At 36.0% G+C, this 72,089-nt stretch overlaps 2 protein-coding genes and 1 pseudogene across 3 annotated transcripts; all 3 read left to right on the forward strand.

Annotated features, from left to right (window-relative positions):
• Nucleotides 1-27,997: 27,997 nt before the first annotated feature.
• LOC113288211 (pheophytinase, chloroplastic-like) lies at nt 27,998-30,707 on the forward strand. Of its 2 annotated transcripts, none has more exons than XM_026537178.1 (7): nt 27,998-28,206; nt 28,309-28,413; nt 28,526-28,664; nt 29,014-29,184; nt 29,402-29,645; nt 30,036-30,127; nt 30,341-30,707. In XM_026537178.1, the coding sequence occupies exons 1-7, from the start codon at nt 28,080-28,082 to the stop codon at nt 30,612-30,614; spliced, it is 1,152 nt and encodes a 383-aa protein (XP_026392963.1). In that variant the 5' UTR covers nt 27,998-28,079; the 3' UTR covers nt 30,615-30,707. The 2 variants fall into 2 exon arrangements, with proteins under 2 accessions (XP_026392963.1, XP_026392968.1); XM_026537183.1 differs by having other exon boundaries at nt 27,998-28,200.
• A 242-nt stretch (nt 30,708-30,949) lies between these two features.
• LOC113288225 (probable pinoresinol-lariciresinol reductase 3) lies at nt 30,950-33,320 on the forward strand. The gene is made up of 5 exons (XM_026537193.1): nt 30,950-31,429; nt 31,519-31,653; nt 32,166-32,403; nt 32,490-32,693; nt 32,990-33,320. The coding sequence occupies exons 1-5, from the start codon at nt 31,247-31,249 to the stop codon at nt 33,151-33,153; spliced, it is 924 nt and encodes a 307-aa protein (XP_026392978.1). The 5' UTR covers nt 30,950-31,246; the 3' UTR covers nt 33,154-33,320.
• A 9,951-nt stretch (nt 33,321-43,271) lies between these two features.
• LOC113288233 lies at nt 43,272-45,583 on the forward strand (annotated as a pseudogene).
• Nucleotides 45,584-72,089: the final 26,506 nt, after the last annotated feature.

Raw genomic sequence — 72,089 nt, forward strand, 5'->3', positions numbered from 1 at the left:
ACTTGAAAGCGGTTTCTATTGGACAACCTTGTTCAAGGATGCGTATACATTTTGTACAACTTGTGATAGGTGCCAAAGAACAGGCAATCTAGGAGCCCGAAATCAAATGCCACAAACTTTTATTCAATTTGTTGAAGTTTTCGATGTATGGGGTATTGATTTTATGGGTCTTTTTGTCAACTCTCATGGGAATTTTTATATATTACTTGCTGTTGATTATGTTTCCAAACGGGTGGAAGATAAGGCCACCCCAACTAATGATTCTAAAGTGGTTTCAGATTTTGTGCAAGTTAATATCTTTGCAAGATTTGGAATTCCAAGAGCCATAATTAGCGATGGGGTTCTCACTTCAAAAACATAATCTTACAAACCTTGTTGAAGAAGTACAATGTGTCGCACAAGATTGCAACACCTTATCGTCCCCAAACAAATGGACAAGCCGAGGTTTTTAACCGGGAGGTGAAATCCATTCTAGAGAAGACGGTGAACCCAACAAGGAAAGATTGGAGCATGCGACTTAATGATGCTTTGTGGGCTTATAGAACCGCATACAAGACACCTATCTGGATGTCTCCCTTGGCTTGTGTACGGTAAACCTTGTCATTTACCCGTTGAAATTGAGCATAAGGCGTTTTGGGCTATTAAGAAATGCAATATGGAGATGGATGGGGCTGGAAAGCAAAGGAAGTTACAACTCCAAGATCTAGAGGAGCTTCGCAATGATGCATTTGAAAGCTCACGCATTTATAAGGAGAAAACGAAGGCTTTTCATGATGACATGATTTCTAGGAAACAATTTTGCATTGGGAAAAAAGTGCTTTTGTTTAATTCTCGCTTGCATTTATTTCCGGGTAAATTAAGGTCACGTTGGATCGGACCTTTTATTGTTACTAATGTGTTTTCTCATGGTGCAGTAGAAATTCGTAGCATAGCTACAGGCAAGGAACTTAAAGTTAATGGGCACCGGTTGAAACCATATTATGAGAATTTCACTTTCGAAGTGGTGGAAGGAGCTAATTTTGTGGATGCACTCCCTCTGGAGGAGGCATAAAAAGCAAGGAGATAGTCGAGCTGACGACTTTAAACCAAGCGCTAAATGGGAGGCAACCCACAGGATGAGTATTTCTTGTCTTATTTATTTCTTGTCTTGTTTTTAGTTTTTAGTTTTTCTTGTCTTGCATTTATTTTTTTCTGATTTCTTATCATTATCATGTTAGCATTTCCCACCTTGACTTTCTTTGGACGATTCAATTTACATTGAGGACAATGTAAAGTTTAAGTTGGGGGAGTGGTTGCATTTGCATTGTAAATTTTTCAAATTTTTCGACTTTTGTGTAAAATAGTGAATAAGAAAACTCCAACTTGTAGTTAGTTTAGAGTCACATAGTATACATGTCGCTAAGATTACATCGAGATTCTCATAAGAGTGGCTGAACTTAGAGATGACAGAGAACATGATCGGGTTTCTTACTTGTATGAGAGTTAAAGTTGGATTAACCATCCCAGTGGAAAATGAGGTGCAGACTGAATTCGGTATAGATTTGTGATCCCCTATAGTGGAGACTACCCATGTTACATCATGAGAGGCACCGACCTTCAATTTTTTATACCTATCTAAATATGTGCTTTTAGAGTGTGTGTCACCGTACGTAAACTCCGAGTAGAATGGTGAGCTACCCAACCTCCCACCAATAGAAGCACTATTTTGATCTCTTGAGTGTTATTTTATCAATCATGAATGGTGACATCGAATTGCTAACTTACATACCACTTGTAATGTTGTTCGCAGTTAGCACCATCCACTTTATCTCTCTCTACACCAACAGGTCCATAGAAACACCATCTTCATCAACAAGAGGAGCATCACAAATTCGAAGGAAAGTTGAAGAAGTTCAAGGTTTACAAGCAACAATACAGAAATGAGAAGATTTCAGATTCAAGTATAGCAACAAGACAAGGAGCAGAATTTTTACAAGTTGAAGACTATTGTACAAAAGCGAATATTATCAAGATGAGAAGTTAAGAAGTTTATAATATCGAGACATACAAGTTGTGAAGAATCAAGCGGTAAAGTACTTGCACCATGGCCTTTATATTTTCGTTTTAATTTTATCTTTATTTTTATTTGTTAATTTGTATTTTATTTTCTCTTGTCCAAAAAAAAAAAAGAGACAAGAGAAAAGAGAAAAGTTTATTAGGTCCATTATTAGTTTTAATTTTTTGTTTGTTTTTATTTTTAATTTATTTATCTTGCATCTCAAAAAAAAAAAAAAAGTTCATTGCATCATATTTTGGTTTGTGTAGTTCATGTTTGGTTTTGTATTCATTCAATAAAGCCAATGGAAGAAGAAATATCCGTAATGAAGTTTCAAGCAACAAGGAATTAGAGGAAAAAATCACATTGTCAAGATTCTACGAAGTTCAAGATTTCATCATCAAGAGTTGAATACCGAAGACGAAGATGAAGACACCGATTGAAGACCGAAGACGTTTCTATGGATGCTGTGAGAGTGGTGTTAACTGCACGCCGAATGGATAACGAGGTAAGTAAGCATATTCCCACATTCGTTAAGTGGTTGATTTCCTTTCTTAGAGATCGTCAGAAAAAAAGGGTTTTCAAAATGAATAAAAGATATGGGTTTTTAAAACAATTCGGAGGGTTTTTGCGTTCCTACCATTCAAGGTGTCGCAGGATTCTCTCTTCATTCCTACCTCGACACATGTGTGACTCATAAAAAGTTGTTTATTATTGAGAGAAAATTTATAAAACCCTTTCTTGTGAGGCAGAGTCGAGACTTTTGATTACTCCGAACCCGAATTTCTTTCAAGAAGGGATGGTTATTTCTCTCTCAACTTTTAAGGATGAGATTGTGTTCATTTATGTGTCTAACTTCTTATGACTAGTGTGCAGAATCTCTATGTCTTCTTAGCGCGTTGGATGTTATTTTTTCGGAGAACTAGTAAGTTGGAAAAGTAGGTTTTGTGGCTATATCTCTAGTAAACCCTCACGAGAGTTGTATGTATATTTTAGAATAAGTTTTGTTTGATTTTCTCGAGGACTAGCAAAGTCTAAGTGTGGGGGAATTTGATAGGTTTTGTAAAACACCTAATTTTATATTTAGTATTTATGCTTTCTTTGTTATTATCCTTGTGAATTGCATCTCTTATGTTTGTTTTTTGAGTTTTATAGGTGCTTTGGAGTCATTTAGAGCAAAATAAGAAGAAAGCCTTCAATCGGAGCAAGAAGTGAAAGAGCATCATTCTGCGGACGAGTGATACCCGGAACCCAGTCAAGGATAAGGGACAATCAGTGAAGTCTGATAAGAATCACTAAAAACGCCTACGGGTGTTAATAGCTGTCCCAGACTATTAGACCTAACTAGGTCGAAATGGTCTTGTTGTTTCAGACAACACATCCTTCTTCTCTTCAAAGTTCAGACACCTGCAGATGAATCGGTGAGGAATTTGGATGGGATTAGAATGAAGATGAGTAGTTGTTGTCGATTCTGTTAGTGGACTGAAGCTGAGAGGATGGTCGGAATTCAGATGGGTTCAAGTTGTTGCAGATGGTGGTGAAATTGAAGCTGAATCGAGAAGATCTGGAAGTGGCTGAGATGGATGATTTAAGAAGACTTTCTAGTGCTGTTAGGGTTAGAATGAAGATGGGTTCGAAACAGAACTCAAATTTATTAATGTCTATGGCGAATTTTGATGTCAAGAAGAACACAGGGAAGAACTGCAATTAGGTTTTTTTTTTTATGATGGTGATTCTGGTGTTCTAAAGAAGAAATTGATAGCAGAGTTGAACTGGGTATGCTGGGTTTCTGAAGCTTTGGGTGTTGATGGTAATATTGGTTTCAGATGACGAAGGAATTGTTGATTCAAGAGAGTTGAGAGATTCAGATGGTGATATGAAATGGAAGAAGAAGCTGTAGCTGTGATTGGCTGAGTTACAAGGGTTTTGTGGAAAAAATGCAAGTGCCAGTGGAGAAGTTTTGATGTTGGAAAGTCAGAGATGGAGTTAGTGCAATGGCTAGTGTTGTTGGTATATGAAATGGAAGATGCAACAATGGTAGTGATGCTGTCTGTTATGAGTCAAGCAAGGCATTGGTGGTGTTGCTGTTGGAATGCAGTGATAGATGCATGTTAGGTTGCAGGTTTTTGAGCTGAGCAAGGATTGAGGTCAAGAGCTAAATGTGTTGTGTGTTGTTTGAATGAGGCTGGTGCTATGAGCTGAGGTGTTGAGTATGTTGGCCTCTACAACAGACTGAGGTTGTTCCTCAGATTAAGCAGGAATGGTTCAGCTACAGGACTGTGTAGTTGTAATAGTGTTGACAAGCAGCTGATGGAGTGGTTAGAGTTGAATTTGTGGAGTGATGGGTTTGATGATTAAAATTTAAATTGGGTTCTGGTTGTTGGATGAGTTGGTTGTGCTGCTGGTGGTTGTGAGCTGCTGCGAATGGAATTACAGTGCATGTGGTGTTGTGTGATAATGAGCTCGACAGTGTAGGTGAGGTTGCGCAAGAAGAAGCTCAGGCTGGTAATGGAGATGAGATGAACTTGATGTTGAGTGGAACTGTAGGTGGGATTGCAGGTCATAATGGAGCAGTGAGTGATGTTCTTGGATTGTAAATGGAAGTGAGGAAACTGAAGGCAAGTGGAGCAGCAGAAGTTAGTCATGCTCATGTGCAATGAACAAATGCAGATTCAGTGATGTTGGTATGACAAAGAAATGGGAGAATGTATGATACTGAGCAGGGTGCATTAGTGGTATTTTAATTGATGAATGAACTGGTGGTGCTGGTCTAGAGTAATGGAAGATATAGAGAATGCAGCTGGTGATACTCTGGTGCTGAGATAGATATTGCAGCAGCGAGTTGCGGATGGTGGGATTGCAGTCGAAGTTACAAAATGGCAGTGATCTGGGGAAGTTGAGTTGGTGATGCTGCAATGTATAGATGAATGTTAGGACTTAGTGTTCATTTACAGATGCAGCTGTGGCTAGATCGTTTAAATGAAGTTGCAGCTCAGGTGGAAAGGGTGTAGTTGAAATGTTGTTAAATGTGAATGTATGGTTGAGCAGAAAATAAACTAATTGTGGTAATTTGAATTGCATGTGAATACAATCTGAAGTGAAGTGATGGTGGTGATGCAATGAATGCAAGGGAAGAAGTTGAAATGTAGCAGGAATTGCAGGATGCACAGCCATCATGGCTGGATATGAGTTGGTGATGCACAATGATTGTGCTGCATAAGTTCAGGCAGTGCAAATGGCTTTGGCCATGACCACTCAGCTGAGTCAGGCTGGTTAGACTCTGACTCAGGTCTGACTAGACCACCTGACTCATTTCAACTCGGTTTGACCGAGTTGACTCGTTGACTGGTGACCGGTTTGACTTTGCCGGTCACCTGAGCTCTTTTCGATGACTTCTCCGACAAATTTCCGGCATATGTACCCGTTTTCCGACGACCTTTTTTGGGGAATATTTTCACATGGGTTCTTCACACACATGGGCTTGGTGGACTTCTTGGTGATGGGCTTTTGAAGACTTGACCTAAGAAGAGCTATAAAAAGGAAAGTTTTCTACTTCCTTTGGAACACGTATTTTCTACTTAGAATTTTGGAGAGCGGCGATTCTACTAGGGTTTGCTTTCGTTTATTTTTCATCTTCTTGAATTTATTTTTGATTATGATTATGATGAACTCAAAAGCTATGAGTAGCTAAATACAATTATTGGTTATGGGATAAAAGTTGATTTCTCAAGCATGATATTTGAATCAATGGATTAGTTTTGTCTCAACTTTATTGTTTATGATTCTTGGTTTATATTGTTTTATGATTTGATTGCTAGTTTGGTTGAATCCGGAATCAATTAGATTAGTCTTCATCTCTATTACTAGGTTAGGGTTATTATACGAAAAAGTGATAGTTCCTGATTATAAGTAGCATAAATGTGAGTAGTGCTTGTAGTGATATATCCTACTAGTCACATATGAATCATAACCTTTGTTAAAACGAATTAGTGTTTTTACACGTTTGTTTGCATTGATTAATCTTATTTCATCGAACTTATTGCTCTTAGGGAGTTAAACTTAATTGTGCTTTTACACTTTAGGTTGCTTTCTAGGTAGATTTCACAATAACATCTTTTAATGTTGTTTGTGATAAAATCGGGAAATAAACGGGATACTCTTGCGATCAAGATATCCTAGGACTTCTAATAAATGAGAGATTAAAATATCAATTCTAGTCATTGATGAAAATACATGTTTGTGAATGATACTATCCCGTGACCAATATCTCCTCCTATTGATTATTCAAATTATTTTATTGCTTTCGATTACTTTTATTTCTTTGCTAAAACAAAATCCCCCCTTGGTTACTAAGAAACTGAAATTTTATAACAACAAAAGACTCTCTGTGGGAACGAACTCTTTCTTACCACATACTATATTTATATTTAGTATATTGAGAAAGTGAAATTATTTTTGACGCATACGACTGCGATCAGTTAACAAGGAAACCGCAAATGCAGAAAAATCCCGGGACCTAGTCCAGATTGAATACACACTGTATTAAGCCGTTACAGACACTAGCTTACTCCAAGCTAACTTCAGACTGGACTATAGTTGAACCCCAATCAGTCTCCCACTAATTCAAGGTACAATTGTACTCCTACGCCTCTGATCCCAGCAGGATACTGCACACTTGATTCCTTTAGCTGATCTCACCCACAACTAAGAGTTGCTGCAACCCAAAATCGCAGACTTGACAATAAACAAATCTGTCTCACACCGAAAATTCTATCAAAGGATAAATCTGTCTCCCACAGAAAAACCCTAGGTTTTTGTTCCGTCTTAAGATATAAAATCAAGGTGAACAGGAACCAATTGATAATCCGCTCTTATATTCCCGAAGAACAGCCTAGATTAATCAATCACCTCTCAACAATCCTTCTTGACTACACAAGCGGTTTGTCGAGGAATCACAAACAGTGAGACGAAGATGTTTGTGACTTCTTTATCTTGCCTATCGGAGAACTCTCACGATCTCAAGCCAATCAAAGATTGTACTCATACGATAGAAGATGCAAAACACAACTACGATAAAAGTAGTATCGGTCTGGCTTCACAATCCCAATGAAGTCTTTAAGTCGTTAACCTGGTTTTAGAGAAGAAAACCAAAGGTTAAAGGAGAATCGACTCTAGCGAGCGCACTAGTATCACACAGACGTGTGGGGTTTAGTTTTGCACAATGCTAGATGTCTCCTTTATATAGCCTTCAAATCAGGGTTTTGTCTTAGTTACAAAGCAATCCATATTCACCATTAGATGAAAACCTGATTTAGATTCAAGCTAATATTTCTCAGCCGTTAGATCGAAAACTTATCTTGTCACACATACTTGGGTAGACGTTTACTGGGTTTGTAAAAACCGTGCCCAAACGTGTACGTGTATGTTGGTTCAACATAATAACCCAAAAGGTTAACCATATGAGCAATTCATATTAACCTAGTTCTTCTTCACCATAACTAGTTCAATTGACTCAAATGAACTAGTTAGAGAGTTGTTCAATTGCTATGAGTTCTTATGTAACTACACAAGACACAATTGAAACAAAGATGATTCAATTCGATGAATCGGCTCATGAAATTTATAGTCACTGTTTGCATAAAGCATTCTTTAGTAATTTAAGTTTCATGTTCAGAGCACATCTTTAGATCATAACCTATTAAGCTCACAGACAAGTTTGCGGACTTAAGGCAACCGGCAGAGTTTTCCATACTCAGCAGAAAATATCGGCAAAGAGACTTCCGCCAGTTCGCGGACTAAACACGCAAACGAGTTTTTGGAAAATCCCAGCAGAAATTCTCGGCAAGAGAACTTCCGTCAGTTCGCGGACTGAGTTCGCAAACTGAGTTCGCGGACTTGGCAAAGCCAATTCCTCCGGTTTCTCTCAATCGACAAAGTTCGAAAACTTCGGATTAAGGAATACATGGTTATGTAATCTAAACTCTCATTCCAATCATTGAGACATTCTCAGAGGACGTTATATAGCCGTTATTCACAGACCGTTTCACAGAGCAATTCTCAAAGTAATTGAAACTTTTCATGACTTTCGTCACTAGGTGAAGATAAACTTGATCAAAGCGAAGCGCTTTACCAACACACGATTTCGAGAAAAAGATAAGTAGTGAATACTCAGCTCGAAATGTCAAATGTGTATGATCCAGTCTATATAGCTTACGACTTTTTGTCTCATAAGAATTAGGAGATAGAATAGATATACTTTTGAGTGATAGATAAGTTCAAGTCTCCACATACCTTTTTGTTGATGAAGTTCCACGGTTCCTTGAGTAGATCTTCGTCGTTGTATGATGAATCGACATGAAGTCCTTGAGCTCAACTACACTTTTCTATCCTAGTCCGATACTTAGCTATAATAGACTAGAAATCAAGACTCATAGTTTTGATCACTAACATTGACAAACATACTTGATATAGCAACGCATGCGAGGTCGACCGAGCTATACTCTAACACGATTTACATATAAGTGCAGTGTTAAAAGTTTCTAAATCTCTAAAACTTAGCCCTCCCAAGTCCTTAGATTTATTAATGTTATCCCAAAAAATGAATTTAATACCTTTACCAGCCTTGTGCCCCCACCAAAAATTCCTCTGTAAAGAGTCAAGCTGATTAATCAAAATAGATGGAATATTTAAATAACCCATTTGATAAGTAGGTAATAATTTAACACAAATTTAATTAAAGGTGATCTACCAGCTTGGTTAAGGGTAGTACTGACATAGTTGTTAAGCCTAGCTTCAAAGGATTTCACTATTGGGTCAAAAGATTTGAACTTGGAGTAGCCTAGTAACTGTGATGCACCTAGATATTTCTCAGAGTCAGGGACAATGGACATATTTAGGGTTCCAGCAAGAGTTTCACATGTACCAAGACTGAGATTCTTACTAAAGTACACACGAGACTTATCAAAATTTAGCATTATCCAGAAATTTTTCCAAAATCCTGCAAAAGTATGTGATCAATATGTTGCATATTGGCTTGACCAAAATTAAAATATCATCTGCAAACAATAAATAAGTGATATGAGGAGCTTTGACACCATCAATAGTTTTATTGGTTCATCAAGTAACAAAGGCTTAGAAAGATACTCCGTAGGAAGAATAAAAAGATAAGTGGATAAAGAATTCCCTTGTCTAACACTTCTAATTGGTTCAAATTGATCACTGGGAGAGCCATTAAGCAGAACGCTAATACTAGTAGTAGAAACATATTTCATAACAAGATTATATAATTCCTTGATAAAACCAAATTTCTCTAGGATATTATTGAGAAAATTACATTCCAATCTGTCAAATGCTTTTGATAGATCAAGTTTAAGAGCCATTGTACCATAGAAATCTTCCGTCTGTTTCATTGAATGAATCATTTCATGAGCAATAATAATATTGTCATGAATTGCTCTCCCTGGTACAAATACAGCATGTATGGAGTAATTAACTTCATTAGAAAATGTTTAATTCTATTAGCTAAAATTTTAGACACAATCTTATAAGAAGCATTAAAGAGTCCTATTGGCCTAAACTCAGATGACTTTTTGGGACTTTTACACTTGGGAATAAGTGAAATATAAATCTAATTAAGACATCTAAGCATATGTCTAATTCGTAAAAAAACTTTTAACAACATCAATAACATATTTACCAACTAGATGTTATTGAGTTTGATAAAAACCTGCTTGAAATCCATCAGGACCGGGTGAACTCCAAACAGGAATATCTTTAACCACATTTTCAATTTCAAGATCAGTAGGAACAGCATGTAGCAAAATATTATCAGCCTCAGAAAGAATGCATGGTATAACATCAAAATCATCATCAGATAAAACTGATTGGAAGTACTAGCAACATTACTAAAATGACTAGTAAGAAGATTACTAATACCATTCTTATCCATATACTAATTGCCATTAGCATCACAGAGAACACTAATATTATTGGTATGCTTTCTTTTATTAACCATAGTATGAAAATTTCTAGTATTATTATCCATATCAAGAACATATTTATCTCTAGATATTTCTTTATAGAATTCAGACTGAATTTTATACCAATTCTCTAACTCACTGACAATAGTTTTGACTCTAGCATGCTGATCATCAGAATTAGACTCATTTTGGGCGGTCTCTAACATATTTTTGCAAGTTATTGATATTCTTTTGAATGTCACCAAACTCCATCATATTCCACTGAGATAAGGTAATTCTAGCACTATGTTTCTTTTGTTTGTAGGACTGCCTGGAAAATATAAGTTCTAAGATAGCTCACATTTCTCCTTAAAATTATTGTGTCATATCCAAGTCCTGAAAAACTTAAAAGTACTTAAGAATGTGATCAGTTATAAGCAAAACAAGACAATGATCAGAAGCAATAAAATTAAGATGCAAAAGTTTAGCACTAGAAAAATTTAAAGTCCAATCATTATTGCTAAGGGCCATGTCCAATCTAGATCTTTTAGTTCCAGTCCTATAATAAATACTAGTCCATGTATAATCTTTTCCCTCATAGCCAATATCCATTAATCCTGCATCATTAACTCTATTTTGAACCCATCTATTTGAAGTATTATTATTACTATCTATACCATCTTTCCACATCATGATAATACCACATGCATATACAACTCTATCAATACAAACATAATTAAGATAATGAACTGACTGAGCCACTGAAATCCTTCTACTTTCATCAATTTTAGTTTCACATAGCAAAATAAAGTCAGGATTTTGAGATTTGACTAAGTTTTGAAATTGTTATTTTGTGAAATTATTAGCAATACCTTGCACATTCCAAGAAATAATCTTCATTTTAAAAGAGAAAAAACTAAATTCAGTCAAATAAATAGAAAGATAGTAATTTACCTTAGCTCCCTCAGTGCTTCTAGTTTGGATATCCCTTGTTGTGATTATGCTAGTTGTCTGTGGATTCACATGTTTGTCAGCACCATTTGCATGTTCTAAAACATGAGAATATGAAAATTCATTTCTCTACCTTTTTCCAAGTCTTTCCTCAATAATAACATCCTCTTGTTCACCCCTGTTAACAAAATTAGGACCCACAACATAACCACGTTTTGGTGGAACAAACACATTCCCTTTACTGGTAATCTTCTGAGAAAACTTAGGAACTTAATCATCTCCTTTATAAATCAGAATCTGCTTTCTTTCTCCCCTTTTAACTTCACCAAAAAAAGTGAGGCTTAGCATGAGCCTTAGCTAAAAATTCTTCAGCAGCCTTACATCCTTTTATGTGATTGAGAATATAACAATTTGGACATATCTTGTAAGGCTGGTTCTCATAATAAAAACTTAATCCATCTAGTTGAACCAGCATTAGTAATGGCCATCACACCCCTTCTTAGTTGATAGTTAATATCAACTTGAACACAAGCTTTAACTAGATCACCTCCAACTGGTACTCATTTTTCTGGTTTAATTGCTAAAACTTCATCCATTATCCTTCCTATCTTCGTAATAGCTTTAACGTTCATATGCTCTGGTAGAATCTTTTTTATTTGAATCCAAAAGCATTGCTTTCTCCAATATAATTATTGATAAATCGTATCAGAATTATAAAATCTCAGATTAATAAGGTAATCATTAATACTCCTAGGTCGAGTATCAAACACTTTCTTTTGGGTATCCTGATCCTTAAATCAAAATTCAACGATATTATCATCCAGCCCAAAACTTTAAGGTCACTTGCAGGAATGAAATCCCGTGTGAATCCAATGTGCTTTTCCACCGTCTTCAAACCCATATTTCCTTCAATAACTATTTTACCAATAGACTATTCTCTTCTTCTCTATCAAATTTCTCTTCAACATCATCAGATTGATGATAAACAACTTCCTCAACATCACCCAAGCCCAATGAAGCTTGCATGAACTTAGAAGTTAAATCAGTGATTGATTTCTCACTTTCCTCTGCCATTGAATGAATCAGAATAGTTTTATGAAAAAGATGATAGGTGTAATTGATATGGAAAACCATATTCTTAGCTAAACTTTTATAAGAAAACAACCCTAAGATATTAACGGATTTAGTCGAACTTTTAGAGATATTCATCCGAGTATCATGTGATAAAGGGGTTTTTTTCATGAATATGCTCTTGAAAAGTAAACTTAATAGCGGTGACTTCTCCCGAAAATTACGAGGAAAATTAACAGAAACAGTTTGTAACATAAATTTTGAAATTTGAATTCCATCAGAGCGCGGCATTCTCTAACCCATTGAGTCGTTGTAGTGAATCGGCAGACAAATTTTCCAGATGATCCAACCTGAAAAACAGTGAAATCATAAAAGCTTCAAAAAGCATCCTAATAACTTTTCCAAACGCTTGAACCACAACTGCAAACATGGTAAATACCATTTGGAATAATACTAGTTGCAAACACATTAGGAAGAAAAGAGAATTACCAAATCATGATTTAAAAATGCAAATAAAACAAAAACAAACTTCTGAAAAAGAAGAAAGAAGGTAGGATTAAAAAAAACATAAACAGAAATATCTAAGAAAACCAGATTTTGATTCTAAGACATGAATGAAGATTGAGAAATAATTAATATGATGAAAAATTAGACACTGAGTCGACTCACTATAGTCGTCCGATCCTCAGAGCTCAATTTAAACAGGAGAACTATTTAATATTGGAATACTATCATTGCCTCTTTTCTTTGCTTCTTTTTCCTTAATTGATTGTGGTATAGTTTTAGTTTTTATGTTCCTTGTTGAGAAAATAAATTTCTAAATATTACTAATATAAATGAATTAAAGAAAAAAACACTACAAAGTTATTTTTAGAAATTCATAACATAACTAAAACAAACGAAAAAACAAATCCTAGTTTTAGAACGCGCGATTGGGGATATAAAAACTAATTGGGGATAGAGGAAAAGGACAAAAAAATGGGATATAAATAATAAACCAGGGTCACCCATTATCTATGTATTTTAAGTAATTCCTAGTCTACCCCTCACTAATCAGGATTAATGATTAATTATAATTAGGAAAAATCTTAAGTATTTGTTAAAAAATTAGTGTGTAATTTTATTTGTATTTGAGTGAGGTGATAGTAAAAGGAGGGACAAAATATTTGAAAGGGAACTTTTTTTGGTGAAAATGGAAGATGATTGTGAAGAGAGAATTGCTGCTAAGAGGTTGAAAATTTGGTTTTTTTCTTTAAATCCACCATTTTTGCAGCTAAAAAAGCTCGATGCCGGCATAGACGTGGTATGAATACAATGCCGGAAACAACCATACTTGCATGGTATTCATACTACGTCCATGTCGGCCACTCAATATCCGACATGGTATTCAACCAAAAAACTATGCTGGTACAAAACTATCCGGGGGGTTCGTGGGATCCGCGGGTGGGAGGGGTGGGGCGTAGCCCCTTCCGACTGTGTCCGTTTTGAGTTTTTTTGGTTTTCATCAGTCCACTGCCGACACAGTCAGTTAATTCTCGAGCATGCCGGTACTGCTAACGGCATAGTATGTTGCTTTAATTTCTTTGCCGGCACATGATGTAAAGTATCCAGAAAATTGATTATTTTTTTTCACTTGACTATCGGCATTGATGGATTTCTATCGAGCATGCCGACATTTAGTTACGGCATTGAAATGTTAGTTACCAAGCATGCCGGCACCATTTTCCGGCATGGTCTTCATCAATTCCGGCATGGTATTCATCACTACCAGCATGGTCTTCGTCACTTCTGGCATGGTCTTCATCACTTCTGAATGTAAAAGAAAAAAAAATGTTTTCAAAGTGAGGAGTCGGCAGAGAAGGAGAAGAGAATTTGAAAGGGAGTGGGTCATATTTAGGTTTCAAAGCCTAACCCTAAAAGAGATTAATAAGAACGGAAATGGGGATATAATTTTGTTTTTTGATTTTAAGTTTTTAGATTTTATTTTGAGGGAAGGGTATTTTAGTATTTTTTTTCCCCAAAAAAACACCCCTTAGTAGACACTATTGGTTAGGGGAAATAATTTATATCCCCAAATTAGTTTTTATATCCCCAATTACGCGTTCTATTTTTACCTTCAAGGAGAATATGGAGAAACTGTCAGTGGAAAGATTGTTTGTCAAGATTAATGGCCAGTCAGTCTGTTGACAATGATAATATCAATTTGATCTCTTTACTTTCCTGCTTAGGTTTTTGATTTGTTTTTTGTTTTTGTTTTTGTTTTTATTTATTTTTTTGTGGCGAATTTGACTTGAATTTTTATTTATTTAGTGGGACTTTTGATAAAATACACCAATTTGATGACCTGTCCTTTTGCACAAAACATAGACCATTGAAAACTATATTCATTCTTGAATCCATGTATATTCTTCAGTCCCCCGGAACAACTAAATTTGGTCTTAAGTTGAACTCATTAACATCATACTTGAATCAATCGGTTGAACCTCTTTATCTTCAAGGAATTATGGTTTTTCTTCTTGCTGTTCAAAGTGGAGTTTGTGTTCAGCTACAAAGTTTTTAAACCACTCAGGTTCTTCATCACGTTTTCCGCCAATACGTCCATGTTGTTTTTTAACCCTATTGTCATCATCTTCATCTTCATAAACATTACCAAGCTCACTATAATCCTTTTCATCATTATCAAACAACACTGGAGGTTCCATTTCCTCTACAGGGTGACATTCATCAATATTTACATTTTCTATTTGAACAACATAAACATCAAGCAACAGTGATCGGTCTTTCGTAACCATTCCCCAATAATCTACATTGAACATTTCTATTCCTTCTTCTTCGATTACTTGTGATGGTTGACTGTTACATCCAGTATTCCACAAGTGTGTCACTAACACTGGCCTGACTCAAACAGGAAAACCCATCGTTCAACCTCATTCAGCAAATCTAAAAGACAAATTTTTCTCGAAGAACTTACTTGTTCAACTGAGTTCCCTGGTTTAGATGCAAGTCAAGGTGATTTCTTAGGTGTGAGTATTGAATTCTCAGAAATCTCCTTCTCTGGTGTGAGTACTGAATATTTAATTTATATCCGCATCATACCCATCACTAGGATTAATGACAGACACTTGAAGTTAAATAAAACCCCTAACGTTATGTATTGCCTCCTCCAAAAACCTTTCAAATACTTCATCATTTACCAAATATACTGGTATGGATCATTCCACCGCATCAGATTAACCCTTTGTCTATCACTAATACAAAACTTATTATGCACCATTTTCTCAAAATTTTTTAGATAAATTAGGTATTTGTATATGTTGGTGAAATATAATCACAACTCAGTATTTATCACGTTAACACTTAATGAGATAATTAATACTAATAACCCGTGCGTTTTAATTAACACTTAATGCATTAGGTTTTACTCATACTGATAACCCATGTATTCCAAAATTAACATTTTCCCTCTTTTCATTACGAATACTAGTATAACACGCATGCGCGACGCGCCTGACGCTGAAACCTTACAATTCTGCACAGAAACTCCGGGAAACAAAAGTATTTATGCTTTGACATTTTTGATTACAAAAGCACGATAATGATATGATACATTTTTTTTTATCATTGCTTCCCGGCATAAACGTATTAATACTAGCTTATTTCCCTCCTTGCAACAACCAAACTACCCTAAGTTTTTCTGCCACCAATTTCTAATAGTCTTGCACAATTTGGCACCGTTGTTGCTTTGCCTATGTCACCATAGCTTGTCTTTTCGCTTACAACAGCTTTGTTTTTCTACATTTGCGGTTTCCTCGTTAACAAAATTCTGGTGTATGTGTTATTTCTTTTCCGCATTTTATTTTGTTATATAATTGAAATATCACAGGTTGTGCGTTAAAATCAATCAATTATAATATACAACCTTTGGTTTTTGATTTACATTGATTGACACTTGAACATTGGTCTTTGGTACCGTTCAAGTAACCCCTCTTATATTCAATCAGGCTCGCAGATTTCTATTTGTTGATTGCGGATTGAATTAAAAGTTAGAGATATTATACTCTTTGATATACTTTAACCTAGATTGAGTCTGACTGTCTAGTTGATTCTTTAGAATGTGTATTGGAGTAAGTCCTCTTAGATTGCCAAACGAATTGTTGGGTGTGGTTGTTAGACCCCCGCATTTTCAATTGGTATCAGAGCAAGCAAACATATTAAAGACCTTATAAGTCTGTGTTTGTAACAATCTGTGTTCTGAGGGCCTAAGAAGTATCTCGTTAGATAACGCATATTATATGTCTTCCAAAGGTTTAGATTACACCAAAAATCTTGGGTTTGCCTCAAAGGATAACTCCTTAGTAGATTCTTCCGAATCCCGAGGGAAAAACAAGATTTGCAGGATTATGTCGGAATCCTAAATGGAACTCACCAGATCGTTAAACAAATCAGCTGATATCATTGATGTTCAAGTTTCTGAAATTATGACTCTTGAAGAAAAAATGATCTGCTTATTAATGAACTTGAGAAATCCCTTGAAAGAGAACGTGAACTCTATTGCTATATTGAATCTCTCTCTGACAATATCGAAAAACTGGTTCAAGAAACTCCTCTGCAGCGTGAAAAGATTAGTTCTCTTGAAGATACAGTTAGAGAAGACTCAATTAGAGAAAAGTATTTAATCATGGCTCATTCATCAGAAATAAATAGCTATCGTGTTGAAAAGGAAAAACTTGTTGCACCTCGGCAATTTTCCCAAGAACAATGTGACACCCTGAAAAAGAGAAACTCTGTTTTGATGATTAAGTCATCTTCTACACCTTCTCCTGATACTCACAAGGTCTTACCCAATGTAAAGAAAAATTCCTACAAGGAAGTACCTACTGAGAGTCACTTGCAAAATGTGCACGTGAAGGATGAAGGTTTGTGTCAAGGGAATCACGTCTCTAAACCACGATGATGTTCTTTCTATGGGAAAATGAATCACTACGATCTTCATTGTTTTATCAGAAGGAAACAAATTTCTATTCTCCATAATTTGCTTCTTTCTACTGTCAATGGAGTAAATCGTCTAACGACATCTATCGTGAGTTTCTTACCTACAGAAAACCAGAAATCTTATAAAAATGATATCTTATATGGAAATCATCACAGGTTACATGTTCCTCATTATGGTGTAAATCCTTCTGCCACCAATGAACACTTACCCTGTGTGTATAAGAACAAGTCTGGTAAGTCAAGATCAAGAAAATGGAAATCCTCCAAATTCCCTATTCTGGAACTGATTTCTAGAGGTCCTAGACTCAGTCCTCAGAAAAATCCTTCAGATGGACTTTTGAAAGGTTTATGACAAATTCCTCTGGAATACGTTATAATCGATGGAAAGGAGGAAATATACAAGCAAAACAATCAAACAACTTGTACAAACCTTCTCCCATGTTTAATAGTGAGGTTACTTCTCACTCCGCTACCTAACTCTAGGTAATCTCATCCTTGAATCTATCTTGAGAGGTACAAGGATGATGACTATGGGAGTCTCAAGATTTCTTGTATATCTGCTGTGAGATATTGTCAATCAATCTTAGTCATGCAAGCCTACTTCATGATTCATGCTCTAATTTTTAATAATTATTGAGCAATATTGGCAAATGTTTTGTTTTCTTCTTAATAGCTTTTCGCTAAAATCCATCCCTCTCTTGTGAATGGTCTGTGAACGTCAGTGTACTACTCCGAGTTCATGGGGTTTCCTTTTTTAGAATTGTATTCTCTTGATACATATATACCTTATATTGTATCCCTATCAAAATTTACATGGAGAATCTTGAAAAATCTCAAGAGATTGTGCAGCTTGATATGGAGGAAGACACTCACGGACGTGATTCAATTCAAGATCTGGTTCTAAAGAAGATGCTTGCAAGAAAGGACCATAACTCCTGGATTGATGATTCCGTCAAGGATTTAACTCGTTTTCAAAACGATTCAAAGGTCGAGTTTGCAAATCTCCAACTGCAAATAAACCAACTCTTAGATGGTTAGGCCAAAATCCTTGCAAATCAAAATATTCTGATACGGACCAGAAGAAACTTATTATGGACTGTGTCAAAGGTAGACAACTTGCTCGGGTGGTTGACCGTAAAGTTAGTGTTCTAACTCACGAACATGGTGTGTCTACGGTCAAGAGAATAAAGGAAATCAGTGATACCTTCTATGATGGATTCATTGAAAGGTATGAGGTTCTCAATGAACTTTGATTTTTATTGTATAGTAAATCTTCTTATGAGAATTTTTATTCTTGTTTTTGTTTAGAAGAATAACTAGGTTTGGAATAGCCATTATTGTGAGTACACATAGCTATGTCCAACGATTTTCATCTTCATTGTTTTTAGATTTATTTATTTAAATTCTAAAGTATTTTTTAGAAGATAATTTTTGCAATTTTAATCTTTATGATTTTATATATTGCAAATTGTATGGGATATGTTGTTTACGTCCGTGAACCTGTGACTGTCCCATACTTGTTCAAAAGTTATCTCTATTATGTCGATATGAATGTATTGATGGAAGATAGAATGAACTTTTGACATTACAAAAGTTAAAGACTTTTATGTCATGTTCTTGATAAAAAGAAAGGATAAAACTTTTGTTTACAAGGATTAAGTCTATCATATGTCATTGTGCAAATAGTGATGAAAAATAGAATGAATCCTTGTTTATTCTGCAGTATTTGGTCGATCTCCGATCCACAATCTTTGTGCATATATGGTGTTGTTCCATAAGGTTTCTTACGTTGAGCACAATCGACTGAGTTGTTCATTCTTATGATTAACTTAGTTGTTGTTGCGTAAGGTTCCCTATGTCGAACATGATCAACTAAGTTAATCATTCTCTTTTGGGTATTTTAGTTGTTGCTTCGTAAATTCTCTTATGTCGAGCATGACCAATTAAATTGATCGCTTTTCGTGGTTAATTTGGTTGTGTATTCCAATTGAATTAATCATGGGTTTTCTTGTGATTAATTTGGTTGTTATTTTTTCGATTGAACTAAATATGGGTTCTCTTGTGGTTATCTCAATTGAATTTTTTGGATACAAATTCATGTTTTCATGTGATTTGGTTGTCCAAAGAAATCCTTCTTTCCTTGTTAAAGTAATATTGCCTTTGTTGTTCCTCCGGGGATGACATTTTATGGGGGAGAGTTATTTTGAACTTGTGCTTAATTGCCAAATCTTTGTGGGGGGTGCGGCTGTGGAATTTTTAGGGGTTATCTTGTATCTTCATTAACTCCTTGATGAATGCATTTAGCTTCGGATTTATGGTTTCATCTAAATTTGTTGGTATGTTAATACACCTTTTGGTCATGATGTATCTCCGTAGAAATTTCATTATGATCCCACTAATTTTCGTACCTTTGCCAATTTTTTTGACAAAAATGGGGAGAATTAATGTGTAGTTCACACTACAAATACATATGGTTTACGGATCATTATGTAAGGGGGAGTGGTTTTCATGTTGAGAGATGTATTGACTAAGGGGGGGGTGATGCATATCACCATAGTGTTATTGTCAAAGTTGTGATACAAGTGAACTTTGATGCTGTGTAATAATACTATGACACTGTATAACAATGATTGAGAGCATTTTGTTTTCTCATTGTTATAGCTACGGATCTTCAACAACTGTGATGCTGAACTTACAACCTTTAGGATCATGGAGTATTTGGAAGTGACGAAGATTTCGAGTCGCGTTGAAGATGCTAAGGAGACCAAGCATGTGGATAAGAAGCTACATTTTTTTTTATCTTTTTTGTAATCCATATGTATTGATAGTTTTGTGACTAAAATTGACAAAGGGGAGATTGTTAAAGCATTGCTCGGTCGAACTCGCATGCATTTCTATCTCAAGCATGTTTGTCAATGTTAGTGATCAAAACTATAAGTCTTGATTTCTAGCCTATTTGTAGATGTCTCGGAATAGGATATAGATAGTGTAGTTGAGCTTAAATATCTCGACGTTCATCTCTTGATGACGAAGAACTCTTAAGGGGAGCTTGTGGAACTTCTTCGACAAAAAGTATGTGGAGACTTGAACTTATCTATCACTTGGAAAGTCTATTTCTACTATCTCCTATATTGAGACATAAGTCGTGCTACGATATAGTTTTCTCTATACACATTTGAGATTTCGAGCTGAGTATATCTCGCTTACATATTTCTCGAAATATGTGTTGGTAAGCTTTCGCTTCGACCAAGTTCATCTCATATCATGAGAAAATTGTCGAGTAACATCTTACATGGTTTGTGTGATGCTATAATTTAGTGTAAGACATGGAAGGTTTCAATAATGATTATTTCAATATCTTGAAAATTTCTTTGATGCTAATAGTGTGTGAAAACGTCTGTTAACATTATAGAAGAATGTTTCAATGATTGAAATAAAGAGTTGATGATGTAACCATCTTTGGATATAAGCATATATAGTGTGTTCGAACATTAGTGTATAAGTCCATAAACCGGAAGCCAAGAGTATGCAGGTGTGTGTATACGAAATTGGTGAAGGAGACAGGTTAACTATGCGTACCCGTACGCATACTGGCGGAAGTTCTCGAACCGAGAATTTCTACTGAGTTTGGTTTTGGCAAAACTCTTAACTAGTCACTTTAAGTATGCGTAGCCGTACGCATACTGGCGGAAGTTTTTCAACCGAAAATTTTTGCTGAGTTTGGAAACTTTACAAACTCAAAACCGGTTGCTTAAGTACGCATACCCGTATGCATACTTAAGATGGTTACTTTGTCAAATCGTTCAAGTTCATGAACTTTTACATTTAAATCATAAAGAATGCAATCTTTGCAAACCGTGGCTATAATGTTCATGATTGAATCAAGTGAATTAAACGGATTTGATTTCAATTGTGTTTTCTAAACAAATTGAACAACTCATAACTAGTTTCATTTGAGTCATTTGGACTAGTTATGGTTAAGATGAATAAGGTTGATATGAGAGTAATCATATGGCTAACCTCGGTTAACTATTTGTGAATCAACATGGTGTACACGTTTAGATATGGATACATAAACCTTAATGAGGGTACATTTCATTTGTGTGTAACAAGCTAAGTTCTATCTAACGGTTGAAAGATATTATCTTGGTTGAATCAAGTGTTTCATCTAACAATGAATATTGAATGCTTTGTTACCAAGGTAACTTGGATTGCAAACCCTAATTTGAAAACTATATAAAGGAGAACTCTAGCAACTGGGAAACCTAATCCCCACACCTCCCCTGTGCTACTAGTTGCATAACTAGAGTCGATTCTCCTTTAACCTTAGGTTTATTCTCGAGACCTTGTAGGTTAACGACTTGAAGACTTCATTGGGATTGTGAAGCCAGATCCAACTATTATCTTTGTAGTTGCGTGATCTGATCTTGTTGTTTCTATCGTGTTGAGTACAATTGAAATAATTGGCTCGAAATTTTATATCTCCGATAGGCAAGATAGAAAACTAATCACAAACAAACTTCGTCTCATCGTTTGTGATTCCACAATAACTTGTTTCGCTAGTCGATTAAGTTTATTGTGAGGTGATTGATAATACTGAGCTGTTCTTCGGGAATGTAAGTCTGGTTTATGAATTGGTTCATGTTTACCTTGATTTATCAAAAGACAGAACAAAAACTGTTGGGTATTTCTGTGGGAGACAGATTTATTCAATCCTATAGACTTTTCTGTGTGAGACATATTTGTCTATCAAGTCTTCGACTATGGGTCGTAGCAACTCTTGGTTGTGGGTGAGATCAACTAAGGGAATCAAGTGTGTAGTGTCCTGCTGGGATTAGAGACGTAAGGAGCGCAACTGTACCTTGAATCAGTGTGAAATTGATTAGGGTTCAACTACATTCCAGTCCGAAGTTAATTGGTAGTAGGCTAGTGTCTGTAGCGGTTTAATACAGTGTGGTGTTCAAACTGGACTAGGTCACGGGGTTTTTCTGCATTTGCGATTTTCTCGTTAACAAAATTCTGGTGTCTGTGTTATTTCTTTTCCGCATTATATTTTATTATATAATTGAAATATCACAGGTTGTGCGTTAAGATCAATCAATTAGAATTTCCAACCTTTGGTTATTGATTTACATTGATTGACACTTGAACATTGGTCTTTGGTACCGTTCAAGTAACTCCTCTTATAATGATACAGGCTCGCAGATTTCTATTTGCTGATTGCGGATTGAATTAAGAGTTAGAAATAGTATACTCTTTAATATGCTTTAATTTAGATTGAGTCTGACTGTCTAGTTGATTCTCTATAAAGTGTATTGGAGTAAGTCCTCTCAGATTGCCAAACGAATTGTTGGGTGTGGTTAGATCCCCGCATTTTCATGTGAATTATCTTTTTTCTTACTTTTCATTAATTACTAATGTTGTTGAAAAATAAGAGTTCAATACTGTTCTACAAATATTAGGACGTCATTATTTTTTACATACATAGATGTTTGTTTTATGAATTATTCATTTGGGTCCACTTTTCATTTTTATCTTTTTTTTTTTTTTGTATATATCTCGTTATCAATTTGATTGAATATCCCTGGTCTGGTGCTTTGTATTTTTTTTAATTGATTTTTAATATATATAATATCTTTATCAAAATGAATGAGTACCAAGTTATCAGTTCCATTATGCATTCTAATGCTTCATGAATATTGTTAAAAATGGGGGAAAATAAATAAGCAAAAAAATCAATTATTATTTCATAAGCATGTTTCGAAAATAATGAATGTTTTGGTATGCCAGTTATGCATTTTACTAAGTTTGAATCGATCAAAATCCAGTTATGGTGAAACAAGGAAAACTTGACGGAAGAGTTGTTTTATTGAATAACGACCGTGTTGGAGTTTTAAGCCGAAGAGCACCTGATATGATACCAAATCATACTTAATACCTCAAGAAAAACAGTACTTACTAACAAAACGGAAATTGTTGGTACTCTAGAAATATTTTCTTCTTCATCATCTTCTTCTTTTTTGTCATACATTCAAACAACATTTCAGATTCTTTGTTCATGACGAATCATTTTTTTCGAAACATTCAAAATACCCGAAGATTCATTTGTTCATGATTATCATGATATGCCACCAGCATATGAATCACAAAATGTGGATGATTTGAATAATTTCCATCAAAATTTAACTCAATTCCATCCTCTTCTCAAAATCCGAACCCTAGATGTGAAACACCAGAAGAACTTCTTCATGTTTCTTCGTTCGCTCACTAGTCACAACATTCATCTCAGGGTATGAGTGGTTTGGTGAAAAAATTACAACCATATAAAATTTTCTCAAAAAGATCATACAAAATGTCAGGATTTAGACGAACTTCTTACTAATTTTTTTCCACAAAGAGATGATGAACATGCTTCAACGAAGAAGACGACAACCAAAATGTATCTGCTTTACACACCTTATTTTGAAGTTGAATTTTTAATTTGTTAATTTATTAATCTAATTTCATTATCTTGTGTGAATTAGATCTTTCTCAAAAGGTAAAGCCACTTTAGTCACAGAGCTTGAATTGCCAATCCTCTTCTACGTCTTGATTCGAAATAAATTATAGTTTAATTAAATAACATTTAACCTAGAATTCTTTTTCTTCTGTATAAAAATCCAGAACCAATCAATGTCTTACTCGAACAAATCAGGCAACAACCAAATTTGGGGCAAAAAAAAGATCGTTACACAAGGTAAATTTCCAATCCGGGTTCAACTGACGATGGATACCATATGGCAAGACACCAGTGAACAAAAACCCTAATCTTAGGCATGTTTGGTTAAATTTTGTTGAACACCCTAGCAACATATCTAAGAAGTCAGGTAAATTTTTTACACACTTGTTTTCATCACTATTGCGTAATTATTTTCCTATTTTCTCAAAAAGTTTCAGTTGAATTAGGTATTTGCATATGTTGGTGAAAGATAACCACAACTCATTATTTATCACATTAACACTCATGTCCCTGTACGGAATAGAACCATTACATACAAACAAACTCAATTCAATAAACAACAATATCTGTAACAAAAACCCTAAAAACAAAGATTCCAATTGCGAAAGAAACAATGAAAAAAACTAGAAACAAATAAACAACCCAAACATAAAACCCAAAACTTTAAAACTTCAATAAAAACAGAGATAAAATACCAACACAATGCAAATCATCATATGGGTTCATCAATTAAGACAATAAAACATGCTCAAAAAAATAAATTAGGATTTACAAATCCTACCTCTGTTTTATCTTAGCATTCCTTGGTTTTTTCTTTACCGCGTCTTAAAATCTTCTTAGATTACTCTTCTTGTTCAGGGAAAAGAAGTCTTGAATGTCATAGTTAAAGCTAAACTTAATCGAAGTTCTTCGACTATACCACATCTACTATCCTTTTTGCAGTACTTGTTACATTAATATTGGCGAAAAACCTATACCACAACTATTATCATTTTTACCCTTTTTCACATCGACGTCTTCAATTGAAACAATTTCATAAGCTCTAATTTGTCCTCGATTTACAAAGGTTTTTAATATATGGAGATTACTATCAACACCCTACTATACCGTATATTAATATTATTTATACAATTTTTTTTTAATATTTATGTATTTATTTATTTTTAACACATGAGGCACATGTTATTTTTAAGTTGATATCTAAGTAATATAAAGAAAATATGTGTTTTCTCCAGTTTCACAGGTAATCCTTCCGTGATTTTAACAGTTCTGCTTACCTTTTTTTGTTGATTTGAAACATATCATGTGAAAATATAAGGATGATATTTTCTTGAACTATCTCATTTCCCTTCTTGTTTCTTTGTTCCTAAATTGAACAACACAGAAAACCTAACCCCAAAATCAATGTCCAGTTGTTAAGACTTGAATTGAAATCTCAGTTTCACTCTTTCTAATCAAATTATCAAACCTACAAAATCTAAATAAAGACCAATTTTTTAGTGCTAAGATCGATTATATCTCTCTTCCTAAATTGATAGTCATGATTATGACTTAGAAAAACTCATTTAAGCTCGAACGATGTCTACAAATTATTTTAGGGTTTTTAATTAGAATGTAATTTTGATTCAATTGATTTTAGGGTTTGATTTGGTCTACTCAACTCAATGTATGGCAGTAGAAGATACAAATTTGGGGTGTTGAAAAACTTAAGTATGGAATTTTAAGTGAGTATTCGCTTTTGATAAGTTCGTCTTTATTGATTAGGTATATGATATCAGACAATACAATGAATTCAAAATTTTAGCTTAAAAAATTTACTTACTGGCAAGTTTATATACGAGATTTTGAACTACATATGTCAGAGAAGTGTTATACAATGTTGAATTGTAAGAGAAACCCGTTTTTGTGGCAAAAATAGAAAATTTGAAGAAATGAGTGTCAATTGGTGTTTGATTTCAGGTTGTTTCTCAGTGCTTAGAACTTCAGTGTTTTTAAAATTTTGGGGTATGTTGCATTTACGATTCTCTATCTACGATTGTATAACGAAGTAAAGAGAGTTTATCTTGGTGATTTTTCTTGGAGCCAGATAAGTATGATTCAAATAAAAATTATGAATATAGTATTTTGATCCTTGAGGTACGTTAACTTAAACTCTGTATATATATGTTAGTAGTGGAATCAATACTAAGTTAGTAGATAGCTTTTTATTTGATTACGATGTTCTTTTTTGAATTAAAAATGGGGTTTGTTAGCATTGTCATGCTTTACATTGTCGTTATAAGATGCCAATAAGTTTTTAGATCAGTAACATCATAGTTTTTTAAGTCAAAGTTGAACAAAATAAGATCTATCGATGTATTTTTATAACAAAGTAATCCATCTTTTGTTGTGTACATCAGATTCCTTTGGAGGCGATTGAAAATTTTCAGTACCTTGATTTGTTTTCCAATGTCTAACATTAAGTTGGAATGTCCTTACTTTCTATGCCTTCAAGTTAACACTAATCGAGAACATGTATAGTTGTTACTGCCTGCACAATATTGGTTGTCCAAAATAATAAATCGTGTTACAACCATGCATGATATTCGAAGAATAAAGATGACCACCTTCAATAACCTATAAATCGATTATTAATTTGTTTACTCAACTTAAAAACTATTTACACTCATTTCATCATCATGTTATTCAGCTCCTATAATCTAAGTTACAATGTTATCTGATTTAATATGGTGTATCCCTTGTTAAATTTCATATTCAGAGAATCCTTGGTTACAAGTTAGCATAAATATATCTTTAATGTTTATTGATGTTTTGCTGGCCTGTTTTTGTTTAATGTTTATTGTCCGGTCTTTTACATATCTCGAAGTTGGTAGTGGGGTATTGTATTTTGACTACTTTTAAAGATAATCATTTGGGTGGTGACGACTTGATAAGGTCAATATTTCTTATCTTTGTTATATATGAACAAATGCAAATTGTTATGGTTTGATTACTAAGCAGATCTGTTTTAGCATGAGATTGTTGATTTGCTTGCTACCAACTAACTTTAGGAGTACGAATCTGTTGCATGCAAAGAAGATGTTGTAAAAGCATTGTTAGGGGATAGAGATTCGATTGTCAACATCAGATGTCATGTGCGCAACATGGGAGATGAAGCAGGGTGCCTCCGTAAGGGTTTTATAGATAAAAACTTTTCACTTGAAAAGAAAGATAAAAATAACTTGAAACTTTGGTTTTCAGCTCAAAATAATTATATTCTCAATGCAAGCATTTGGATACAAACCATCTGCCTAGGAAACGAGGAAGTTTCAGATTCACCGACTATTGAAGAGAATTCTCAATATGGCATAACAAAATATCACACAATAAGATAAAATATCTATTAGATGCCTTGATGAGTTATGGTTCTAAAATATTTGCTTATATGAATGTATAGTATGTTTCATTTTGCAACCTGCAAATTGAACTTGAATCACAGACAAAGCTTCTGGATGTCATTATGAGTATGGAAGGAGTTCTTTTGGTGTAAATGGGTATATTTTTATTGTAAAATTAAATTTTACATGGAATGAAATGGCAGGCATATGGCGTGTGCATCTAGACTATTAATGCATAATACATACATTAAGTACACACTGGAAAATGTTGAAACTACTAAAACTACTCATATAGTCAGTTTTCTTTTAACCTTAAACTTCATTGTGTAATTTGCAAAATCAAATAGGCCTGTCAATATATGTCCGATATCTATTTCTGAGTATTCGGGATCCTATAGGATTTTATCCGTTTTATCGGATATCAGATATCGGATACGGATATTTATCGGATATTTCTTCCTTAACCTATCGAAATCGGATTAGACTCTATCCGTTTGGTTAATATCCGATATCCGATAGAACATGGATTTATTTGTGATTTACCCTAATATCTGATATCCGATATGAAATGTTTGAAAAATTGAACTAAAATTTCAATTATGAACATATTTTAAAGGGTTTTTAATATTTTTTTTTTCAGAACCGGATATTATCGGATAAATATCCGATAGCTTAGCCTATCGGATCGATATCTGATTTTGATATCCTATAAGATATTATCGGATATCGGATTTCTGAATATCCGACGGATATTCTTCCATTGACAGGCCTAAAATCAAATCATGTCTTTATAACTGATTTATTTCATTTGAATTGATCAGTAAATCACAATTCATCCAACATTCTAGTCTTGACATTATGATACATAGTTTTTTGCAAACGGACAACTCTTCTTCTTCTGAAATATAGCTATGAGTTGAGCCGTCCTCCCTGAAATTAATTGAAATTAGAAGAGATTAGAGTCCGAAACTCGTCGGAAGAACCTAGGTGGCGTATGGGATTTTTGAAACATTTCCCGGGAAAATAAAAAAAATAAATAAATATCTTTTAGTTTCATTTGGCCAATACGCAGCCACAGCTGTGGACCTCTGGTTAAATACCAACCACAGGAAAACAAAAACACTGTTTGAGGAAAGGAGATCTACTTATTACCGCTCCATTATCAAACCCATTGGTTCCCTTGTTCTAAGATTTCAATGTCTTCTTCGTGTGGTATTTCTTCTTCTTCTTCTTCTTCTTCAATAAGATCAGAACTACTTACAAATCCATTTGGACGAAAATACATCACGCCATCAAAGACTTATCATCACCATACAAGTACTAGTAAGCAACATTTTCTTTCCTTTTCTTTCAATTTTGATTTGTGCAATGATATTCTGGTTCTTAAGATTATCATTTCCTACTTCGTTTCATTTCATTTTGAAGAAAGCAAGTGTGGAATACGTAGACGGGATTTTGGTGTCAAAGGAATTATTGTTGCGGGCACGTCGATTATTGGTTCTTCTCTCGCAACTGACAGTCCTGTTCAAGGTATCTTTTCTAGTTTTCATTATTTTTTCCTGGTCTTTTTCTGTTCTTTAAAATTGGAATTAGTAAAGTAGTCATTTAATTTTGTTTTACATCTGCTGGGTGGGATATGTAGGGATGGAAATGTTACCTTTCAAGCCAGAAGGCTACAATTTTTGGACATGGAGAGGTCAACAAATACATTATGTTGAACAAGGACAAGGAACTCCTATTGTCTTAATCCATGGTTTTGGTGCTTCCGCGTTTCATTGGAGGTTTGTATTTTTCTTGCTCATTTTCGTCATGTTTATGGATGACTAATGATAATTGTTTGAATTACGAACCCTAGGTACACATAGTTGTTTACAGAACTTCGATGAATTATGTGATCCTATGTTATCTCTGGGTCTTTTTGATTGAGCCATAGCACTACTGGAATTGCAACTTATAGGGTTTGTTTTAGTGAAGTCTTACTTACCGTCACCTTATGTTAATCCATAAGGTGAATTGTTGGTTAGGGATTGGCTCATTGTACCTATTTCTTGTTCAAGGTTTGATTTTGGTTATACTTTAGAGTATGTTCTTGTAATGTTTGGCTAAGTAATGTTATTACCATGTGAGCAGATACAACATACCAGAGTTGGCTAAGAATTACAAAGTGTATGCGGTAGACTTATTGGGATTTGGCTGGAGTGAGAAAGCACTTATCGACTATGATGCCATGGTATGGAGAGATCAGGTGGTAGATTTCATGAAGGAAGTGGTGAAAGAACCAGCAGTTTTGGTTGGAAATAGGTAAATTCTTCCATACATGTGCCATTTGATATACTCTTACTTACTCTGTGGAAGTTTGATGTTTTGCCCAACTGTAAACCCTCAGAAGCTTATAATCTTCAGTTAAACCTTTAAGTTTCTACAGAACTCCTAGTCTACATTAGCATTCAAGAAGAAGACATTCAGATTTATTTCATTATCATCCCTACAATATTTAGAACTTCATTTTACATTTCAGTCTTGGAGGATTTACAGCTCTGATTTCAGCAGCAGACTTGGCTGATCAAGTTGTTGGAGTTGCACTGCTGAACTCTGCTGGACAGTTTGGAGGTGCAAATGCGAAAACTGAACAAGTTACTGAGGAATCAGTGTTGCAGAAGTTTCTCTTAAAGCCACTGAAGGAAGCTTTTCAAAGGGTAGTCCTGGGGATCGTGTTTTGGCAAGCAAAGCAACCGGCCCGAGTAAAATCAGTCTTAAAAAGTGTAAGCCACATCCTATTCCAACTTTCCTATGCTTTACCAGATATTCCAAAGCATGAAAGTCAGAGTGTTAGGTATTCTTAGTCTGTTAGGTGGAGCCGTATAATTTTCTTTCATGCAACACCAAAACCCTTGGTTAACCATTTCATGCCTAGATCATGTCATAGGAGCATAGCCACAAACTTAGTTGAGGTTGTAAATTATATGCGACAAATTAATTCTGTGTCCTGGAAATTTAATATACGGAAAGACTGCAATGAGGGTTCATCTGATATCTTAGTCTTGCAGAACTGGAAACTTCTTAATGTGGGTAGTTGAATATGCTATTTTGAGACCTTTTTTGTCGTATATACAAAATTCTGATCAGTGCAAACATTTTCTCTGTCAATACAGGTTTATGTTAATTCCACCAATGTGGATGACTATCTTGTGCAGTCAATTACCAAGCCTGCTGATGATCCCAATGCAGGAGAAGTTTACTACAGGTACCACCGCTAACTATATAACATTCCCAAAATGAAAGCTTCTACTATCTCATTTACCTTCACTAAATTTAAAATGATACTTTTGTACCATTCTGCAAATTTGTTGTCACGTTCAAGATAAAAAATTCGATTAATCACATGTTCTAGGAGAATTGTCTAGTTACGAGCAAATTGTCTCATTGCATGACAAGTTATCGCTTTCATTTCTTACAGATTGATGTCACGGTTCATGTCGAATCAGACAAAGTACCCCCTTGAAATTATCTTAAGCAAACTGTCATGCCCTCTCTTGCTGCTTTGGGGTGACTTGGATCCTTGGGTAGGACCAGCAAAGGCTAATCAAATCAAGGAGTTTTATCCAAAGTCTTCCCTTGTGAATCTACAAGCAGGACATTGTCCACATGATGAAGTCCCAGAGCAAGTTAATGGAGCACTGGTTGAGTGGTTATCGTCTCTGAAGATCAAACCCCCTGTTCTAACTGTGTGAACATGATAATGTTAAATAATCCTGATGTTACAGCTACATGTATATTTCAGAACTTATACATACACATCTAATTGAAAATTCATCATTTCATAATGGTTACAGTTCCACTAGAAATGTTTCTGGGCTCCTGTTCATGCTTGTCACACACATGAACAAAAAGAAAAATCAGGTGACGGCCCTTGCATAAAGCAAGAATAAATCATGCAGGATAGAGCACTTAAACCCATGGCTACCTGATGCTGATGATTTACCGAAACTGAGTGTCTGTGCACTACAGATAATTTCTGCTAGCCAAGCTATGGCTACCTGATGCTGCATATCTCTAGCATCAGATTTCCAAGTACTTGGTCCTTGCTATATTGTGGCTACAGCCCAGAAAAATAAGCCTCCATAGTGCCCGCTCTCGTGCATGTTTATGACATCCCTCATTTACTTGGCTAGAGCCTGGAGTTGCTAAACTGGCCTCCTTTTGCATCGGGCATAGAACGAGTTACCCACAGCAACACTATGCAAAGAGGAGTCCAGTTCATGGGTCCACATTACATCTTGTGTACTACATCATTATCCTCCTCGTAACTCACGCTCGTACGATCTCTGAACGAACTCTTCTGTCCGAACGAAAGAAAGTAAAAATGGAAGAAAAGAGTAGAATTTTGATAATCGGAGTGACTGGTAATCTAGGGTTTAAATTGGCGGAAGCAAGTCTAAAATCAGGACACCCTACATTCGCACTAGTTCGAGAATCATCCTACTCTGTTCCTGAAAAAGCACAAAAACTACAACTTCTTGCAAATTCCGGAGCTTCACTCCTCAATGTCCGTCTCTAATTTTCTTTTTGATTTTAGATTGTGTATTCATTTGTTTATTTTTCTTGTTTACTGAATGGGTTTTGTTTAATTTTTAGGGTTCTCTTGAAGATATATCGAGTTTAATTGAAGCACTGAAACAAGTGGATGTAGTGATTTGTGCTGTTTCATCAAAGCAAGTTCTTCATCAGAAGCTTCTCATTCAGGCAATTAAACAATCTGGATGTATCAAGGTAGTAATAGCTCTTTCTCCTTCTCTGTTGCCAGATTGTGCTTAGGGTTTGGTTTATGAAATTGTGGTTAGGGTTTTGTTAAGGACATTTGCTAGGAAAAGGTTAAACCTTTAAGGCTTAAACAAATTAGGATTATTAGTCCTGTTTCCTTATGTTGGGGCATGTACATTTTTTATTGTAAGAATGAGCTGAGTAGATGTCAAACCACAATTGTTAAAAAATCAATCTTTGGATTACCTCTGGAGGGGAGAAGCAGATAGAATATGAAAAACAACAAAATGTGAACAGAAAAACAAGTAAAATGCTTATAAAGATTAGTGCTGCATAGCTTATAAGGATTTTAATGCGAGACCGATTAAAGTAATGAACTATGACATGTAATGTGTTTAGTTTAAAACGACTACTAATATGGTGTACATTGGATTGGAGATACACTCCTAGCCTGTTCTTTTGTTTTTATTGCTGCTTATTATGCTGGGATTAAGGAACTAGAGAGATTTGAATGAATGCAGAGGTTTATTCCATCCGAATTCGGATCAGATCCTGACAAGGTGCGTATCTCCTCTATGGATCACGGTTTTTATTCAAGTAAAGCTGAAATACGGCGTACCATAGAAGCTGAAGAAATTCCTCACACCTTCGTCTCTTGCAACTACTTCACTAGCTATTTTCTTCCATCACTAGTCCAGCCAGGTTTAAAAAGCCCTCCCAGGGACAAAGTCAGGATCTTTGGCGATGGAAATACTAAAGGTTGGTTTTATTTCAGTACTAAAATATACCTTGTAATTGTCAGGTTAATAGACCTTTTTAATTATGGGTATGTATCTTTCTTGCAGCTGTTTTTATGAAGGAAACTGACGTGGCGACCTTCACTATAAGCACGGTAGACGATCCGAGAAGTTTGAATAAGACATTGTATTTGAGACCTGATGGAAATGTTTACTCCATGAATGAGCTAGTGGGGATTTGGGAGACTAAGATAGGAAAGAAGCTCGACAAGGTTTACATTCCTGAAGAAGAGGTTCTCAAGATCATACAAGGTAATTGAAGTTATACCCTCTCGCAAATGTACCTGCTGATTCTGACCTAGAGTTTTATTTTAGAAAAGGCTGTTTACCAGCTTACATTATTCAACTTTATGGTGCTTTGTTTGTAATATCCAATATTTGGGATTTACATATTGGCGCCAAACCGTCACTGGAAATCTTTTTGGGAAAAAACAACTAGGAATTGTAAAGCGCATAAACAAAAACTTAGCCATATCTTTATGCATCTAATACTCAATCCAGTGTCTGGTTTTCTTGATTGATGAAATGTACTTGTTCTTGTATTTCAGATTCTAATTACCCAGACAACATGGAGATGGTTTTCATATACTCAGCTTTCGTAAAGGGTGATCATACTTACTTCAATATCGAGTCGTCCGGCGTTGATGGCACTAAACTCTATCCTCATGTGAAGTATACTACAATCAGTGAGCATTTAGATACCCTCTTATAGTCCTTGAACATAAATTATAGCTCACTACAATTCTCTTGTGGTTGCATCATTTTTTAGGTCCTTGTCATCTATCTTGTTTTCCAATGAAATCAAGGGTTATTTGTGATAAGGTCCTTTCTTTTAAATCAATAATGTGATAGTATTCAACCTCACTCTTCATTTATTTATAAATTAAAATGGATCAGATGGCATCTGTTTCTTGTGTTTTGCTTGAAAAAGTTGTTTTCTTTTATCATGGGTGTAAATTGTACCTGTGATGTTGTTGTGGAGGTGGATCGCTGCCACCAATTTTTCTTGATAAGTTGGCTTCTCCTTCCCCACACAAAAAATTCAACTTCCTTAAAACGTGCCTAAGATTTTTGTGGAACAGTCTGGTTTCTGGACCACTCTCATTAGAAAGAGTGACAGTGAGGTCGGCAACTGAGTGAGGATAACAGATTCAGCTTGGTTTTGAGGTTTATTATTACTAGCTTGCTTTTAATAGTGCGCTCTGAAATGAGTGGTGTTGCTGATATTTGCTCGTAAGTTGAAATCGTGCCCGGAAGTAATGAATTTTGTTACCACTCCTAATCTTGGAGATGATGCAAAGAAAAGTTGAAAATCATTTCTGCTCTTGCGTATGATAGAAACAAAGTGTGTTTCCTTTACAGGTAAATTATTAGATTAGTCCGACTTCCACCAACTAATCTGTCCTCTATTTTGCTTCGGAAAACAGCAAAGTGAGGTAGGTAGGTTCGGATAATGCTGTTCTTTTCGCAAGGACTTGCCAATAATGCACCATCATGTCAGATTAAAGTCACTATTGCAGCTCCAAGGATCTTCCTGGCGCCCAATGTACAACGCCAGTTGGCCAAAATGCCCACCGTCCACTGTCTGAATAAACGATTCATGAGTCATGACACGTGAGGAACTTTTACCAAGACTATGGTCAACATTACAAGACCTATTATTATACTTCACTGCCGAAATAGAAAGAAATTGTTTATATGAAACAACTTTATGAACTTGGACATATACTTGAACCATAGAAAAATATTGACACATACATTTCAACGGTGTGCTTGACTTTTGTCGAGGATAATAATTATCCCCACAACAGAACTTTGAACTTTTTTTTTTTTAAAGAAAACTTGGGCAGAGCCTAAGGATATGAATTGCTAATAATGTAAGTGTGGTCATTGTTTAGACAACCATTAAACCCACTGCTAAGGTGCTTACAAGTTATAACCAAATTCAAAGCTTGGAGATTTTGGATTCTATGTAACAGTTTAAGACCCAGTAAAACAAAAGTTACAGGTTTGATATGTAATAGGGATTCTTCATTCGATGTATGTTTTTCCTTGTGGTAGTTTCTACTGAATCTTCCTTTGATTGCTTGGATGTAGAGAGTGTTGAAGTGCTCCAGGATTTCACTTGTTTCAGCATGTATTTATATGTTCATGTGCTGCTTTTCCTCTGCCCATTGAAAGGCTAAGTCTGCTCCTCCTGTGGCTCCTTCTGCTCCCCACTGTCCTGTGTGTCCTCTGCTATCAACATAGTTGCCTGCAAAATCAGTAATAGTTAGGGCAGAGAAAAACTGATAAGTGTTGGGATCCTGAATAGTACATATTTTGATTAAGAAACCAAAGCTCTGCTTGTGTTGTTGGATCCCAACATGAGTTCCAGGAGTAGCTATATGGGATTCATTCTCAATGATATGCCCCTGAGTATTTAAGGCATGGCAATGTAACTTGTGAATTCTGTTATAATCACAGAGATGTTGTTGAATGCTGAGAGTAGTATTCTTAGCATTTGGAGAGATGTTTTGGAAAACTAGATCACATCTAGCCTTCCAAATGAACCAACAAGTGGTTGCATAGATGCAGACATTATGACTGATGTTTGCATTGTGAAACCAGTCATTAAACCAGTTCATGAAAACAGTATGGTGATCAAATAAGTCATGATTTCCACCTAACATTTACTGCCAGACTTCAGTGGCTGCAGGGCAGTTGAGGAACATGTGTGTCATAGTTTCCTCCCCACAGTTGCATAATTTGCATATGGGATCAATATAGTGGAGAATGCTTGCAGTTTTGGCATTAGTTGGCAGAATTTCATGAGCACATTTCCAGAGAAAATTTTTGACAGCTGGTGCCACTTCCAAATTCCATATTAGCTCTCCAGTCTCTTGTTGTTTGATCATTTCTATAGAGATTCTCTATTTTGGCTTTGTATAGAGCTTTAACAGAGAATTTTCCTGTGCTGTTGAGATTCTAGTGAATACTGTCTTCTTCTCTGGGGTGAATATCAAGATTAATGATGACTTGAGCAGTGTCAGAGCTAAAGATTTGTTGTATGAGCTGAATATTCCATTCCCTTTAATCTGTCATTAGGTGAACTAGCAGTTGGATATCATTGGGGCAGTTTGCAGGTTTGATGAGTTTGTCAGTTGAAGTAGGTATCCAGAAGTCCTCCCAAATTTTTATTGTGTTGCCATTTCCTATTCTCCATTCACAGTGTTGCTGAATGTTCTGAATACCTTCTAAAACCCCTTTCCATATCCAGGAGTCTCCATCTTTAGCTTTGGTGTTCATGCTGAGAACATTTCTTCCCAATAAATATTTGGCATCCATCAGTTGGTACCAGAGAGAATCCTTGTCCTGCTCCAATCTCCATCCTATTTTTGTTATCATGGCACTGTTGAAAAGCTCCATATTCATAAAACCTAATCCACCAAGCTCCTTAGGTTTGCAAATGGCTGTCCAGGCTTTTGGGTAGTAGCCTGTGGGATTTTCCAGGTTCTTTCCCCAGAAGAAATCTCTTTGTAGTTTGTTCATATCTTGACAGGTTTGCTTTGGGATTCTGAAACAATTCATTTGATAGATGCTCGCTGTAGAGGTGACAGATTTTATTATAACTTCTCTTCCAGCTGGGTTCAGTGGGGAATTCTTCCAGCTAGACAGGTTTCTCTTCATCTTACCCACTCCTGGTTTGAAAGATTGGATCTTGCTTCTATGGGTAAATAAAGGAGAGCCTAGATACTTGTCATTTGTAGGTAGAATTTGAACTCCAAGCAGCTTGCAGATAATAGGCATAAGAGCTGGATCAGTGTCCTTGCTGAAGAAGACTCCTGATTTGCTGAAGTTGATGAGTTGGCCAGAAGTATCTCCAAAAATGTTGAGTATATCCTTGAGATTTTGTGCTTCAATAGTGTTTGCCTTACAGAAAACCATACAATCATCAACAAAGAGGAGATGATTTATGGATGGGGCATTTCTACAAATTTTTACTCCAGAGATGAGACCCAACTCTTCAGCATGAGATAAGGTTCTGGATAGTGCCTCCATGCAGAAAAGAAACAGGTGAGGAGACATGGGGTCTCCTTGCCTGAGTCTTCTAGTAGAGTTAAAGAATTTGTCAGGGGAGCCATTTAGAAGGACAACAGTAGAAGTAGTGGATATGCATTGCATAATCTTGTTGCTCCATTCAGAGTTGAAGCCAATTTTGACCATAATTGTATGAAGAAACTTCCAGTCCACTCTGTCAAAGGCTTTAGCCATATCAATCTTGATCCCCATACTTCCTTTATTGCCTTTAAGACCTCTTTTGGTTCTCATGTAGTGAATAATTTCATGGGCAATAGCTATATTATCAGCTATTTGTTTTCCTGGTATGAAGGCAGATTGTAGGGAGATATGATTTTGTTGAGATATGGTTTCATTCTTTGGGCTAGCAGTTTGGATATGATTTTGTAAGTGGTGTTGCAGAGGCTAATGGGTCTAAAATGGCTGGGACTAGTAGAGTTATCAATTTTGGGTATCAAGGATATGAAGATTGAGTTCATTTCTTTGAGAAGGTATCCTGACTTGAAGAAATGTTGGACCATTTTAACTAGGTCCTCTCCTATAATGTCCCAATTCGCTTGGAAGAAGTTAGGTGGGAAGCCATCTGGTCCTGGAGCTTTATCTTTGGCCATGCTGAAGAGAATAGCTTTGACCTCACTATCTTCAGGAATTCTATTGAGATTTTTGTTATCTTCAGTGGTTATGACTGTAGGAATGAGGTTAAGGATTTCAGTATTCATAGAAGGGGATTCTGAAGTAGCCATTTTTGAGAAGTGGTTGGTGAAGCATTGTTTTATGTCTTGGTAGTTTTCAATCCAGTTTCCAGAACTATCTTGGATGGTATCTATCTTGTTCCTCCTTAATCTGCTTTTTGTAGTTCTGTGGAAATAACTTGTATTCTTATCTCCCAATTTGATATACTGGTCTCTGCTTTTGATTTTCCAAAATTTTTCTTTAATGTCTTGCCATTCTCTGAGAATCTTCATTGCAGTTTGTAAGGCTTTACTTCTGTCTTGATTGAAGTAGTTTTCTTGTAGCCAATGCAGATGTTGCTTACATTCTTCAATGTTTGTCTTTATGTTGCCATAAACTTCTTTGTTCCAGATTTTGAGTTTCAGCTTGACCTCTTTGAGTTTTCTAGCAATTAGAAAAGAACTAGAACCAGATAAGTTCCTCTGCCAACATTCAAAAATGACATCCTTACAATCCTTATGGTCTAGCCAAGGACCAAAGAACTTGAAAGGGATTTTACCAGTACTCCAGTGAGGATTAGTGTTAAGCAAAATGGGATGGTGATCATAGCCAATAGCTAAAAGATTAGTGATAGTAAAGTTTGGATATAGGAGGAGCCAGGACTCAGTGGCTAATCCTCTATCCAATGTCTGATCAGTGAGAGCAGGCCCACTTCTCTTATTTTTCCAAGTGAAAGGGAAGTCAGTGCTACCTAAATCATTTAGATCCATATCAATAATCTTGTTACTAAAAATGTTAGCTTCAGCATTGTCCAGTGGTTGGGTACTGTATTTTTCAAAATCATGTAAGATAAAGTTGAAATCACCAATAACTAACCAAGGGAGGGAGTTCTTGGAAGCAGTATACTCCAAAACTTTCCAAGAATTTAGTTTACACTAAGTATTATTAGAACTACTATAGTAACCAGTGAAGAGCCAGGGAGGGCCACTAGTAGGCTGTATTTTAGCATTGATATGGTTAAATGAACAGTCTAGAATTTCAACATCAAGATTGTTCTTCCATATCATTACTAATCCACTAGTTGTACCACTAGCCCCTCCAGGATTAACATGCCAAATTTTTTGGATATTAAGCTGTTTCATAGAATTTAAAAGTTTACCATGTTTCTGTTTGGTTTCAGATATGAAGCAGATATTAGGATTAAATTTGGTCAGCATATCATTAAGATATTTCTTAGTATATTTTTGCCATAGACCTTGGCAGTTCCAGGCTATAGAAGTAAAGAATTGCCAAAAATAGGATACAAGGGGTATTTAGAGGTTGGTCTCCTAGCTATAGGATCATAGTAGCTTATGATGTAACAATCTGAGGAAATAAAATGTTGGTTGCAGTTTAATCCAAGATAGAAGATAGAGAAGGAAATTACCTCAGGGGTTGGTGTTGATGAGACAGAAGCACCATTAGTCATAAGGGGAAAGCTTGAGTCCAGAGGTTCAGCATAGTTTTCTGGGTAGTCCTTGAATCTTTTGTTGTTGTCAGTTTCATTGGTTTCCATAGGATCTGCACCCTGAGTTGATTGCTTCCTTTTTGGCATGACTTTATGCTTGTCCAAATCCTTAATACGGTCATTATCAGAGGGTGAATCTTCTTCAGTGAAGACGTGAATTGTCTTTCTAGCTTTCCAAGCCTTCTTTTTGAACTGGACAGTTTCAGCATCCATTCTTTCCTTGATTTGAGCTAGAGTTATGATGGTTTGGTAAGGGATGATTCGAAAGATACCAGTGGTGTCCAGAGTTTGGTTGGCATTAGTGTTTGAAGGATTTTTAGCTCTAGCTGCTTCCTTGATCTTTGTTTTAGCTTGGTGATTCTTGTAGTTGGTGGAGATTTTCTTTGAGAGCTCAAGTTTTCTTTGCCTTATTTGGCTGGCAATGACATCCGGATGTGGGGAGTTGGGATCAGCTCTAGCAGAGGCTCCAAAAGTGAGGTGTTTTGAAGATGAGGGAGAAAATTTAGCAATTGTTTTTTTCCAATTCTTTCTGTTTTGCATTCCTCATCTTGATTTCAAAGACTTGAGCAGCATTAGCATCAGAGTATCCTCTATGAATGGCATTTCTTCCTTCTTGAACGGATTTTTGGTAGGCAGTTTGGGATGGTGGGAGAGATTGAGGTGTTTGCAGGCTTTTGTGATTTGAGTAGTGGGATTTTTAATGTGTGGGTGGGATGGGGAAAGGTGGGGATGGATGATCTAATATTCTACAAACTTTGCAGAATTTGATTCCATTGAGAGCATAAGCAAACTCCAGCCAATGAGAGATAGTTGGGGTTTCAAAAGCTTCAATACCAAACTTGAAAGGTTTGGTAACATCAATGGTAAGTTTAACTTCTAAATTTTTTTCAAATCTGTCTCTTCCATAAGGTTTCTTGGTAGTTTGAAAAACTCCACCAAGTTGTAGAATATTTTTGATATCTGGTATGATGTGTGATGGGAATCTTTTGATGAGCAGCCAAACCATTACCTTAGTAAATTGTTCTTCATGAATTAAGTCTGGGCCTCCAAGGGGGACACCAAAAAGAACCATAAGCTTGTCAAAAACTCCTCTGGTGCCTCCATTCCTCAGTGTTGAGTAATCATCTTCATGAGTGAGTCTGAGGATGAAAAAATTCCTTCTTCTATTCCAAATATCTAGTTCAACTCTACCATTAAATTCCCAGTTGTTGTTGATGAATGTACTGATTCTGGATGTTTCATAACATATATTGCTGCAGAGTTTTCCAATAAAACACCATTTCAAATTTAAAGGTTGCTTGGCTCTAATGTTGTCAGGGTTTAAGAAAACCTTAGGATAAAGGTCTACTTCAGGAATATTGATGGTTTTGTTCATCTGATCAACAAGAATTTCAATGGTTGGGTTGGAGGGATTTGATGAGGAAGCCATTTGTGGGTAGTAAACGAATAAGAACCAGTAGGTATATTTACCAAAGTGTATTCTAACAAGGCAGGACCAGCTGTGGTAGTGTGGGGCTTCCACCCAAGCTTTAATTTAAAAATGATTCTTGCAAATGTCAGTAATGTTGGTATTTGGAACATAGATGTGGGTTGTACTCAAGTTAGTCCAAACTGGTTTTGATAAGTACTGATATGTTGGTTTGGACATCACTTTGTAGTTCAGTTGGTGATAGTTGTTGCTGGCTCTCGTGACTAATGGGTTCTGGCTCACGTACCTGCATACAAGGACAATAAAATTGTTATTTAAAGTGTTTAGAGTCTTACCTTGTCCTTCCCATTGGGGGTATTAGATGGTAATTGTGTAGTCTTCATAATGACTGAGAACGACATGTCTAGCTGAATTTTGAAGTGTTGACGCAAGTTGGATTTGTTCTTTGTCTTTGATGAAGAGGGTGTCTTTGAATTGGTCCTTGGTATTGCAGTTGAAGTGGTCCTTGTACTTGCGGCTGGAAGGATTTGAGTGGTTAAAAGTGTGTGAGTCATTTCAAAAATCTTGTATCTAAGTGGTTAAAAGTGTCTGAGTCATTTCGAAAGTTTGAGGTAGTTTTTGTATCTGGGCTTGTCGGGTGGGAATGTTGCAGATCCATTTACTCAAAATCTGACCCTTTGATGTGGAAAGAGAATTCTTTCCAGGTGTCTGTTGCCGCTTTGCATGAGCCAATGGTGGTTCTTTGCTTGTAGTAGGCCAAATAATGATGCCAGTAGGCTTGATCATGCGCCTCAAGTTGCAAGACCGGAAGTTAATGCTGCAAGTCTGGTAACTCCCGAGGATTTTTGACGGTTGTGATTGAGAGGTTGTTGCTCTTCTTAAGTTGATTAAAACCGCTGAGATGATAATTTCAATCAGTTTCTTGATCAGTTTTCGGTGAGAGAAAAAAAGTGTTCCTGTGTAATCCTTCTGTTGAACAACATTTCTAGAGTAATCTCCGCGTTGAAATCTCCAGGCAAAGGGAAGATGGATGCAAATATGCGACCCTAGAGAGATGAGCATGAGAAGCAGAGAGTTTCCGAAGTCGAGCCTCAGATAGAGCAGACCGTTGAAATCCCTCAGATAAAGCAGGTAAAATTCTTTGTAAATCAAGCAGTTCTTGGGTGAGGTTTTAACTTCCATGCATTTAATCAATTTGAGTGCTATTTGCGGCCTGATAATTGAATTTTGTATGTTGAAACTGCAAGGATAATTGAAGGTTTTTCTGGTTATAACATGCATGAATTGCATTATACTTCTGATGCAATGTATAGGAGATCAGGTTCTGGTGGTAGGGTGTCTGGTTTTAGAGGTGGGAGAGCAGGCAATGGGTAAAGGGCTGTGTATGCAACTGCCAGGCGAGGGAGACCACCGCAACAGGTCGAGCAAGGCCGAATTCAGAATGGAGAACTTGTGGGTGTAAAAGATGGGTGGGTTGTTTTTGCTCTGCACCCCACAAAGGGCCGCCAGGTGATTAAGGAAGGCATTGTATTGGTAGATGATGAGTGGATTGTCTGTGGGGGGACTCAGCAGGCTTCTTTTCTGCTCATATACCCGATCCTTCCAAGGATCAGATTCAGATCAAAGCTACAATGCCACCTGAACCAGGTCAGATCACATTTCCCAATTTGTTCATTCTTGCTCCCACTCTCAGGCAGATGGCTCAGATGTGGCCGAGGTGTCTCAGACTGGTGCTGGAGAAGTCACACATCCACTTGAAGTTCCTCGAGATGAGCATGTAACTCCTGGAGTTGATTCTAGGATTGTGGGTCAAATCTACAGATCTGCAAAGGCTAGTGCTATGCGAGGTGAGGAGCCCTAGCTTCCTGTGTTGCCGGTTGATGACACTTTGCCTCCTGAAGCAGATGTAAGGGCTGTAGAGAGGGTGTATAAGGCAGTGATGGCCAGAGCTGTGAGAGATGTTGCACTTGAGTCTGGGGGGCCAAAAGCAGACTAAACAGGTGGGATTTGGCAAGCTCCACATGCTGAATTTAGTAGTACGATACATTCTGAAATCTTTTCTTTTAGTTTGATGCCGAAAAAAATGATGATATCCTGTTTATGGAAATGATTTATGCATACTTTGGTAATTTGTAGTACTATGGTTAAGTTTTTATTTCTATTTAAAGAAAAAACAGTGCAATGTAGCTGATTCCTAGTTAAAAGCATGTTAAGAAAGAAGCAATTTTCCCAATAGAGAAGATCATGAGTGCTAACAAGGTTCAAGAAATAGTCAGGTTTAAGGGACTTGGTAGGACTAGCAGGCAATAAAGAGCATATGCTTTTGGTAAATTGTAGAAAGATCAAATTAGGAGTAGTGAGTAGAGAAACAAACACACAGAGAGTCAAGTACTCACCTCCAGGAAGTTTAGCCAAAATAACCAAGATAGTACACTGATACATACCAGGGGAAGGAGGTGTAGAAATCCAGTTGATTCCCCAATGAGCTTTGCAACTAGAGAACCTCAGACTAACTGGTTGAGATTTCTGTCTCAAAAAAAGTCCTTCCTTTTCTAGGATAAAAATCTGGCTTTGAGAGCTTGAACAGGGTAATTTAAATCTAGGCAATGGGGATTTAGTGGCAAGTTGTTTTTGATAAGAATTTTCCAGTAAGACTGAAAGATGCTGAGTTAGGCTAGATTGGTATGTGTTTTTGTAAAAGAACCCAGAAAAGCTTTTTGTGCCATAATAATCATGAGATATGCCAGAATGGCCTTTGATGGTTTGGGCATTCATTCCTGTGTTATTCTTCGGATTGTAAGTTATGAATTCAGTGATTTGTGTGTTGCAAATGATTTTTGAGCTTTTTGTGATTTGAGTGGTATTTGTGATTTGTGTTATGTAATTGATGCAATTGCAGTTGCAAATGTGAGACTTGTGAGTAGTGTTCATGGATTGTGCTTGAGATTAGATGAGAAGTATCATTTGCAGAGAAAGATTGGAGGTTTCCGGCAAAAAAAATTGGGATCGACGGCTAGAGAGAGCCGTTAAAGAGACGTTGGAAAAATGGGATTAGAAAAGAAACGGTAGGAAGTAGCCGTTAACGAGAGGGGAGAAAGCTCAGATGAAGGGGAGAGAGGGGAGAGCCATTTTTTCAAACTAGAGGATTAAATGGAGTCTAACAACATGGGTGGTTCGTAACCCGAAAAAAATGGCTCTCCCCTCTCTCCTCTCTCTCCCCTACACCTGAGCTTTCTCCCCTTCAACAGAACTTGAACGTTCCTCTATATAAGTACTAAACATCACACTCCTACCTTCCACAGACAAACAGTTAGAACCATCTCACTGATAATCTCTCCGGTTTAGCATTCTTGTGTGAATTCTTTTGAGAAATGGCAGAAACAAGCAAGATATTGATTATCGGAGGAACTGGATACATTGGAAAATTCATAGTAGAAGCAAGTCTGAAATCCGGAAATCCAACATTTCTCCTAGTTAGAGAAACCACCGCTTCTGATCCAGTTAAAGGCAAATTGATTGAGAGCTTCAAGAACTCCGGCGCCACGTTGCTCTACGTATGCTTAAAACAGAATTTGCATTTCGTGATCATCTGGTTAATATCTATAAATATTTTGCTTAGTTGGTAAAAGTCAAATGTTCTGATTTTGTTAATACTGGTTTTTTAATTGCTGGGAGATCTTTATGATCACGGAAGTTTGGTGACGGCCATCAAACAGGTTGATGTGGTGATCTCTACTGTCGGTTTTGGGCAGATAGTGGATCAAGTTAAGATCATTGCTGCCATTAAAAAGCTGGGAATATCAAGGCAAGGCATTAATCTATCTTAATTAAATTTGGTGTCAAAAGTGAAAAAAAAAATTATTTGGTGGCTACTTTTTTTTTTTTTTTGAAAAATTATAAAACTAATTACGAACCAAAACAAACCAAAATGATACAATGAATTATTTTTCTTGTCTTTTTCTTTTCTTTTCTTTTCCTGTTCAAGAGAAAACACAATTCAACACTAAAAGAAAAATAAAAGATTTTTACAAGAATTTAGTTGAACAATAAAATAAAAATATTTTTCTTGTTAAAAAATTATTATTAATTTATTGATCAACAAAAGAAATACAAAAATTATCGTTATTTTATTGATCAACAGAAAAAATACGAAAATTATCATTATTTGGCTAATTTGGTTTTCCTGGCGTTGAATCGTCTAGAAATTCTTTCCTTCCGAATTTGGAAATGATGTGGATCGATCCCGAGCAGTAGAGCCAGCTAAGAGTGCATTTGATGACAAAGTTCATGTCCGTCGAGCTATTGAAGCTGAAAGGGTTCCTTACACATACGTCTCTTCCAATTTCTTTGCTGGTTATTTTCTCCCGAATTTGTCCCAGCCCGGAGCAACAGCTCCTCCTAGAGACAAGGTCATTATCTTGGGTGATGGAACCCCCAAAGGTAACATCTTTTTCTTTCTTTACTTCCTTTTTTCATGTTCTATTTACGGGTTCTTAAAAAATACATTCCTGAAGTCTATTTTGTTAACAAATTACAGTTTACAATAATTAAATCTCTAGGTTTTATCAAATAAATTGTTAAGTTATTGTTTGTGTAGTTGTTATTGTATAAATCATTTTTTAAATATTAAAAACAATGTTTGACTTTTTTTCTTTTCTTTTGGAGCAACAATGTTTGATGATAATGCTCATTCTTATAACTTGTTGTGGTGTATTTGTGTTTCCTATGTATCTGAACCTTTTATTCTTTCAGCGGTTTTCAACAAGGAAGAAGACATAGCAACTTACACAATCAAAGTTGTGATCGGTCCAAGAACCCTGAATAAAATTCTATACATCAGACCACCAGCCAACACTCTCTCATTCAGTGATGTAGTGTCGTTGTGGGAGAAAAAGATTGGTAAAACTCTTGAAAAGGAATATGTACCAGATGAGCAAGTTCTGAAGAATATCCAAGGTCTGTAAAATGGGAACATTTTGTTTTGAAGTTATTGTTTCATGAAATGTAGAGTACATTTAGATAACAATTCCTGACTTGTGTTTTTTTTATTTTTGCACATACACAGAGGCCCCTATTCCAATCAATGTCGTATTATCAGTTACACACTCAGTTTATGTGAAAGGAGACCACACTTATTTTGAAATTGATCCTTCATTTGGAGTAGAAGCTTCAAAGCTTTATCCTGATGTTAAATACACCATTGTGGATGAATACCTTGATCAATTTGTCTGAAAGACTGCATTACCTTCACCTACAACACCCCTAAGAGTTGTGTTGGATTAAAACTTTAATTAGTTTATTTTATTAAAATCAAATAAAGTATGAAAATCGCAATCATGTTTGTGCCTAGGATGTTTGATTGTTAAGTAGATTTGCTTTGTTTCTACGTGTATAATTATGTATCTTTACGGTACGATGTGAAATATGAACTTCTTATGGGTGTAGCATAAGCTTTTAATACAAAGTTACTGCAAACTAATAGTGTTTTTATTATCGTTTATTTTATGATTGGTTAAGGTAATGAAAAATATGCAATGTCAGTAGGATTTCATGAACCCAATTTTACCCCCAAAAGTAATCACCTTAAGTTTCCTCTATGGAAAAAAAATCAAGTTCTTGCAAACCTATCTTTCGTTGTTGATGACAGTGAAGTAAACTCTAAAGCTTCTTTCGCAAGTAAGAGATCCCTATTGAAGTCTTTGGATATCAACCCAAATAAGTTAAATAAGCTTTTGTCCCAAAGGAAAACATGTTTCCATTCTTATATTTGAAGACAGTGGCAGAACTAGGGATCGGCTGTTTGGATACTAGTAGCAAAAGTGCTTTCGTTTTTCCAGAGACAAAAGTCAATCCCTGAATAAGAAGGAAAAAGATTTGATTCACAAAAAGTAGACATTTTTACTTCTAGAAGTCATTCTGAAATTTGATTGTCAACCTAACTTCTGATTTATTTTATTTTTGCTTTTAAAAGTCGAAAAAAAGCTTTTCGTTTGGATATCAAAATCAGGAGCAAATCCTAGAAGTCAAAATAAAAGAAAAATTCTTTGGCAAAAAGTTCTTTTTTTTCTTCTATAAGTCATTTCGAAATTGTTATCCCAAATAACTTCTGACCTTATTCTTAAAGTTAATTATTCTTATGATTCTAGAAAATACAAATCTTATTTTCTTGGCGCTAGGGTCATAGAAATAATTATGCAAATTATTTCCATAACCATGAGACAATCTAATTATGGAATACCAAAATAACCTTCTAGTTTGGATATTTCATGCACGGTTTCTAGTGGTGGATTTTTTTATGTACATATGCTAGTTTGTGGATATATCCTGTACAACTTCACATTAGTGTGTTCGTTCATCTTTAAAAAAATGATTTTTTATACTCATTTTCTTGATTTGACTGATTGTGGATATTAACATCGTGGAAAATAACCGCACACTAAAAAAACTTCGGGTAATGGCTGCACACTGAGAAAATACCGTGGACAATAACTACACACTAAAAAAAATACTGTGATAATATCTGCACAGGTAAAAACTTTGGGTACATAACGTTGGCATGATTCAGTTTGAGCAACAGATCCTGGCGTGTACATGGTTGCACTCTAAAATATTTTGTGGAGGAAAACTAAAAAAAAAAAACATTTAGAGAATAAAAACGAAAATTTGGTATTCGTATTTAGGTCTTTCAAAGAACTTTCCAAATATATAGAATTAGTCAAATTCCTACGTATGGTTTGTGAGATATATTATATTTAAGTTGGTTTGACAACGATACCCCTAAAAGATGAAATTTATATCCATTTTAACCATATTTTCACACATTAGAGTGTTCACACGTCATTAAAATCTTTTATTTGAGGACATCATCAAACAACTTTATTCATATGATCTTCTTTCTTTTTTAAGGGGTCATTTCAATAAAATGGGTTAAAGATCTTTTTAATCAATTTCAAGTCAAAGACCATTTGAGTAAGAAAGAGTGAGGAGAAGATATCAAACACTTAATCACCCCAAAAATAAAAGTTAACTGGGCTTGGCCATTTATTTATACCGGACTTAATCCATTATTTTTTAGGCATGATTTATATCCCAACTTAGAAAAGAGTGATTAGAAAAATCTTGTGGGTTTTTAGGGGGTTGGAGTGCCAGAGAAAGATAGCCAGTGGTTCTACCATGTGTGAAGAAAAATATTAGTTAATGAACGTAAAAATTATATCATAGGGAGACTGGTGACATAAAGGGAAGATATCTGAGGCGTTCGCAAGATATTAACATACCATCGCTGCAACAAAAGAACATTGCACCTACATGCTTGCTACAACCGAGAGATCTAACAAAATAAAGAGATAAGTATGCGCAGAAAGTAATGATTCAAACGAGGAACGAAAATTGAAGCGAGCGGTGGAAAATGTAATATGGAGTCAGAACAACCAATTAGATGAGACCAAGTAGCTAGGATACGTGTCAAAGAAAGATCAATGGATCGGGTTTTCAAGCAAGTATAATCGGGTATTTAGAACGTCAAAGGGATAGAATAGCCTCAAACTTCTCATAGCTCACAACTATCTTTTTAGGAAACCACTGCATGTTCTTCACCATAGAATCATTTAGAATGCCACCAACTCCACATAGGAAGATAACTTAGAAGATGCTATGGTACTCATTGATGATGTCTTTCTGGGCTAGCGGATGAGAACAGATGGAGGTAGCTTCACCAATAACAACATTTGTGACCGTCCTTTTACCATCAAACCTGAAACAAAAAACAGATAATCAAAAGAAAATTCAAAAACAATGAGAAGGAAACCATAAGAAGTAAAAGCAAAAACAATGAGATGAGCTTACTTCCTAACTTTCGTAACAAGAACTTTGATAGACATGGTAAAGCAATACTAATCGACAAGAATAAAACAAAGAAAAGATAGGCCGGAGAATAAGGGGAAAAAACAATGAAAAATAAATGTTTGAAAAGAGGAAAAAATCTGCTTAAAAGAAAAAAAATATTGTGTACACCAATAGACAAGAGAAGCAATTGATGGAGAAATATGAGATCATGGGGGTGCTTTAGTGATGTGGGTAAGTGCATAGAAGATTTTCGAGATGTGACAAGACCACATATTTATACAAAAATAAAATGAAAAAAAATCTAATCATACCATGTCCCGATAAGAAGAACTCTAGATCACTTCAAATTTGGATTGAGTTCTCATATGCTTGGATTGAGTTCTCCTATGCTTTGCATCTATTCAAACTATGCCAATTCTGTAGAACTCTATATCACTCAAAAAACAACTTCTCCCCTAAGAGAAGAGAAATCTTAGCTGCAAAGTTGGCCTTAGCTACCAACCAACTGCTTAACCCTGCTTTCAACTCTCCAAACATCCCCCTACAAAGAGTCACCTTTCAAAAACTACAAACACCACAAAATCCCTATCTACTAACAGCCATAAAACAAACTCCTTCTCGGCTCTCAGGTTGGAAGCTGAATATATGGATATCTCCCTAGCAAATCAGTTGAAAGAAAGGTTGGATGACCAACAAACCTCCAAAGGTAATACTCTCAGTCCTGGAGTTTCTAGTATGCAACACCCAAAATCTACTCTTCATCGTGTCTCCGCCAACAACATATCGGTTACACTCCCAGAGCATAGCATAGACAACTTCTCCTATAACCCTTTCAAATCTCGGGTCAATGAAAAGCAAAACTCCGTCAAAATTGTTGGATCGGAACCCACTTACCCACCGGGTTTTGGTCCATACCCGAAATATCAAAAACCAATCGCCACAAAATGCCCTCTTCCCCCTTCTAATTCCAAAAAGTGGAAGAGAAGCAAAAACTTGAAACTGATCCCTAAAAACCAGATCAACCCTGCTGAAATCACTAACTCTTCTCCTGGTGATCAAAAGAGAAGAGATTCTCAGAACCCTCCTTCACCCCAGAAAAAACCTAAATCCATAAATATCGTTGATACCCAGACTGAACCAAGACCTACTTTGAAACCTTTTTTTTTCAGACAACCCTCTTCTTAGCTTCCATTATGGTTTTGTTAGCAAAATCCCTCCCTTTGACAATAGCAAAAAACCCATTAAGTCTCACAAGGCTACCAAGGATGTGAAAGGAAGGAGATTTATCAGAGATTTTGCAGCAAAAGTGGCTAAAAAGGATGGTTCTTCGTCTGAGAATCAATTGGAAACCTATGCAAATCATTTTTTCCTACAAACTCGCTCTCTCTGATTTTATATCGCCTTGCCCATGATTTAATCAAATATTTTTTGGTGAAAACAAAAAATAAAGTTTTCAGTGAAAGAACTAGCAATTTTTTGAAATTCAGTTATCCAAATATCTCATTTTTCTGGCAATTTGTTATGATACTATCCTGGAATTGTGAAGGTCTAGGTCAACCGCATACTAGGCAACAATTGAAAAACCTAATAAATGCCCATAGTCCTAATATCATTTTCTTGTCTGAAACTAAACAACTGCATCACTTTGTTGAAAACACCTTTCATGCTTATTCTTATCATAACATTGTCTGTCAAAATCTTATAGGCAAAGCTGGTGGTTTAGCTGTAGCTTGGGATAACTCTGTTAGATTAAGGGTCATTCATAAAGATGATCATCAAATAGACTGTGATGTGTGGGATGAAAAAACTAAAATGGAATGGATTCTAACCTGTATGTATGGGAGTCCCTACAAATATGATTGAAAAGGTAGGTTTTGGCAACTTGTTAATGATATAGGGAATACTATGAACTCCACATGGATTGTGTTAGGAGATCTGAATGTCATCCTTAGTAAAGAGGAGAAAAGAGGGGGGAACCCTCCTAACGGAGCTAACATAAGAAAATTCAATAACCTCTTCAGTATACTTGGTCTCAAAGATTTAGGGTATTTTGGATTCCCTTTCACCTGGTCTAACCAGCAGTCTGGGAATGATCTGATTGAGGAAAGACTGGATAGAGGAGTGGCAAATGGTCATTGGATTACCCAATTTCCTAATGCTAGTATTAGGTACTTTAATCACTTAGGCGCTGACCACTCCTCTATTCTCCTGAACACTGACATCCCCAATCAGGATGGGTTCAAACCTTTTAAATTTTTTGGTCTTTACCAGGAGGAACAAAACTGTAGAGATTTAAAAAAAAACCTCTTGGGATACTAGAATTCAGGGTTCCAACGCCTTTGTCTTGGTTAACAGATTGGCTGTGGTGAAAAGATAAATTAGTCTATGGAATAAAAACGATTTTGGCAACATTAGGAACAATATTTCTTACCTAAATAAGAAACTGGATCTCATTCTGAGTAGAACTGATGTTAGATTAAATGATCCTGAGTTACTGGAAACTAAACTTGAAATCTAAAAACTTCATGATTATGAAGAAGAATTTTGGAAAATCAATGGTAGAGAGAACACTATTTCTCTAGGTGATAGAAACACACATTTTTTTCATCAAAATGTTGTCATAAGACAAAGACGTAATAGAATCCTAGGTCTTTATGACAACAACAACAACAACAACAACAACAACAACAACAACAACAAGATAGAAGGCAGAGACAAAATAGCTAATTGCCTAAACAATCATTTTGAAACCCTGTTAACTACTTCTGCCCATAGAATAAATTTCGGCATTGTTAATCTTGTTCCAACTACTATTACTCATTTTGATAATGAGAAATTGATGGAACCTCCCACTGAATTTTAAATTCATGAAGCTCTTTTTGGAATGCTACCTAATTCCATCCCTGGCCCTGATGGCTTTCCAGCCTGTTTTTTTCAAAAAAACTGGAGCATTGTTAAAACTGATGTCATTGAAACTGTTAAAGCTTTTTTTCAAAGTGGTCATATGTTAACTAAGTTGAACCAAACTTTTATATCTTTGATTCCTAAGGTTTTACACCCAACTGGTCCAGGAGATTATATGCCTATAAGTATATGTAATATAACTTATAAAATAATCTCAAAAGTTATAGCCAACAGATTAAAACCCCTTCTAGACAGATTGATTTCTCCTTACCAATCTTCCTTTGTTAAGCAAAGGCTTATCTCAGAAAATATTCTTGTTGCTCATGAGATAATCCATGCCATGAGAAGGAAAAAGAAAAGTAAAACTGATTTCATGGGTCTAAAAATTGATATGTCAAAAGCTTTTGACAGGGTGGAATGGGATTTTCTCATTGTTATCCTTAAAAAGATGGGGTTCTGTGCTAGCTGGTGTAATCTGATTCTTCAATGTATCAGTACCAGTAACTCTTCCATTCTTATCAATGGATTCCCCTGCAAACCCTTCAAGCCTACTCGTGGTTTAAGACAAGGGGATCCTTTATCCCCTTATCTTTTCGTTCTTTGCATGGAGTCGTTTTCTAGAACTTTATTTAGTGTTGAAAGTAAGGGTCTCATTTCTGGTTTTAAAATTAACAAGAACTATCCTTCTATAAGTCACTTATTGTTTGCTAATGATTGCTTAACTTTTGATAAAGCTAACCTTGACCAGAGCAAGAACCTTCTGAAACTCTTAGAGGATTATGGTAATACCTCTGGTCAGATGATTAATTTCTTAAAATCCGGTATCTTTTTCACCCCTCATATCTCCAATAGTTCTGGTAGAGAAATCATAAATATCCTTCATGTGAAAAAAGATTAGACCTAATGATAAATATCTTGGTGGCCCCCTCTTCACCAACAAATCTAAAATTGCCTGTTTTGATAACTTAACTGAAAAAATGGGGGTAGACTCAGGGGATGGAAGAGTGAGTCTATGTCTCCACCAGGAAGAGAGATTATGGCTAAAACCGTCTTAGAATCTTTACCAGTCTATAGCATGTCCACTTTTATTCTCCCTAAAACTACCACTAAGAGGATTGAAAACACCATACGTGACTTTTGGTGGGGCAAACTTGGTCCAAAAAAGGATTGTATATAAAAGGTTGGAGAGGTTTATGCAAAAGTAAGGAGAAAGGTGGCAATGGTCTGAAAAAAGTCGATCTAATAAATCTATCATTAATAGCTAAAAATGGGTGGAGATTGTTTAAACGACCTAACTCTATATTTTCCAGAACTATGAAAGGGAAGTATTTCCCTAACACAAATCATTTCCATGCCATTTGTAATGATGGGTCTTCTTGGGCTTGGAAGGGGGTCCACAAACGTCTAATGATTCTCAAGAACTTTAGTATTTGGGAAATTGGTGATGGTAAAACGGTTCACATCTGGAAAGATAATTGGATTCCAAATGAGAATGGTAAACCAATAAGTCTAATTGATATAGAAGTTATTTGTAACTATAAAATGGTTAGTGATCTGATGTCTGAGTCTGGGTGGAATATTGATGTGTTGCACCATCTATTTGATTGGGATATTGTTGCTAAAATCCTTGCTATAACCCCCAATATTAGTAGAGAGGACACCCTGAGATGGATTGGCAATCATCGTGGGATACTTTCTAGCAAATCCCTCTACAACCTCCTTGATAGAAAAGAAACTCAGCCAAGTGACATGTTAGCTAAGAAAATTTGGAAGCTCGATGTGCTACCCAGAATCAAATTTTTAATGTGGAAGATGAAAAACAACATTCTGCATTTCAATGGTCTCCTAGCTAGATATAGCAAGCAAACAAACCCTCTTTGTTCTCTGTGCAATAATTTTAATTAAACTGGTGAACACTCTCTTATGAATTGTACTTTCACTAGAGCTGTTTGGGCTCTTTGTTACCTAAATCTGGATTTTGTGTGCAATGGTTTTAATAACTTGTCTGATTGGTGCAATAGCTGGTTTGTGAATACTATTGATATACCTCAGTGGGGATCCTAGGCAAATGTCTGCTCTACTATTTGCTGGTTTGTATGGAAAGCCAGATGTGATGCTGCTTTTGGAAAAGCTAAACCCTGTCCCTCCCTCACAGCCAAATTGATTCAAAATCATCTGAATGAAAGTTCACTCTCACCACCAGTCGACTAGTCCTACTCAAAGGGCCAGAATAACAATAAACCCTGATCAGTTTTCAGATACTCATATTACTTTTTTTTTTTATGTCTGTGTTAGATAATGTTACAAAGCTAACAGGAATTGGTGTTTGTATAATCGACTCCTCAGGGGATACCATTGGCAGAAGAACAAGGTGTGCCAGAATCCATGGAAAAGAAAAAGGAGATGCTATAGATGCCTAGGAAGCTATGGATTGGGCATGTGAACTCAGATGCAGTACTTTTAACCTTTTGGGGTGCAATCCAAACATCACTAATACTCTGAAAGGCGAAAAAAGAACAACCAGCTGGAAGACAGATCAAAGAATGAACCAGCTTATTTTGAAGTCTAAGTCTTTTGAAAAAGTTTATTGTAAAGCTATTAATAGTCTAAACTACCCAGAACTACTAAGGCTAGCTATAGCAGGAGGGAAAACCTTAAGTCCTTAATCTTGGGAGGCACCTCTGTTACCTACTCTTTGTGCTTGATTTTCTTTCTTATCTATATAAAAAATAAAAAAATAATAAAAAATAAAAATCGATGGACACGTGGAAGACATCCGAGGCGTTTGCAAGATAACATCGCTGCAACAAGAGATCATTGCATTCACATGCTTTCTACAACCGAGAAATATGCCAACATAGAGAAATAAGGACGCGTGGAAAGTAATGATTCATATGAGTGGTGGAGATTAAAGGAAGCGACGAAGCATTTAATATGGAGTCAGAACGGTCAACCAGATGAGACCAAATAGCTATGGTATGTATCAAAGAAGGATAAGTATATCGGGTTTTCAAGCAAGTATAACCAGGTGAATATTCCAGAGTATCTGAGGAGTCCGATAAGATCAGTTTGGTTGTATAAGGAGACTATATGGGTATGTTTTAAGGAGAGGGAGATATTGAAGGGTAAGAGAGAGTATATACTAAACGTTCATAATAGCTTGTTCTTAAGATTTTAATACCAATCTCCCCATTTTAATCAGTTCACTTCATTATTGAAAACGTTGGGGGTACCAAAATACACCACCAAATTTTTCTTAGGCAACCTGTATGGACTAAACTCAAATAAAATTCTGAGAGTTCAACTTAATTAATCTCAATCAAGAAATTATACGAAGAGTTTATATCTCTTTCTTTCATAATCAAAAAGTTTACACAACCACTGACAAGAAAACATGATAAGACCTAATAAGTTTGTGTTTTCAAGAAGTTATATGAAGAGTTTATTCCTTGATTGAGTTGAAATCTCAGAGTTGTGTTGAGTTTGTCCATACAGATTGCCTAAGAAAAAAGTTGTGGTGTATTTTGGTACCCATGCGTTTAAAATTGGTATCAGAGCAGGCAAACATGATAAGACCTAATAAGTCTGTGTATGAAGCAGTCAAACTATATGGATATGAGCAAAATCTCAATAAACGTACACCAGAGTTTTCTAAAGATTCTTCAGAGTTTGTTTTCCTCGAGACTGTTTGTCTCACTAGATACTCTCTATTCATTCAAGATTCCCAATATCTTTGTGAGTAGTAAATAATCAATAGATTCACCAAGATTTGTAACAAGGTTCGTCATGTTAAAAGTAATAAGATATGTTGTCTTAAAAGATTGTTGAGCTGCCTCCAATATTTACATATCGAAAGGTCAGAATAAATTACAGTACTTCTAAAACCTGTGAATATCAATATATCTTGTGCTCTGAAAATTCTTCATTGAGCTAAGAATAAGATTAATTATCTTATTAAATTGATATTTTTTATGTCAATTACTTAAATTGTCCGGTAATCAAAACTAGATATGCTCATGTACTTTTAACTGAATACGTAAACTTCTCTTGAATTCATGGTTTTTGCACCCGAACCCGGTCAAACCCATTAAGGCTTTATAAAAAAGAGTACGCGTACTCCCCTACTCCTTCTTCTTCGTGTTCACGAACGGAATAGATTTGAGTTAGGCTTTCCAAACCAGTGCGATGTCTTCATGAATTAAAGGTTGTTTTTTACAATTTTGTTCTAATAGCAAGAAGATTTGTTAAGGAGGAACTTATCTAAATCACTTTGACCACTAAATAAACAACATAGGGAGCTCCACCTAACAAGGCCGCTATGCGATAAGTCATTCGTCAAGAGCATACAAAATTCCTAGATAGCCGACCAAGGCTCTGCGAATCGGGAGATTTTCTGATTTAACTCAGTGTCATCTTTTAATCATGTTTTTGGGAGTTTTGATCTGTTTTTTATTTGTTTAATATGATTTTTTGTTTATCTTTGTTGTTTTCTCTTATATGTTGTCCCTTTTCTTCTTCTTTCTCATGTTTTTCAGTTATGAATCACATCAAACTTCGTAAAGTAAGCATTTTTTAATTGTCTTTCTGCATTTCTGTTTTTCCAAAAGAAATCTTTCAAAATCTTTTGATCTTGATCTCTCTAATGGAGTGTTAAACAACAATATATCACCATCGAGTATCTCTCATTATGAACCATCATTACACCCCAAATCAAATGTTTGAATCCATGAAACTGTTAGAGCATAGCTCGGTCAACCTCGCATGTGTTGCTATCTCAAGCATGTTTGTCAATGTTAGTGATCAAAACTATAAGTCTTGATTTCTAGCCTACATAGCTAAGTCTCGGACTAGGATAGAAAAGTGTAGTTGAGCTCAAGGACTTCATGGCGATTCATCATACAACGACGACGATCTATACAAGGAAACGTGAAACTTCATCAAAAAAAAGGTATGTGGAGACTTGAACTTATCTATCACTCAAAAGTTTATCTCTTCTATCTCCTACTTCTTATGAGACAAAAGTCGTATGTTATATATACTAGATCATACACATTTGATATTTCAAACTGAGCATTCATTGCTTATCTTTTATCTCGAAATCGTGTGTTGGTAAAGCGTTTCGCTTTGATCAAGTTTATCTTCACCTAGTGACGAAAGTCATGAAAAGTTTCAATCACTTTGAGAATTGCTCTGACGTGAATCGGTCTGTGAATAACGGATACATAGTGTCCTCTGAGAATTTCTCAATGATTGAAATAAGAGTTTAGATTACATAACCATGTATTCCTTGAACCGAAGTTTTCGAACTTTGTTGATCAAGAGAAATCGGGAGGATTGTGGAATAGGATTGCCAAGTCCGCGAACTGACGGAAGTTCTCGACCGAAAATTTCTGCTGGATTTTCCAAAACTCGTTTGTGCTCAGTCCGCGAACCCAGTCCGCGAACTGGCGGAAGTTCTCTTTCCGAGAATTTTTGCTGAGTTTGGAAAACTCAACCGATTAACTTAAGTCCGCGAACTTGTTTGTGAACTTAAGAGGTTATGATCTAAATACGTGATATGAACATAAAACATTAAATTACTAAGGAATGCTTTATGCAAACCGTGGCTATAATGTTCATGAGCCGATTCAATCGAATCGAATCATCTTTGTTTCAATTGTGTCTTGTATAGTTACGTAAGATCTCATAGCAATTGAACAACTCTTTAACTGGTTCATTTGAGTCAATTGAACTAGTTATGGTGAAGAAGAACAAGGTTAATATGAAATGCTCATATGGTTAACCTTTTGGGTTACTATATTGAACCAACATACACGTACACGTTTGGGCATGGTTTTCATAAACCCAGTAAACGTCTACCCAAGTGTGTGTGACAAGCTAGGTTTTTTGATCTAACGGTTGAGAAATATTAGCTTGAATTTAAATCAGGTTTTCATCTAACGGTGAATAAGGATTGTTTTGTAACTAAGGAAAAACCCTGATTTGAAGGTTATATAAAGGAGACATCTAGCATTGTGCGAAACTAATCCCCACACGTCTGTGTGCTAATAGTGCGCCCGCTAGAGTCGATCTCCATTAACCTTTGATTTTCTTCTCTAAAATCATGTTAACGACATAAAGACTTCATTGGGATTGTGAAGCCAGACCGATACTACTTTATCGTAGTTGTGTGATTTGATCTTGCATATTCTATCGTTAGAGTACAATCGATTGATTGGCTTGAGATCCTGAGATTTCTCCGATAGGAAAGATAAATAAGTCACAAACATCTTCGTCTCACTGTTTGTGATTCCTCGACAATCCGCTTGTGTAGTCACGAAGGATTATAGAGAGGTGATTGATTAATCTAGTTTTTTTCTCGGGAATATAAGACCGGATTATCAATTGGTTCTTGTTCACCTTGATTTTATATCAAAAGACGGAACAAAACCTAGGGTTTATTTGCGGGAGAAATATTTATCCTTTGATAGACTTTTATGTGTGAGACAGATTTGTTTATTATCAAGTCTGCGATTTTGGGTTGCAGCAACTCTTGGTTGTGGGTGAGATCAACTAAGGGAATCAACTGCACAGTATCCTGCTGGGATCAGAGGCGTAGGAGTACAACTGTACCTTGAATTAGTGGGAGACTGATTGGGGTTCAACTATAGTCCAGTCCGAAGTTAGTTTGCAGTAGGCTAGTGTCTGTAACGGCTTAATACAGCGTGTATTCAATCTGGACTAGGTCCCAGAGTTTTTCTGCATTTGCAGTTTCCTCGTTAACAAAATTTCTGGTGTTTGTGTTATTTCTTTTCCGCATTATATTTTATATAATTGAAATAATACAGGTTATGTGTTAAGATCATCAACTTCTCTAATCCAACTTTTGGTTGTTGACTGTAGTTGATTGATCCTTGGATATTGGTCTTTGGTACCGTCCAAGTTATCTCTCTTTGATAAAGACTCGCAGATTTGTATTTGCTTGAGTAAAGATCAAATCGAGAGATTAAGATATAAACTCTTTGATATATCTTTTTATTGATTGAGTCTGACTGTCTAGTTGATTCTCATAAAAAGTATATTGGAGTTTGTCCATACAGATTGCTAAGCGAAATATTGGGTGGTGTTGTTAGACCCCCACTTTTTAAATTGGTGTCAGAGCAGGCAAACACGTTAAAGACCTTATAAGTCTGTGTTTGTAGCGATCTGATTATGGACGAGTCTATCTCTGATAACGTACCAGTTCAGAAATTACCAGATGATTCTAAAAGTTTGGATTCACCTGATAGAACTGTCACATCTAAGTCAATATCCAAACATTCTCTTGATGTAAAAACTGTTGATTGGGAAACTCTCCTAGAAGAACAGTTGGATGAACTTTCTGATGAAGGTAATTCAGATATTGATAGAGATGTTGATGAGGAAGTCTCAGAGTATGTTAAGTTTTTGGATTCGTGGAATATGAAGAAGATTACGACTTCTCATGTCACACCTCTTCTGACTCCTCTCTGTCGAAAAAACAAGAAATTGAGAAGATTACGCAGGTGTTCATTTTTCGAATCGTTCTACCGAATCGATCCTCAAGGATTTTGAGGAAAACCTATGCATGAAGTCACTTGAATGTGATAATCTTTATCAAAAGTACTTTTTGTTGGAAGAGAAACTTGCAGAATCTGAAGCAAGGTTTAACCTCCAGCAAACAAGTTTTGACGACAGAGAAAGCGCTTATCTCACTCGAGAAAAACGCCTTGAGGATGATTTAGCTATTGCTCTTGATAAAATCAAGATGTTGGAAGATGACTTGAAAAAGTTCAATACTAGTTCAAGAAAATTAAGCACTATGCTAGGAGCAAGTAAAAATCATCGTGATACACGAGGATTGGACTATAAGGGAATAGATGCTCCAAGTACTAGCAAAGAGGTAAAATTTATCAAGGCTAGTGATTCTTCTCAACAAAAGGTTTCCACTGATAGCAAAAGTGAAATACCTTCTCCGACAGTTAAGGTTCAAAAGAGCAAAATTTATTAACCTCCAAAGTTAGCACACACGGATCGAGGTAAGAACATTCTTATGTTTGCCACTATTACGGAAATAAAGGTCACCTGGAAAGGAGATGTCGTTTCCATATAAGGAATGAGAAACTTCATGATGTTCTTGTTTGGGAATCACAAGAAGTTGTGAAACCAAGATCATACGTTAAGACTGATCCTCTTAACGTTACAGGTTGTAATTGTCCAACCGTTAGGCAAAGGAATCGGTGTTATGATAGACCTAGATTTGCCTATAAACGTCGTACGAATCCTTTTCATAATCGTAATGGTTATCAAAAGGATAACTTCGTAAATACGAAGAAAAGATCCGATGCTCCCAATTGGAGAAAGACTAACTTGCAAAAGAATAGTCAATCCAATTCTCTTCCAAGAATTCTAGAAGAGAGTGATGAGAAGAAGGTTCTGACTGTTCCTAAACGCACTCAGAAGTGGATACCGAAGAAAGACAATGATGTTTTGAGTGTGAAAAGGAATGATCTTCCAGAAAACTGACTATGGAAAAGGCAGTATCCATGATGTTGGAACTAACAAGTTTTTTGGAAAAATGGAATTGGATGTGAAAGGTTCTAAAAGTGATCTCTTTCATGATAATCCAAAGGTCACTTGTGGTGAGCAATACTTTGTTCACCCCAACGCAACTTGATTGTGTTGGAAGTGCATCCTCACCAAGGAATGCCCTGCTTTGTATACGGTGAGGGAAGCACAAGAATTGGGGCACACAGATTATGTTCGGTAAGGCGGTAGAATTCGATTGGATTCATCTAAAAAGGTATGTCTATAAACTTGAGCAAGATTTTTACTTTTATTTGCTTAGAATACTTATAATAATCTTGCTTATCGTTCATTTCTACCTAACTTGATCTGTGTTTAAGGTTCTTAAATGTTTAGGTTTGAAAATAATAGTTCGGGATGTTTGGACTATATGGTACACATACCAAGTATGCATAACAGCATTCAAAATAAAAATCCAGGGGTTTAAGTTCGCAAACCCGTATGCATAATTGACGTCGATATTCGATAAAAAATTTTTGGCCGTAAATTCTTCGTCCGAACTCGGATTTACCTCATTCCTTTTGAATTCTCTTCCTTATTGAATTCCCTTCAAAATGGAGATGAGAATTGTTGAATTTGGATGAGTTAATATTGGTATTTGTCCTGTCTCTTGTTTTTGAGTGTTTGCTCCGTTTCGTTGAACTTGTTATATTCTCTTGGACTTGGGCATTGGGATTCTTGGAGAAATCCTATTCTAAGCTATTTTGTGGTTGTTACAAGAGTGATGCTGGTGAATCACAAAGAAAGAAGTTCGAGAATGGGTAGTAGTTCACATTGCTATATATTCTTGAGTGTTCACAATCATCTCATGTGAACGATGGTGCATAGTCGTCAATGACTTTGTATGTTCTTCTTTGTTAAGGAAATATTTTTATATGCTTTTGGTAACCACTCTTGGTATAAATCCGTACGAAAAAGATTGATTCTACCTTCTAAGGGCAAAGATTGTTATTGAAGTATTAATCTTTATGATTCTGTGACATTGCAATTGTTTATGGGATATGTATTGTTTCCGTCCGTGAACTTGAAGGTCCCATATGTTGTCAAAAGTAAATTCGTTCATGAATTGGTTTTCGTATTGATGAAAGGACGAATGGACTTTTGACAAATACAAAAGTTATGCCTATGCAGTCATGTATTTGATGGAAAATAGGATGATATCTTTTGTTTGACAAGGATAAAGTCTATTATATCGTTATGATGGAACATAGAATAGATCCTTGTATGTTATCCACGGTATTGATCTTCATTGATCCATTTTATTATGTTTTACCGTGAAGGCTCCATTGTGTGTCTTATGTTGAGCACCTTACAACTAAGTCGATTTACCTTGTCTTTGTTGGTTGTTCCATAAGATGCTATATGTCGAGCATTAGAAACTAAATTAATCAACTAGTTTGGTTATTTAGTTAGTACTCCATAAGTTTTCTTTTTTATGTTGAGTACATGTACGGTTAAGGTTGTCATATTCTATGATGAACTTAGTCGGGGTTCCATAAGTTCTTTTATGTTGAGCCCAAAATAATTAAATTGATTACTTCGGTTATTAGTTTGGTTATTTGTATTCCAATTAGATTAATTATAGTTTCTCTTGTAATTCATCTAGTTGAGTTTTCATATATTCCACAAGTTCTTGTGTTGAGTATATGAAAGGCTATACTATCATGTCCTTTGGTTAATGTAGTCATATATTCCGTAAGGTATTCCTTATGTTGAGTATTTGAATGGTTAAGTTAGTCATCTCCGTGTGATTGACTTAGTCGTAGCTCCGTGAGTTTACTTATGTTGAGCACTTTCAATTAATTGATCACTTTTGTGGTTTGATTTGGTTGTGTATTCCAATTGAAATCATGGGTTTACTTGTGTTTAATTTGGTTGAGCTTTGGATATAGAAAATCATTCCTATGGTTTTTGGTGTCCGATAAAAAATCCTTCTTTTCTTTCGAAATTAAGGTCGCTCTTGTTGTTCTCTCGGGAATGACATCAAATGGGGGAGAGTTCTTGCAAACTTGTAATTAATGGTAATATCTTGCGGGGAGTGCGGCTGTGGAATTTTATAGGGGTTATCTTGTATCTTAAAACTCCTTGATGAATGATGTTAGCTTCGGCTATTATATTGCATCTAAATTAAGTTGGTATGTATTTTTCTTTTGGTCATGAAATGTCTCTTGTGGAAATTTCATTATGATCCCATTCTTGTACCTTTGCCAATTTTATTGACAAAAAGGGGGAGAAATATTGTAGTTCAAACTACAAATACATATGGTTTTAAGATCATTGTGTAAGGAGGAGTGGTTTCCATGATCGAGATGGAGTATTGACTAAGGGGGAGTGATACATATCACCATAGTATTATTGTTAAAGTCGTGATATAATTGTACTTTGATGTTATATAATAATACTATGACACTGTATAATAATGATCGAGAATCTCGATTTCTCTCATTCTTATAGCTACGGATCTTCAACAACAACGATGGTGCTAAACTTACAACCTTTGGGATCATTGGAGTACTTGGAAAGACGAAGATTTCAAGGAACGTTGAAGATTAGACTATGGAATAGGATCCACTAAAGTTTATCTTTTTTGTATTCCATATGTATTAATAGTTTTGTCACTAAAATTGACAAAGGGGGAGATTTTTAGATCATAGCTCGGTCAACCTCGCATGCGTTTCTATCTCAAGCATGTTTGTCAATGTTAGTGATCAAAACTATAAGTCTTGATTTCTAGCCTACATAGCTAAGTCTCAGACTAGGATAGAAAAGTGTAGTTGAGCTTAAGGACTTCATGGCGATTCATCATACAACGACGAAGATCTATACAAGGAACCGTGGAACTTCATAAACAAAAAGGTATGTGGAGACTTGAACTTATCTATCACTCAAAAGTCTATCTCTTTTATCTCCTACTTCTTATGAGACAAATTTCGTCTGCTATATAGACTAGATCATATACATTTGATATTTCGAGCTGGGAATTCATTGCTTATCTTTTATCTCGAAATCGTGTGTTGGTAAAGCGTTTCGCTTTGATCAAGTTTATCTTCACCTAGTGACGAAAGTCATGAAAAGTTTCAATCACTTTGAGAATTGCTCTGACGTGAATCGGTCTATGAATAACGGTTACATGGCGTCCTCTGAGAATGTATCAATGATTAAAATAAGAGTTTAGATTACATAACCATGTATTCCTTGAACCGAAGTTTTCGAACTTTGTTGATCAAGAGAAATCGGGAGGATTGTGGAATTGGCTTTCCAAGTCCGCGAACCCAGTCCGCAGACTCAATCTGCGAAATGACGGAAGTTCTCGACCGAGAATTTCTGCTGGATTTTCCAAAACTCGTTTATGTGCTAAGTCCGCGAACCCAGTCCGCGAACTGGCGGAAATTCTCTTTCCGAGAATTTCTGCGGAGTTTGGAAAACTCAACCGATTAACTTAAGTCCGCGAACTTTTTTGTGAACTTAAGAGGTTATGATCTAAAGATGTGATATGAACATAAAACATTAAATTACTAAGGAATGCTTTATGCAAACCGTGGCTATAATGTTCATGAGCTGATTCAATCGATTCGAATCATCTTTGTTTCAATTGTGTCTTGTATAGTTACGTAAGATCTCATAGCAATTGAACAACTCTTTAACTGGTTCATTTGAGTCAATTGAACTAGTTATGGTGAATAAGAACAAGGTTAATATGAAATGCTCATATGGTTAACCTTTTGGGTTACTATGTTGAACCAACATACACGTACACGTTTGGGATTGTGAAGCCACACGTCTGTGTGCTACTAGTGCGCCCTCTAGAGTCGATCTCCATTAACCTTTGATTTTCTTCTCTAAAATCAGGTTAACGACTTAAAGACTTCATTGGGATTGTGAAGCCAGACCGATACTACTTTATCGTAGTTGTGTGATCTGATCTTGCATCTTCTATCGTACGAGTACAATCGATTGATTGGCTTGAGATCGTGAGAGTTCTCCGATAGGCAAGATAAAGAAGTCACAAACATCTTCGTCTCACTGTTTGTGATTCCTCAACAATCCGCTTGTGTAGTCCGGAAGGATTGTAGAGAGGTGATTGATTAATCTAGGCTGTTCTTCGGGAATATAAGACCGGATTATCAATTGGTTCCTGTTCACCTTGATTTTATATCAAAAGACGGAACAAAACCTAGGGTTTATCTGTGGGAGACAAATTTATCCTTTAATAGACTTTTTTGTGTGAGACAGATTTGTTTATTATCAAGTCTACGATTTTGGGTTGCAGCAACTCTTGGTTGTGGGTGAGATCAGCTAAGGGAATCAAGTGCGCAGTATCCTGCTGGGATCATAGGCGTAGGAGTACAACTGTACCTTGAATTAGGCGTAGGCGTTAAGATCATCAACTTCTCTAATCCAACTTTTGGTTGTTGATTGTGGTTGATTGATCCTTGGATATTGGTCTTTGGTACCGTCCAAGTCATCTCTCTTTGATAAATACTCGCAGATTTCTATTTGCTTGAGTAAAGATCAAATCAAGAGATTGAGATATAAACTCTTTGATATATCTTTTGATTGATTGAGACTGACTGTCTAGTTGATTCTCATAAAAAGTATATTGGAGTTTGTCCATACAGATTGCTAAGCGAAATATTGGGTGGTATTGTTAGACTCCCGCTTTTTCAGAAACCTCTAGTTCATCAACTGAGTCATTACTCGAATCATCTTCAACAAATTCAAAAACTCAGATTTCCGCCATTTAGGTCCCTCAATTGTAGGAAAATCCCTTATTTTTCGGTTTCCATGCAACCAACTTCTCATAGAAAATATTATATGCATATTTTGAATTATTCTTGGTCAAGATATAGTAAACAAAATATACAGATATATTCTCCTTTATTTTCTATCCACTATTTAGGTAAGGAAAATTCTTGGCAAACATGGGAAAACATCTTCTGCATTAACCCTAAACTAGAGAACAACAGCTGTGATTCAATGGAGTCTGAAAATAACAGCAGTCTTAATAATATCACTGAACAAATGAAGAGCACTACGATTTGAAACAACAGGGGTTCCATCAGATCAACAAAAAATCTCCATGTAGCTGTTGATGCATGAGCCAATAGCTTGATTGGCAAGTTAATCACTGAAGATAACGAAATCGAAACCTCAACCATCAAGGATGAGCTGAATATCCTCTAGAAGAATTATAAAAAGAGGGAGATGAAAGTTCTAGGGAAATATCTGTTTGTTTTCAAAATCAATTCTCAAAAAGATATGAAGGATGTTATGAAAAAGATACCATGGAATGTGCACAGAAGTCTACTGGTGTTGCAAGAATACACAACAAAAATAGCTTACAAAAATTATATGTTCTCAAAGCAAGCCTGGCATGTTCAATTCAAAGGTTTACTATTAGAACATCATCATGTTACTGTGGTGACTGAGGCCATTGAAAAACTGGGAACGAAAATCTCTGTAGATCCCAAAAACTGCAGGCCACGTTCTGGGAACATGATCACTGCAGGTGTGGAGATTAATCTGAAGAAACACCTTTTGAAAGGATAATGGTGGAACTCTAACTCAGGAGAACCTGTCTGAATAAGATATCATTGGGTAAAACAACCCCATAGTCTTTGTGAGGATTGTTATACCATTGGTCATGATGTTGATGCCTGTGAAGAAGTAGCTGAGATGTTAAGAGAAAGAGCCATGACCCAAGAAAAATATGAAGCTCATTTTTCTGCTAAGAAGAATGCTACAGAGAAGAAGACTGCCAATAAGGAAGATATTGATGATGATTTTGTTCATATCGATAAAGATACTACTATTTCAGATGCTACTGAGGAGAATAGAACAACCAAAAGAGCCAGAAACCAAGTTAGCCAGACTAATGGGTCTGGTCCTTCCTTTCATGGCCCTATTTTAGTGGTTCATGGAGGGGCTGCTAATCAAGAGGGCCATGCAATTGAGGTAATTATAATTTGTTATTCTTCTCCTAATATTGTCTCTAATCTTTTCTGCGTTTTTAATAGTAGTCACATTGTCATAAAGCATAGTTGCATAAATTCTTCAGTAGTTTATTTAGTTAATATAACCATGAGAGTTCTATCTTGGAACTTTCAAGGATTCACTAGTAAGACCACTAGAGACCACCTTAAAGATTTGATATACCGCTATAATCTGGACATCATATTTATTTCTGAAGCTAAAATAAGTGAAGGTAAAATGAGAAAGCTTATCAAACCATATAAGTATCCTAATAGCAAACTTATTTCCTATGTTGGTCTTGCTGGAGGACTAATACTCCTATGGAAAAGATGGTTTCCACTTTAAAATTCTGCATGCAGAATCTTGGATTATTAACTGTATGGTGCAGGATAATCCATCGAAACCAGAGTTCTTATTAACGTGCATGTATGGTTCTTCATATCCCAACAAAAACGAAATACAATGGAATTTATATCAAGAATCGAAGTCAATATATTCAACATCCGTGGGTGATTGTTAGCAATCTTAATTTGGTTTTCAAGAATGAAGATAGAGCACGAGTCTCCTACAATTTCTCAAGTACTTATTATAATTCTAAATCAGTGGCTACTTCCTCAAGAGATGCACCTTATGTCAAGATGATATATGAAGCGGGTCTGGATGATCTTGGTTATGTGGGTAGGTCTTTTACGTGGTCTAGTAGCGTTCATGGTACTGGAGTTAGAAGATCGAGGATTGATAGATCTCTAGTAAATGGGAAATGAACCATCCATTTTCCAGATGCAAAACTTCTCCATCTTCCACAGTTGGGCTCATATCATTGCCCAATCATGCTAGATACCTCATCTTCTAATGGCGATAATGTAGGATCAGAATCTCGCAACAATTATGTCTCAGCGAAGTTAACAATGGTATTGCACAAAAGCGTCGCAGAACAATTTCAGAAACGACATCAACAAGGATCATGAGAAAGGTGTGATAGTCTCGCGAAAATTAGAAAGCTTGCGAAGTCAACATTTGTTAGGTTGCGAGAATGTCGCAAACCATATCCGAAAATAAAGGACAGATTAGTTTTCATCCATTATGTATTTCCCTTATAAATAGTCATTCGAGTTGTAAAGGAAAGAGAGATCTTTTTTGAGTGAGAGATAAGTAAATAGGAGAGAGAAAGTTGAGAGCAGAGATCATTCTTGATTTCTTTATTTTCCTTGTAAGAATATTCAGAAATTAATCAATAAAATTAAGAGTGTAAACCTAAAAATAGGCTGATCAACGATAAAATCATACGAGGGGTGTATTGTAGGATTTCCTGCAACTACATAATGGCGCTAGAAACAGGGAGATTGAAGATCGAAAGTTGAAGATTGTTGATTGAGAAAATTCAAATCAAGAAAGTGATTAAACAAATCAGTGAATCAGTTAGAGGAAAGATGAATAGAATTAATGAAAATGGAAAAAAAAATGGAGTGTAATATGATAACAAAAAGCTTGGTTAATGAATTCCATGAAAACATCAAAGGAAGAATACATAAACGAAATTTTGAAGGAAATAAAATGATGGCGGTAGAAAAAACTTCACCTTTGAAAGATTGGGAAAAGCAAAGAATTGTGTTCATGGCAGAAGAAATACCAAAAGAAAATTTGAATCATACATCTCCATTGGTTGTCACAGTGCCTATTACACGAAAAGAGAAGGATACAACAATAAAATCCACAGGAGAATGGATGTTGAACAGAACTTTAATTGATGCAGGAAGTTCAGTTGATATAATATTTTATCATGCATTTCGGGGAATGGAATTTAAAGATGAAGAAATGTCCAATTCAACATATTTTGTTCACGGCTTTGGAAAATCCACAACAAAACCTAAAGGAGAAATAGTGGTACGAATTCCACTTGGAGAAATCGAAACACATGTGACATTGTGCGTGGTGGATATGGAATCGCCATATAATATGTTATTAGGAAGATCATGGATACATGCGATAAAAGTTGTGGTATCAACGTTGCATCAATGTATTAAATTCCCCACTCCAAGTGGAATAGGTGAAATCAGAGGAGATGTTGATAATGCGAAATTATGTCATCAAATTGAAGTAAGGCGTTATGAAGAACAAGCAAAAAGGAAACAATTTCGCAGAAAATTGGTAAAGGAAGCAAAGAAGGAAGAAGAATTTAGAGTATATATGATAAGGGAAAGAAGGCAAAGGAATACCCAGCGAAATTTCGGAAGAAGGAGAAGGATCCATAAAAGCAATTAAAGAACCCACACCAATGGGAGAACCTAAACCCAGTTACACTGCCGCAGAACCAACAAAAAAATAAATGTTGGGACTGAAGAGGAGCCTCTAGTGTTGAGAATTGGAACCAAAATGGATATAGAAGAAGAAGAAAGAACTGTCAATTTACTGCGAGAATATAAAGATATTTTCGCAGGAAACATGGATGAGATACCAGGAATAGATCCAACAATTGCTTGCCACAGACTGGAGATTAACAAAAATGTGAGACCATTTAAACAGAGAATAAGAAAAATCGCAACAACTTACCATTCCCAAATAGAAGAAGAATTACAGAAAATGCTGGAGGCAGGAATTATAAGAGAAGCTAAATACCCAGAATGGATAGCGAATATGGTCATTGTCCCAAAGAAAAACAAGGGAATCAGGATTTGCATAGATTTCACTGATTTGAACAAAGCTTGCCCTAAAGATAGTTTTCCGTTACCCGATATTCCTCAAATGGTGGAATCTGCAGGAAATGATAGGGTATCATCTTTAGATGGGTACAAAGGGTATAACCAAATTCCTCTCGCTGAAGAAGATCAAGAACATACTGCTTTCTTTGCTCCTAGAGGTTTATATTGTTATACGAAAATGCCGTTTGGTTTGCGAAATGCGGGAGCAACATATCAAAGAATGGTAGAGAAGGTGTTCGCAAAATGGATACACAAAACATTAGAAGTATACGTGGATGACATGTTGGTAAAGAGTAAGAAGCTAAGGACCATGTACAAGACTTGAGGGAGATTTTTGAACAAATGCGGCAGTATAACATTAAATTGAATCCCGAGAAGTGTACTATTGGAGTTGCATCGGGAAATTTTTAGGCTACATTGTATCAAAGGAAGGAATACAGGTTGATCCGAAAAAGTGCAAGCAGTTCGTGACATGCCAACACCAGCAACAATAAAAGATGTACAGAAGTTGAATGGGCTTCTAGCTTCGCTGGGGAGATTCATTTCGCGATCATCAGACAAATGCATTTTTTCGATATACTCAAGAAGGGTGCGAAATTTAAATGGAGTGATGAATGTGAAAAGGCTTTTCAAGGAATCAAAGAACATCTTATGAATACAACTATTTACAAAAGGCAGAACCAGGAGAAGAATTATTGATTTACCTTGCGACAACGTCGCATGCATTAAGTGTTGTATTATTGCGAGTAGACGCAGGAGTGGAGAAACCCATTTATTACATTAGCAAAACTTTTAATACCGCGAGAAGAATTACTCAAAATTGAAAAGTTGATCTTAGCATTAGTTTATGCATCATTTAAGCTCCGCATATATTTTCAAGCACACAAGATAAGGTATTAACAAAAGTACCAATTGAATCAGTGATGAAGAATTCTAAAAGATCAGGAAGGGTAGAGATGGAATGCACAAGTAGGCCATTTTGATATTAAATATGAAGTTTTATCTTCACCAAAATCACAAGTTGTTGCGGATTTCTTGGCAGAATTTCCTTTAGAAGAAGATGAAGCAGTAGAAGAAATGATGGATGTAGAAGACGAACATGGAGATCCAAAAGATTTATTAACAGAACCAAATAGATGGGAAATACTGGTAGATGGATCATCAAATGGAGAAGGAAATGGAGTTGGAATTGTTTTAATTTCGCCAGAAGGAATAAAGATGGCTTTTTCATTCAGGTTGGAATTTGAATCCACTAATAATGAAACAGAATATGAAGCTGTGATACATGCATTAAAATTCGCAATAGAAATGAAACTAGAAAACGCCAGGATCACTAGTGATTCGCAGCTAGTTATTCGCCAAATAAAAGGAGAGTATACTACAAATGAACCATCCCTGAAGAAATACAAGAAGCTGGTTGAGGAATTGTCAGCGAAAATTCCAAAAATAAAATGGAGGCACATTTCAAGAAAGGATAATAGACTCGCAGACGCTTTTGCTTTCATCTCAAGTATGATGACAGATCCAACTGCGAGATGCATAAAAATACAAACACTTCTGTCACCATCAGTCAATAAAGAAGAGGAAGATGTGGATGTGATGGTCATAGATAATGAAAAATAAGAACAAATAAATAATGTCGCAGACTAGAGAATGGAGCTTCACGCATATTTGGCGAAAGGAGAAACACCAAAAAAATAGATTGGAAACACACAAGTTAAAAAGCCGAGCAACGAATTATGAATTAAGAGATATGTTGTTATACCGAAAATCTTTTAGTGGACCATCACTCAGATGTTTGACACGAGAGGAAGGAGAAAAGGTGCTGAAAATGTTACATAGTGGAGATGCTGGCAATCATAGTGGAGGAAGATCTTTGGCACATAGAGAAAAAATGCAAGGTTATTACTGGCCATACATGCATGAAGATGCAAAACAAATATCAAGACGTTGCGAAGATTGTCAGCGGCATGGAAAGAAGATACATGCACCAGGAGCACCATTGTCATTTCAACCAGTGTGTGGCCCTTTGGAAAATGGGGCTTAGATATTGTGGGGCCATTTTTACTAGGAACTGGACAAAGAAGATACTTAATAGTCGCAACAGATTATTTCACAAAATGGACAGAAGTGAAGGCAGTACAACATATTCGCGACAAAGATATCTTTACATTCATATTCGAAAATATCATTTGCAGATTTGGAATTCCTACACAGTTGGTATCTGATAATGGGAAACAGTTTGAGGGGCAGAACATAGAAATGTTACTAATGCATTCAAGATAAAATGTGGAAAGTCCACTCCTTTATATCCACAAGCTAATGGGCAAGTAGAAGCAACAAATAAAACAATTGCAGATATTAAAGAAGAAATTAGAAGGACATCACAGATCATGGTGTGAACAAGTACATAATGCAGTATGGGCTTATAATACAACTAGAAGAGAAGCTACTGGAATGTCACCTTTTTGTTTAACATATGGAGTTGAAGCGGTGTTACCAACAGAAGTTGTTATTCCGACAACAAAAAGAGAAGCTTGGGAGAAAAATCTTAGTGCGGGTTTAATTAAACAAACTTGATGAATTAGAAGAAAAAAGAGAAAAAGCTTTACAACATATGGAGAATTATCAGCGAAGATTGGCTCGAGAATATAATAAACGTGTCAAGACGTGAATTTCAACCAGGAGATTTAGTTCTGCGAGAAACACCAATATATCAGCGAGAAAATGGTGGAAAATTAGCGAAAAAATGGGATGGACCTTACATCATAAAGGAGATAGTTGGAACAGGAGCTTATAGATTAATGGACCCAGAAGGAAGAGATGTTGGTCATAGATTAGATAGACCATGGAACAGATTGTACTTGAAAAATATTATCCGTAAGAAGCTTTGAGAAGTTATGAATTCTGAAAGAATAATTGCAGGATTATTCATGACAAAACAAGATCATGATGTGCGAAATTTTCGCAGAGAACAATGACATAAAAGAAAGGGGCGAACCTTTATGGCGTACACCCTAGTTCGCGAATAAAATTTCGCAAGAGGCAAATGTAAGACCTAAAGTACGTCATATTGGGGGTACCTGTTACATGACTCAGGGAAAGGCTATACCGCCACCGGAACCTGAGTCATGGAGATTTGGGGTCAATAAAACCCATCCGGGAGAGGCACCTTGGATTCTCAACTTAAGCATATGACTTAGGTTGGGCGACTAAGGTAATAAGGACTCTCCCAAGGAGTGCAGATCTGATCAAGGCGCCGAGGTACACGGTTGAGTCAAGAGTGCCGAGGGCGTTTGAAGCGTCCTTGCCATTCTTGACAAGTCTTGGCTTATACTGCACTCGGCCTGAAGAAAACCCCACTTAGGGTGCAGTCTCGTAACCATAAGCCCTATAGGTAAAAGGGATAAGAGGCTGCGAAAACAACTGGTTGTTGTTAAGACTGGATGGGAGGAGCTAACCTTGTATGGTAGAAGTACGCCTCCTTGAAGGGGCAACCAGGGGGAAGATAAGGGCGGCACCCTCCATTAGGGAGCTGATAAGTGTCTTAAGACGCAAATGTCATGAGGCTTATTATTCGCAAGGATAATTAAGGCTTGTCATATTTGTGCAACATCCTGAAGAGGCAATAATACAAAAGAAAAAGATAAGATGAGATCAATGGGTTTTCGCATGAAAGTGCGAAGACGTCCTGCGATTTCATCGCAAGACGGCAATGTCATGGGGCTTTATTTTCGCAAGAATATTTAGGCCTGTCATATTGTCGCAACATTCCTGAAGAGGCCATAATACAAAAGAAAAAGTTAAGACAAGATCAATGGGTTTTTGTATGAAAGTGCAAGGACGTCCTGCGATTTTGTCGCAATGACAAGAGATGGCATAATAAGACCTTTAATTAGGAAGGCAAAATAAGACCATATAATAAAACAAACTAATTATAAGCATTTATAACAGATTATTTTTGCAAGAAAGATAAT

This window comes from Papaver somniferum, chromosome 1 (genome assembly GCF_003573695.1).
Source record: "Papaver somniferum cultivar HN1 chromosome 1, ASM357369v1, whole genome shotgun sequence".
NCBI classification, from domain to species: Eukaryota; Viridiplantae; Streptophyta; class Magnoliopsida; order Ranunculales; family Papaveraceae; genus Papaver; species Papaver somniferum.

What these genes read in the sequence shown, in the direction of transcription:
- LOC113288211 (XM_026537178.1), top strand. Translation starts at nt 28,080, where the DNA reads ATGTCTTCTTCGTGTGGTATTTCTTCTTCTTCTTCTTCTTCTTCAATA. An exon ending in GCTTCCGCGTTTCATTGGAG is followed by an intron (nt 28,665 to 29,013) that starts GTTTGTATTTTT and finishes CCATGTGAGCAG; the next exon opens with ATACAACATACCAGAGTTGG. An exon ending in GCAGTTTTGGTTGGAAATAG is followed by an intron (nt 29,185 to 29,401) that starts GTAAATTCTTCC and finishes TTTACATTTCAG; the next exon opens with TCTTGGAGGATTTACAGCTC.
- LOC113288225 (XM_026537193.1), top strand. Translation starts at nt 31,247, where the DNA reads ATGGAAGAAAAGAGTAGAATTTTGATAATCGGAGTGACTGGTAATCTA. An exon ending in TGGCGATGGAAATACTAAAG is followed by an intron (nt 32,404 to 32,489) that starts GTTGGTTTTATT and finishes TCTTTCTTGCAG; the next exon opens with CTGTTTTTATGAAGGAAACT. An exon ending in GGTTCTCAAGATCATACAAG is followed by an intron (nt 32,694 to 32,989) that starts GTAATTGAAGTT and finishes CTTGTATTTCAG; the next exon opens with ATTCTAATTACCCAGACAAC.